The 68991-nt window shown below is 32.1% G+C and overlaps 1 protein-coding gene across 1 annotated transcript; it reads left to right on the top strand.

The window, feature by feature from the left end:
* The first annotated feature begins 54576 nt into the window (after positions 1–54576).
* Positions 54577–59297, top strand: LOC134681365 (zinc finger protein 862-like). Its single transcript, XM_063540964.1, has 3 exons — positions 54577–54904; positions 55715–58057; positions 58487–59297. The coding sequence occupies exons 1-3, from the start codon at positions 54787–54789 to the stop codon at positions 58744–58746; spliced, it is 2721 nt and encodes a 906-aa protein (XP_063397034.1). The 5' UTR covers positions 54577–54786; the 3' UTR covers positions 58747–59297.
* The last annotated feature ends 9694 nt before the right edge of the window (positions 59298–68991 follow it).

Below are 68991 nucleotides of genomic sequence, written 5' to 3'. Positions count from 1 at the left end.
AAGTAAACCTTCTTGACCTAAGTGTAAAATCTTGTCCCCCCCAAATTGTTTTTATATAACTAAGTAGCAAGACTTTCCAAGGAGAGTAGTTTTGGGGATCTAATAATTTATACAGCCAAGATATTTTTACACTTTAGCAAAAATAATAAATATTGGGCATCTTAAGACCACCTTTATAGCAAAATTGCACATCAAAAGTATTTAAATTTAGTAAAGTATTCAAAAAGTGACTAAAAATAATTCTTATGATAAGCAGAAACAAGAACTTGAACAAGAGGATTATATACAAAAAAAGATTCAGGTCAAATTTGTATTCTTAAAGGTGTAGGAACTTAGAGAACATGCATTTGAATGTCCAATGGGAGAAAGCAATTTGCATATATGTGTTATTTACATGTTACTTTAGATATATTTTGTTCAAATATTTTGGTGACATCTATAAATTTAGCATCCATTTTTTTTATTATGATACTTGTTCTCAAATAGTATTGATCTTATTCCCACCAGATTGATTTATTACTTGTGCATTGTTAGTCGAATGATAACTATTTAAACATTATTAAGTGTTGTAAAATTATAAACTGACTAAAGACTTTTAAAATAAATAGTTACCCTCAAGCCTTTTACGTTTTCTTCCTTCTGAAATGTTCAAAAGTTTTAAGATTACCTATGTATTCAAAGAAGCCTGGATAAATCATATAAGAATGTCCATTTCACCGTTAACATATATGTTCTTCATACAACTGTTAGACCATATGCGAAAAAACCACAGAAACATTGATTATATAATTACATGAATATAACACTTAACAAACGAAAACAATTAAAATGCACGATATTTTCTGATTTTGTAGTAACATGATATGCTTGCGACGTTTACTTCCACAAGATTGTATCAACCGTATCGGTTTTCTTATACAGCGTGTTTTACAATTTCTAACAACATAATGTGTAGACAATAGGTCGTGAATATCCTTGTGACAGCTAGGCAATTTTTCTTTAATACATTCAATGTATGAACAGCAAAAGAGAGCAGGACGTGCTTGTTTGGGTCACAGCTCTTCACAAAATCGTGACTACCGCATAAATAACATACTGTGCTTTTTTCTGCAACAAACATGCTAAATGTTCTTAACTTGCACACCACATTTATGACTCCTTAATCTTTTCTACAGCATAATAATTGTTTTAACAATAACATGGGTATTCACAGAGATTTGTATGTGATTATCTTTGACACAGTCTGATATTTGATTTCTTTACAATATCAAGGGTACCACAAATAGAGAAGAATGGGATTAATTTGTTCAAAGCAGATAATTGTTCTTAAAATAATATAATATAATGTTCACAGAAAAGAGAAGGATTGTTCCTTACAATTTCCACGATGCAGAATAGAGGACATACATATGTACTGTGCTTATTCTTGATTTAAACAAAATTAAAGAACAGTATGTACCGACTAGGATACAGATTGAGTACTACTCCCTTTTAACAGCATAATCGTTACAACGTAAATAACGGGATAAGATTATCATTGAAATAACATTGGGAAGTAAATCTGTCCTCTTACAATTTCTTAGCAAGATTGATACATGGAATGTAGTGGCTGGTTTGAAATCATATTCAGTATTCAGACAACGACATTTGTATATTTGTTTCAACCATTCATTTGATATTATTAATGCCTCATTATAAGACTGGCACATGCAAGAGTATTTGTAGGTCAACTTGAAAGAATTTTACAGATTTCGGACAATGGTCTGAGGTTTGTATACTGTTTATTTAAAAATAAAAGGTCAAGGTCAGTATGAAGCTATTGTAAAAAGAAATTGTGATGCAGTAGAAATGAGCCATAAACTGTCATAGTGACCTAAATTTTGTATATGACAAACATCAGCAAACACAATGGCTTTACAAACCAAATATGATTAACTTATGTTTAATATATCCCGTATACATGGATGCGCCGTACAGGTAGCGAGATGGATTGCAGGAAGGAGTCCACATGTTACTAGACCTGTTTTTGCCCAAAGTAGTTATGGTAAGGGCGATAAAAATTCTTAAATTTAATTTTTAATTGGTAGTAATGGAACCATGAAAATTTAGTCAAGAACAAAATATAACCAATGGAATAGTTCATTTTCATATCATAAGTCACCGGTAAAAAAAAATCTGGAAGCATCTGAATTTCTCATATTATATGCGACATTAGCGGTAGGATATTTTGTTTATTTGCATATGCATGTCTTTGTAACTTCTTATAAAAGATGAATATTTTGAAATCTGCTATCTTCAAATGTTAAGCAGAATTTTGATTGTTCATTTAATTCTTTTACAATAAAGATTCCAATAACAAAAAGAGCCTGTGGCACTCATCTTGGGCTATGCACATATCAAACAAAGGATATTTTCCAATATTCTGACGAGAATAGACAACATGACAAAAACCTCTATTTTGTTGATAATGTATTGCAATCTTTACTTCTGTTTAGGTTTTCTCTATCTTCTTTAGTTCTGCTCAAAACAAGGTAAAAACAAAAAAACTCATTGACACACAATCACTTCTATGAACGATGAAAGTCTACTAACTATATTCGTCAAAATTTAACTTTTAAAAGATCTGGTCTTGGTGATCATTTTGTCTATTTATCTATTATGATTTATATCACATAAGGCATAACAGAGAAACAATGTTCCTCTCTAAATTCATCTCAATTTTCTTTTTTGAGCCATGCTGGCCATATTGGTTGGCAGGCGAGGTCATCGAACACATTTTTAAAACTAAATAACTTAATGATGATTATGGCCACGCTTGGTTACTTTTGTATCAGTTGTTTTGGAGAAGAAGATGTTTGTACACAATAACAAAAACTTACAATTTAAAAGAAATTACTATTAGAGGCAAAAATCCTTAAGGGGTTAATTGACCATTATTGTGTCGTTGACAGACAACGGACTCCAAGTGATGACAAAAGCTCACTACGCCCATAGGGCCAGGTGAGCTAAAAGAAAAGTGTATAGCTTCGCCAGTCTTACCTGGGGAATCATCAGTAGCATGTGCTTTCTGCTTTAGATCATTAATGTCTTGTTTACATGTTGCCATCATTTCACCGTATTTCGTAAACTGTTCATCATCTTCTTTAACTTTAATGTCATAATTGCATTTCAATCTTAATACCTGCAGTGTCAAATCATCCAGCTTTCCCTGTGTGTGAATATCTTTTTCTTCTAACCCTTTCATTTTTTGCTCTATTTTCTCAAACTCTTTCCTATAGTCTTCAATCTTCTCTATACACGTCTCTATTAATCCTTTGATAGCCCAAAACTCAGTAGCAAGTTGTTGTGCACCAATTTCTGCTCTTTGAAAAGAATCGGCAAGCTGCTGAATTTTCAATTCAAGCTCTTGCTTAATAGTCGTTTGATTGTGATATAAGTTTAAAATATCTTTAAGTGATTTGTCCAATACTATGTGTTGTACAGACTGTGCTTCCCTCAACAGTAATGGTCCACCTAGACGTCCAATGGCCTATAAATATAGATTGATATGAAGTATTTGAAGTCGATTTCAACCGACTTCAAATCTTTTGTTCTAGATGTTAAAGTTCAAACCTCAAATTTGGTTCTTGGCTTGTAAATTCCATAACACAAATAATTGTAGTACTGTTGATTCATCATATTATGGTTGATTAATATTTTGACTTTTTAATTTTTGTGGATAAACAAGATATAGACGAAAATTGTTACCCCCAATAAATGTCCCTTTTTTCGTATGTAGAATTGGTCAAGATCAGGTATGATTATTTGGGTTAAGCTTTTTCTATAATCTCAATATTTAATCTCGTATTTTGTCTGTTGTTCAACAGTTGCAATAACAAATGCACGCAATCAATCAGAATTCCTTAGTACACTTCTACAATTGAATAAAGTTTCATCAGTTATTGACACGCTTGTATTTGACAAGTAACGCTCACTTAAACACAAATGGACAGGTAGAAAGGTAGACAGACAGCCAAGAAAGGGTGATTCCTTTACCGGGTATCCGCCAAAAAAAAATCAACATTAATTTTGTTTGCTGGTATGAAGCTATAATTTATCACGACATGGATACCTACACATTCTAATTCTCCCCAATATTGACTGAATTCTGTAGTAGACAATTTTCCATCCCCATGATGAGCTAACATATTTCTGTACCATTTCACTCGGGCAAGGTCATCACATTTACTGGTATCACCTGCGTGTGGTAAGTCATCCCAGCCCTTAACAGGGATTTGTGCACGTGGTGTCATGTTCCGTAAAAGGCACACTATAAGTGTTGTGTCAAAATGTTCTGATTTTACACTACTTGCTGTAACAGATATTTATAATATTTTTTATTATGATATACAATTACCGTGGTTATCTTGGTCATTATCCTAAATGCGCCTCAAATTAAGAAACACAAAAAAATGTGCGTAAACAAAAAATCTTGGTGTAGTGATATTGGACATGTTTCAATTTTTAATACAATGATAGAACAAAGGTGTAAAAACTATGGAGTTATTTAAAAATGGATGCAAATATCTAAATTTTTAAACTAAATATTATGATAAAAACGGGATTATTCACCTCGAAAAGACGCATCGGGGTTCGCTAAATAATGGGAAAAGGAATAGCCCCCTTCCCCGAAAATTTAACTACATATATGAAAATGTATCAGCTTTAAAACGAGCAATCATATATATTCAAGTTTACGATGTAAGGAAAAGAATTGAGAAAAAGGCTGCCGTTACCGCCTACCTGAAATTAATTGCGAATTTGTACCCATCTAAATTTTCTTATACTATCAATGTACCATTAAGTCAATATTTACAAGTCAGATAATTGTCCATGCTTATTTCGGAAGTATATCATCCATGTTTAAAGATGCATATTATTTGTCAAAATATTGATACAGACAAGACTATAGATTAAGCCATCATTTGTCTAAGATCGATGCATCACCGAAGGTCTTTTAAAAAGAGTCCAAGTTCAATCTGTGTAAGTCGCAAAGTTAATAAGACTGAATTTAAGTATCTTGTATGTAACTCTTAAGCTATATAATATAATCTACAACATTGGGAAGATTTTACCAATGACTTGACTTTTTCTTTCTTTGATTAATGTATTAATCTTTGATCGCCTAACACCCTGGTATAAATATTTAATGCTTCTCCAGACCAGCTATACAATTAATCAAATATATACTAGGTTCCGAATTTGATGAATTTGATAAATGACAGCGACTTTTCCCTCTCGTCGGAAAAAGATGGCACATTTATGATGAAAAGGGTAATATAAGTTGCATTCAAACGGGCTAAACAACCAAAAGCTTTCAGCATTTTCAAGTAATTATTGTTTTCCGATGCACCAACGATCATATCCTACTCGTGGTGGGTTTCGTTTTTGCTCATTCTCTATTTTCGATATTAAGTCTTATGTTCCTGCTTTACTTTTTATTATTTTTGAGTCACGGCATTCCGGTTCTTTTTCGGCTACTGAGATGAAATGTTACAGTAGCACTTTGTTATCTTTCACCTATGTTTACAAATGAAATATACTGGGCAAAGAGTGCGCACTCTTATTCCATGTATTCAAAATCCTCAGTTCCACGGAAAATGGTATTGGTATTATACATTATTTACAACATAGTCAAACACATACTCCGTCACCATGTATATAATATATAAGGACGGTACAAGCACAGGGTCAGGCATAGTCAAACACACACTCCATCACCATGTTATATATAATATATAATATATAAGGACGGCACAAGCCCAGGCACGTTGTCTATGTCAACCCTTTTGATGATTTAAAACGAATAACATATAAACATAAAATAGATACAATAAATTGAAATAAGCTTTTATTTGCATAACCAGTATAAGCCAAAAATAAAACAAGTGTTTGGTAATCAGGAAGTTGACGATCTGCGAATCCGAAACATCATCACCTGGAAGGGCATGTTCATGTTAGGACAGAACACGAATTAATTTCAGATAGTTTTATTTGTAGGTCCCAGAAAATGAAAACAGAATAGCATGTGACGGTCGCACGGATATACGGACAGAATAAAAAGTAACATAGCCCCTGCGCGGGGTATAATTATATAGACAATTTCAAGTGTCATATAAGTGCGTGTTAAAGCTTGATATCAGACCAGGTTTTACCTACCATTTCCTTTTGAAAATGCGTGTCCCAAGCCAGGAATGTAGAAGCTTTCATTTTCATTGATCCGTTGATTAATAACGTTTGATTTTGCCAGTTTATATGGAATCCCTCATTTTGAATTTGCTTGTTGTTCGGTATGTTTCTTTTATCATTTCGTCCTTCATATAATATGTAGAAAAGTAAATAAACTATTTGGTCATATGTTGTAACTTTGGGTATTTAATAAAAACGATAAAATGAAACTGTTTATTTGGTCCAGTGTGCAAGTTGTTGAATCTCAATGCCCCATAAAATATACAATGAATACATTTTAATGGCATTTTCTCTCATTGAAAGATTAAAATATTTAGTTATATTTTTTTTAGGATTGAAGGTTTCTACATAAATAATGTCACTTAGTCGGAAATTATTTATGGTTTTGATCAGGATGAAAGTAGTAACTGGTCTGTAGACATGACAACGATTTGTTGAAAATATATGGTCACGACCAGGACGGGTTACTTAAGGAACTATATATCGAGCTCCAGTTTGGTAATCCTCATAGGTCATAATGTCATGTATAAAAAAAACTGCCCAATGTAACTGGGTCACTTGTAAGCAAATTAAATTTATGCCAATCCAATTTGATCATCAGCTCTTATAAATATAAAGGACAAAAACAGGTCCTGTTAAATAAAACGTTAGGTTGGGAGGTTGCTCGCCAATCACACTCCCTAGTTGGATTTGATGATATGTGAGAGGTCAAATTAATCAATTAGTATTTACAGACTTGATATAGATTCGTAAAGTATACTCATTCCTCAAGTACAATGTATAATCAAAAAGAAAAAAAGATAGAAAAGCTCATAATAAATATCATGCAAAAGGTGCACTGTTCTGCTTTTCTTCTGTACATTTTAGCTTTCGTCCCATATATTCCTGCAATCTTTTTTAGTAAAGTGTTTTTCGTTGCTTCAAAAATTTAGGTTCATATAAACACATATTGTTTAACACTGTTACGTTACGCACGGTATTTCGTCGCAAGACGAAACATGTACAATTGACAATGTTGACGCCATATACCTTGACATGTTCTTATCAAAAGCGAATTTGCGCTATTTAAAAAAACAAAACAAAAAAAAATACCATAAGATGAAGAGATGTTTCAAAATTTATTATTTATAAAGCAATCAATTGTCGTAAGGATCGTTTTTTTTTTCTGTATGTGATGAGGTGAAAACAAATGCATTTTTTTTTATTTTATTTTGGATAGAATGCATAGCAAACTTTAAAAAAAAATATTGCTGTCGGAGGGACATATGACAATGAGAAGATAAAAATTAAGCCTGAAAAATAATTTAACAAGCTAAGCATACAAACTTATATGATATACATTTCATAAAAATCGGTCTCATAATAATTAGCAACATTTCTTTTTATAATGATTTTAGTTGAAATGATTATTTGTGATTGGACTCTTTTTTGTCCAACATCTGTATGTGTCTGTTCGAATCTATAAAGGCGTTTGAGAATTGCGTGAAAACTTTTTTCCATAAGGAATTATCCCTAACCTATCCTCCCTTTTCTCTGTGTATTTAGAGGGTCTATTCCTTATGTGTGTGTGGTTTTTTTTGTTAAATCGTTGTGCTATTGTGAGCCAGCAGATCTTTTTGGAATGAACATTTCCCGGCATAATTTTAGCAGCCTAGACGGAATATTGTGTATTCATATAAATGAAGCCTCTGTGCATGCAGAAACGTCTAAATGACGTCCTTGGACATAATGGCTAGACATAAGGAATGCTTTTCGAAAAACAATGTAAGGTCATGATGTTTGTGAAAACACCCGACTCATTTAGCCATATGTATGAACTTATAGTTTGTATCTGTTAAATATGTTAATTCTGTATTATAAATGCACATTTTTTTTTTTCGTTTACATACAGTAACATATTTCACTTAAGGAAAGGAAAAAAATAACGTTTGGACTTAGTGGCTAGACATGCGATTTATTTAAATTCTGCTTCATGAAAAAGGTTTTTTTTTATATTTGAAACTTTGAAAATATTGATCTTTATCAGAACTTGCCATTAAGTATAGTTTTAATATGATTTGATTATATTATAGTGATAATAATTAAATTCGAAATTTTGATTAACTTTCCTCATAATCACAAAGACAGGTTCCTCTGCTGAATACTTCATTGAGGACTTGCTTTAAATTTAAGCCAACGCCAAAAAATGGGTATGACGTTAAAATACAAATCTAGTAGGAAGTTGATGTACTAAATTTCGCAGATATCATATATATGCATGTTCAAAATTACAACGGAACATAAGAAAATGTATTTTATTCAATCTGAAATGTTACGCCGGACATGCAATTATTAACGTAAAAGTAAGATTTGTGTGATCAATAAAATAAATGTATGATGCAAAAGTTTATAGAATTAACTTAAAATAAGAAAAACATGTCAAGGCCTCTCTGTAGATATATGTATGTTGGTGGATTTATTTTGTATATGGGAATGATTGCTGTTCGAAAATCATAGTATAACGTTATTTTAGTCCGAACGCATTACCATGCGTAACGTCTGTATGTTGCACTCTATGTGTCTTTCAGTTATATTTGTCCTTTGCTTACTGTCTCGTTGATATTCAGCAACATTTTCTTTTGTTGAATATATAAATGATTGAGTGTTCCATTATTTTTTAACCACCAGAAAATAAAGAAACTAAATTCCAACTTACCCGGACTTGGATATAGTGTCTTCCATTGTATGTTTGTTATAAACCGAAGTCCTCCCAATGTTGCAGAACTTTTGGCAAGTTCATAGGCAAGTGCAGCTGGTGGATGGACAGAATCAAAATGTACCCTAACAGCCTTAGATGCAACCGTCAAATTCAGGTAGTAAAATCTTAGAAAGTTTGACCCTTCCACTGTTAGACTCATGCTGTGTCCTAAGGAATTCACAGTTTCTTTTCTATTTAGCTTTAATTTGTTTCTAGTGATCTAATTTATTGGCTTTTATATTGTCTTCTAGCAGCATTGTAGCCATATGTTTGCCAAAATTCCTTCATTGCTAAAATAAGAAATTATTAAGAAACTAAGGGGCAAACTCCGTAAGTTGAACTTAGAATGAATTTGATTATTTATAAGGTCATTGTAGTTACAATATCTAGCTCCTACGTGTTCAGGTTTTTAGTAAATCTTGCCTCTCAAATGTTTTGGTTCAAACTATTCGGATTCAGGGGAATCCCAAAAAGCGCTTGCAAACAAACAGCATCGTGTTTTTGTTAAATCGAAATCAAGAGGAATTCCTTTCTTTCTGGAATACTACTAGTATGATCAAATTGGTTTTTTTTTTATTATTTATCTTTCGGTAGGAAATTTAACAAAATGAATATAAAAAAGGAATTGGCATGAGACCATATTCATTCAGAAATGGAAGACTTTAGATCACTGTACAGCCTTTAACAATAAGCAAAGTTTCTCAACCCTTACTTTATTTCATTTTTACACAATTTCTCTGTTTTCATTTTTTTTTCTGTTTACAAAAACAAGTATATCCAAAAACATTGTATGTTCATCTTTTGTTAATTAAAATCATCAATTTCAGCAAAAACTTTTAAAAGGAATCTCTTGATAGAAGAAGTCATAAATTCATACGATGAAAATTTTAAAGTGCCAAAACAAATTTTGACTTATAATCCCTAGTTTCTTTTTTTATAATTTTATTACATATGGTTTAACATGTCCTTTCTAACAATCTTAAAAAATACTTTTATTTTCTGTTGTGTTTCAAAATAAAATACCAATGTTCAATTATGCAAATCTAGAAAGAATATTTTCCCTTGAATTTTTACTTGTCTAAATAATTGCTTCGTTGTTCAAAAACCTGAAATAAAATTAACGGTACTAATTTTCTTGCACCAGATGCGCATTTCGACAATACATGTCTCTTCAGTGATGCTCGTGGCCAAAATATTTGAAATCCAAAGCTTATGTAAAAGATGAAGAGCTATTATAATCCAAAAGGTCCAAAAAGTATAGCCAAATCCGTGAAAGAAATCAGAGCTTTGCACGAGGGAGATACATTCCTTAATTTATTATAATTTCTATCATTTTGTAACAGCAAATTTTAATAACACACAAAAAATCCGTATTTTCATGCCAGTACCGAAGTACTGGCTACTGGGCTGGTGATACCCTCGGGGACTAATAGTCCACCAGCAGAGGCATCGACCCAGTGGTAGTAAATAAAATTAACGGTACTAATTTTCTTGCAACAGCTGCGCATTTCGACAATACATGTCTCTTCAGTGATGCTCGTGGCCAAAATATTTGAAATCCAAAGCTTATATAAAAGATGAAGAGCTATAATCCAAAAGGTCCAAAAAGTATAGCCAAATCCGTGAAAGGAAGCAGAGCTTTGCATGAGGGAGATACATTCCTTAATTTATAATAATTTCTAATATTTTGAAACAGCAAATTTTAATAACACAAACAATCCGTATTTTCATGCCAGTACCGAAGTACTGGCTACTGGGCTGGTGATACCCTCGGGGACTAATAGTCCACCAGCAGAGGCATCGACCCAGTGGTAGTAAAAAATTAACGGTACCAATTTTGTTGCACCAGATGCGCATATCGACAATACATGTCTCTTCAGTGATGCTCGTGGCCAAAATATTTGAAATCCAAAGCTTATATAAAAGATGAAGAGCTATAATCCAAAAGGTCCAAAAAGTATAGCCAAATCCGTGAAAGGAATCAAAGCTTTGCATGAGGGAGATACATTCCTTAATTTATAATAATTTCTAATATTTTGAAACAGCAAATTTTAATAACACAAAAAATCCGTATTTTCATGCCAGTAGCCTTCTTTTGGTCATTTAGCATGCACACAGCTAAGACTTTGCTGAAATATTTTTTTTGGCATTTTCTAAGACTTAAAATCAATGAAACATGTATATTTTGACGGGTTTATAATATAAAGATAGCTCGTGGTCATAGTATGTAGATAGTATTCATGTTATTTAGAGTTACTAAGTGTATCATTTATTTCAAAGAAATTGATGAACACTGATATATTATACATGTTATTATGTTGTACTGTTATACCACTGTTCCAGGTTAGGGGGAGTGTTTGAATCCCGCTAACATGTTTAACCCCGCTACATTATGTATGTCTGTGACCGTCCTAAGTTAGGAGCCTGTAATTCAGTGGTTGTCACTTGTTTTTGTGTTACATATTTGTTTTCGTTCATTTTATTGTACATAAATAAGGCCGTTAGTTATCTCGTTTAAATTGTTTTACATTGCCATTTCGAGGCCTTATATAGCTGAGTATGCAGTATTGGTTTTGCTCATTGTTGAAGGCCGTACGCCGACCTATAGTTGTCAATGTCTGTGTCTTTGTGGTCTCTTGTAGAGAGTTGTCTCATTTGCAATCAAACCAAAGCTTCTTTTTTATACATTTTTACTTAATATATAAAAATTCCACAATCTCCCTTGAAATGCATTTTTTAACCAGTTTGCAAAGTTGTCTAGCTGATAGATACATGCATTACTCATGTGCATGTATCTCCCGTCTAGATGTCCATGTTTATACATAAAGGTATGGTTTTAACCAAATCCCTCTCCTTTTTCAACATGAAGAAAAAAAGGGGCATCATTATCAATCATATTTCATGTTTGGACAACTAATTATATGTTTTCATGGATGAATCTCGGCGAAAATATAAGACATATAGGTAAGAACATTGTTATTTAAAAAGATATCAACAAACTGACAAAAAAGGAAACAAGTCTCCTGTTTGTCGTTGATAGTATCCATATGTAGTTTTCTTTGTACAACGCTTATGTTACTACCATTCTAATTTGAGCATAAATTCAGTGAAATAGTTTGTGTTTTTCTATGTTACAAAAAGTCATAGAAGGCAATTATTTAAAGCAAAAGACAATAGAACCAGTGTGATGCTGTTATAGGTAGAGAACCACTAATTTAGAGCCAGATGGAAAGATAATTCAAGAAAGTGGAACATATTGTAACAAAATAGTTCCTACGCATAGCTGTATCTTTATCAAAAGGTGAAAAATTTAGGTAGTTTTGGTATCAAATAAAAGCGTGTGGACATGAAATTACTGTAAAACCCTTTTTGAAAGTTTCTATTGAATAATAAAGAAGTACATATGCAAAAAAGATTATTATAGGAGGGCAAATTTACCCTGTTGTTCAGACCAAAAGTACCTGATTTTGTACTATCAAAGTCCTGGAAACCGGTACGTTCGATAATGCAATTAAAGTTATGTTGCATTTTTTAGCACAAGTCAGGTTAAAGTTTATTTAGCACAATTTTTTTGGAATTTTGGGTCATCAATGTTCTTCAACCTTGTACTTTTTTTAGCATTCATACTTTTTTTTATCTGCGCGTTACTGATGAGTCGTATGCAGATGAAATGTGCGGCTATCGTAACAAATTATAAGCCTGGTAACTATTTGAAATGAAATGACTGCCACCTTATTTGAATTATAGACAGAGTAGCCATTATTGCTTGCAATTCCGAAATTAACATTAAAATCAGTAGGGCTACGCATTAGTGGTACTATACCTTAAATCTACGCACTGAATGATTGCAAACTTCCTCATTGGAAGACATGAAACTGAATCTATAATAGTTAAGTCCGTTGATTTGTTGGGAGAATCCGAAACATAGTAAATGTCTTTTAAGTCCACTCAGTGTCGAATTTGAACTCTTCATTTTAGTAATTAAAGTTTGTATGGTTATCAACAAAGCATGTCTGTACACATATATATGCAGGCTTAATAGACGTAAAGACTTACCATAAATACAGCCAAAAAGTCAATATGTTTTTACGTACAGGAAATTTTTAATCGTGTTATCGTAATAAAATTTAAAGTAAAAACTTTGCTGATGCGCACTTCGACAATTAATGTTTCCGTGAATACTTTTGTTTGGATAGGTCAATTGTGATATCACTATGACGTCAACAAACTTATTAGTCACAAAATTATCGTTTCAGGCAGATGTTTTGGCCAAAATAATTAGTCGGGGAACAGTTCAAACCAAAATGTTATTCAACACACCTTTACATTGTCGTCATTTACATTTTGTAGGAGTATATATCTGTTTGGATAAAGGTGTTGCTCATATTTACATAAATATATTCATGACCATGATGACACGAATAGAAAACGGGCATTTTGTATCTAGTATTTCAAATAATTCATACTTTTGCAAACAGTTAATTTTAAAAAAATGACCATATATCATGTATACGATACTGCTTTCTTGGATTCATTCCCGAATAGGCACCATTTTTCGAAGGTGACAAACGGTAATTATTTGGAAGACACCATATGCATTAGTTTATTACAAATTGTTACAAGCAATCTTCATAGGACTGTAACACTGGTATCTGTTTATGTGTAAACATAGTTTTCAATGATATAGCTGAAGGGAATGTCATTCTTTAGTACACAATTTGCAAATTTGGTCACCTTTCGAATATGCCTGAAATTGTTGTCACTGTACGTTAAACAAACACGATCAGCCAATTAATATAATAAATGTTATGATAAGTTTGTTGGTGGAAAGTTCAACTCATACACATTTTTTGTCATCGTAAACATGGCAAAGGAATGTAAATTTATCTCTATTATCAAGATCTTCTATTTACTTGTAATTATTTGTCAAAGATTTACACTTAACATTTACATCGATATGCGCAGTATTGGTAGACCACGGTGTTTTATCTTTCCATAGTTTGTTTAAGGATAAAAGAAGATAACTAAATATGACATAACTATTTCTATTGCCACAGATATATGTATCCCCATTATTTAGTTTTTATAGTATAATGTCACTATCGAGTCTCTGGCTAGGTGACTTTGAAGTGAATTTGAGAAATATATAATGGGACACACATGCTCAGTCTCAAATTACATTTACAGTACAGACTTTAAACGTATCTGTGGGTGCGACCGGCTGTGGGTTTGATCGTCTGTCGAGTCAACATGTATCGATTGACCAATAGATCTAACTATATCGATGGATCAATAGTTAAAACTATATAGATAAACCAATAGAGCAAACAATGTCGATGGGCCAATAGATCAAACTATATCGGTGGACCAATAGAGCAAATAATGTCGATCGATCAATAGATCAAACTATATCGGTGGACCGCTAGAGCAAATAATGTCGATTTATCAATAGATCAAACTATATGGATGGACCAATACATCAAACTATATCGATAGACCAATAGATTAAATTATATAGATAGACCATTAGATCAAACTATATCGATTGGTCAATAGATCAAACTATATCGATAGACCAATTAATCGATTGGCCAATAGATTAAACTATATCGGTGAACCAATAGAGCAAATAATGTCGATTTATGAATAGATCAATTTATATTGATAGACCAATAGATCAAACTATATTGATGGACCAACAGATCAAACTATGTCGATGGACCAATAGATTAAACCATATAGAGAGCTTACTGGAGCAACAATTTCAATGGACCAAACGATCAAACTATATCGATGAACCAATAGAGAAAACAATGTCGATTGATCAATATATCAAACTATATCGATGAACCAATAGAGAAAACAATGTCGATTGATCAATATATCAAACTATATAAATAAACCAATAAAGCTAACTATGTCGATGGACCTTTAAATTATATGAAGATATGAAGTTTTAAAAATGACACTTTTTTTTGTTAAAACAAGATTTAATTGTTTGTCAAATTAGGCGCGACAAAATTGAAATGATATCGGATATGTTCCTTACGTCGTGACTACAATCGCTTTCCCTTTCATGAATGTGACTACCGAATTAGAATATTTAAAGAATTTGTAATCACATAAGCAACACGACGGGTGCCACATGTGGAGCAGGATATGATTACCCTTCCGGAGCACCTGAGATCACCCCTAGTTTTTGGAGGGGTTCGTGTTGTTTATTCTTTTATTCTTTAGTTTTCTATGTTGTGTCAATTATACTATTGTTTTTCTGTTTGTCTTTTTCATTTTTAGCCATGGCGTTGTCAGTTTGTTTTAGATTTATGAATTTGAATGTCCCTTTGTTATCTTTCGTCCCTCTTTCATAACAATCCTTCATAACCTTTTTAAATAGGAAATGTGTTCCAAAGGTACAGTAAAAAATACTTTCAAATTAAAAGACAAGAAGCACTTTAATATGGTTTAATTGCCTCAGTACCAGTGTTATGACATGTAAAAGAAAGCCTACTTTTCCCAAACATGTGTTTTACTTATGTAGTGAATTCAAAAAGACCTTCGATTTAAGTTCAACAGTATGTTACAATTTTGAATGGATGTTATTTAAAATTTAAAACTCTCTGGTAGGTGTGGTGTTTTAATGAGTACCCCAAGCAGCAGGTATAGCTTTATACATTTTGAATAATTTCTTTAATGTTTGATTCTTGTTATATATATTCATATAATATATATATCAAAAAGGGATAAAACATTAAAGAAATTATCTAACTATATTATATATACTTTATCCTAAATTATAATAGAAGATATATTTCTAATATGAGGTTAATTACACAGCGATAGTGTTGACTGTTGTTACCTCATTAAAAAAATATCATTTTAGCTATTGTATGTTACCATGAAACCTATGTAATTTTTTTCGGGTTTGTCTCAGAAATTTAGGAAAATAAGTTTAAAAAACAACACCTGCCAAACAAGAGGCACATTAATAAGATTTAAGTACCCACATGTGTAAGTGTGGCTTTTGGGGTTACAAATTGCTTTTTAATTTAGTCCGAACTGTAAATTCTAGTTTTTCTGAATCACATTAATTAAATAATGAAATTTGACAGCAATACACCAAACAACATTACGACCTGTGATTCAGTAAGATCAATATATTACTTAGTTAGCTGTATAGTTTGATGCACATCCTAGTTGATTTGGAAAACAAATGTGTAATCTGAACTGAAAATTCCTACCTTTTTTTACCTAAATTAATTTATGGTGGTATGGGTGTCTTCCTTCATCTTGGATTGTAAAGAACAGAGAACCAAAGGTTCAGATTTTCTATCAAGTTGCAGATATTCAATATGAATTTTCATTTGCAAAAACCAATTTATATAACTTAACGATATTAATATTTTTGCAAATGTTTTTTTTTTTTAATTGACATTTTAAGGGGAGGTAGCTCTAAAACAGTGCATTTTCTGAAGGATTCGACAAGGAATGTTCCTATTTTGTATTTTAGCCGAAAAAAACGTACGGTGGACCTATGTTTTCTTTTGATATTCTCAAAGAATTGTCTGAAACCTATCTTTTACTTAAGTATTGAACAAATCTATCATTTTGTAAAGTTTCTAGTCACAAAATTGTGTTTTTTCCAGTATAATCCATACAAAATGTGTCATTTTGTCACATCCTGTAGCTTGATAAAATGAGCGGTGACCTATCATTTTTATTATATTTTTCAACATATATCATTAGATACTACGTTTTGGCTACGTATGGACAAATATTATCATTTTTATTTTAGACTCCAATACCACCTTAATTCTTGAATTTGACAGCAATACACCAAACTACATATTGACCTGAGATTCAGTAATATCAATATATTACTACGATAGCTTCATAGTTTGATGAAAGTTCAAGTTGATTTGAAAAAAAAATATAAAAGTAATTAAAGATGCCTATCTGAATTTAATCATTTCTTTCATCTATCTATAACATTCTTTAATTTCACAGCAATGAAAAAAACTACCAAATAAATTGGAATTTTGTAAGGTCTATATTCAATTCAGTTAGACGGGCTGATTTACACCAGCCAAGACTAAATACAAAGGTCATAATAGTCAAGACCGGTCGAGATTAGTGAAGACTGAGTCGAGACAGGTCGAAACTGGTCTAACCTTGGTCTATACCATTTCACTCTACACCAAGATCATCAAGTACTGAATCAGCCTAATTAATTAAGGCGAGACAAAGTCGAGTACAGTTAAGTAGAGTTCAGTACTGTAGAGACAATGTGGAGTGTAGTCGAGTAAAATGTGTGCTCGACTTTACTGTCAGAGCACAAAATCTAGTCCTTTCAGATTCTGAGCAGTTTTGGTGATCATAATGAACAGGTAAATGTAATGATAATAAAAAGTCTATTGAGAAAAAATTATACCATAAATTGTGAAGAATGAATTCATAAAGTGTTTTTCATTGGTATTGGTAATTAAAGTAAACAGTTTGATTAATTAATATTTTGATCACAGATGCATACACAAACAGATAGCTACAAAGTCTTCCTAGGATGCATCTAGTTTATAATGTTTAAAAACTTATAATAGAAACACTGTAGAAATATTCACCAAGAAAAACAAAAATCTGTATATCTATTGGGATAGGAGATATAATATTATGGTTGTTATTGAAAATAAATAATAGAGTTCAAACATGCCAAAAAAATAACAGTATTCAATAATTTTATAGTAATTTTGTTAAAATATCCTGAAAATAAATTGTTTTCTACATGTTCGATACGACTAAAACATGTAAAAGCTTTCTTTACATTATCCATCGATTTTGAATTGTTTTAGTACATATATTCAATTCATTCTAACTAAATAAAAATGTTTGCATGTATATATATATAAATTTTATGTCATTTTTACCCTTATATTCACAATGTTTCAATGATGAATGCATATCAGTTCAAACAGGTATCTGTGTGAAAATATTTGTCTGTTTTATATGTGCACTTCTGAGATACTGTAGTGTACTTTTTCTTTGTCTAGGTATCCGAGTTGTTCTAATGTGTTTACACAATTTCATTTGTTTGCAAAGATTTGTCTATTTACTAACTTAAGATATGATTAATTTCATTTTGAATTGAAAAAACGGCAGGATAATTTTATAAAAATGATTAACCTATACTCATACACATTTGTTGTCATCGTTAACATGGTGAAGGAATGTAAATTTATCTCTATTATCAAGATCTTCTATTTACTTGTGATTGTTAGTCAAAGTTTTGCACTTAACATCTACATCGACATGCGCAGTATTGAGAAACAACGGTGTTTTGTCTTTCCATAGTTTGTTTAAGGATAAAAGAAGATAACTAAATATGACAAAAATAGTTCTAATGACACAGATATAGAATCAAATTCAAAACAGTGTAGCTGTGGCCATTGATTGACGACCTTAAATCATTCTATTGACTGAGGCAGATTATGTAAACGTTTGTCTGTAACGACAAGTGCTCACTACTTACTTATTAAAGAATTTAAACTGTGGGGTCACCAAAGGTTATTTACGCCTTTACTATTAAAATATTTCGAAAAATTAATCAGGAATCACTTTATGTTTTGATTTTTATTATTGACATAAATCAAAACATAGTGTTATTCCCGATTTTTTTTTATTACTTTAGTTAGGTGTTGAGAACCTTTTGTGACCCACCAGTTTTGGTGTCTTTAACAAGTACATAGTGAGCAGCGGTCGTTACAGACAAACGTTCACATAATCTGCCCCAGTCAATGGGATAATTGAAGGTCATCAATCAATGACAACAACTACACTGTTTTGAAAATGATTCTATATATCCCCATTATTTAGCTTTTATAGTATAATGTTACAATCGAGTCTCTGGCAAGGTGACTTTGAAGTGAATTTTAGAAATAAATAATGGGACACACAAGCTCAGTCTCAAATTACATTTACAGTAAAGACTTTTCACGTATCTGTGGGTGCGACGGGCTGTTGGTTTGATCATCTGTTGAGTCAAACTATATCGATGGACCAATAGAACAAACAATGTCGATGGATCAATAAATCGAACTATATCGGTAGACCGGTAAAGCAAATAATGTCGATGGACCAATATATCAAACAATATAGACTAATAGATCGATCTATATCGATTGATCAATAGATCAAGCTATGTCGATTGATCAATAGATCAAGCTATGTCGATTGATCAATAAATAAAACAAAATCGATGGACCAATAGATCAAACTATATAGATAGACCAATAGATCAAACTACATTTATGTCAATATACCAATAGATTAAACTATATATAAGGACTAATAGATCAAACTACATTTATGTCGATGGACCAATAGATTACACTACAAATCGATTAAAGTACATGTATATCGATGGACCAATAGATTAAACTATATCGACGGACCCATACATTACAAAAACAAATAATTTCACCTTTCATCCAGATTGTATGAATCTCCGTCCTCTGGACTCTGATATATTGTTTTGTTATTGGCAATATTACCATACATCGATTTTTTTCATATGTAAAGACACTAACATGGTCATCTGTGAATGTTAATAAATGGACTAAGAATCTGATAAGAGTTCAATTTACATTTTCATAATTTAATACATATATGTTGTAGTTTCAGGATCATCATATAAACAAAACGTTCAAGTAATAACTAAACAAGCTGAAAAAAAGCTTGTAAATTACACACTTAAGGTAGGGTGTCTTCCTCCATTTTGGATTTTGATATACCAGAAAACAAGGTCTAGATTTTTGATAAAATTTGCAAATTTTGAAATTAGTAGGTGATTCATGAGTGAGATTTTCCATTATAATATAGAATATGCCACGTTTTATAATATTTATGGTTGTATTTTATCAAAAAGCAAATACTTTTGTTAGATTCATTTTTTTCCAACTTTGCCAAAGAAGGGGAGACAACTCAAATGCAAGATCAGATAAATCAGATAGTGTTACTTTTACAATAAAATGTGTTAGGAATTTTTCCATTTTATTATGCAGCAAGAAAACGTGACTCCATCTTTTTTTCTTCTTATCTGAAAGAATAATATTGGAGCTATCTTCTCATATTTTATCTCAAAATTCTATGGTGTGGTTTTCGTTTAATGACCAAAAATTGGATTTTCCATGCATAATCTATAATACAAAATTTGACAATTTTGCACAACCTGTAGTGTGAAAATAAGTTCGGTGACCCATTCTTTTTATTAATGTTCGTAGACAAGCAGGATATAAACTACATTTTGGCAAGTTATTAAGAAGTTTTATGGATAATAATTTAAACACCCCATCTACCTCAAGGTAGCACAATAGAAATATTTTTTTCATCCCAATCAGACCTTTAAAACCTTGTCTCAGATCTTTCCTATTGTATTTCAGTAATTTATAAACCTCCAATGAAGTTTGCGACCTCAATTCATAAGAGATCACTAAATTTAATTTGGTATCAAATTCGTTCAATTGATGTTTATGGAAATTTGAGACACGGATTTGGAGGTCACACTGTGTTGTACAAGTATCTATAAAATATTTTGGGATGCTATCAATAACAATGAGATAAATTCATTCATATGTGGACATCACAATAAAGCAACTAAATACATAAGATTCTAATATGACGTCCTTATTACGCTTTGTAAACAAAGTCGTGTTCTAATGAGCATAAAAAATATGTTTGACACATGCGCACGAGCTTACTGTGTATATTAACGTTGCCATCGTTATCCTTTTAAATCTATACATTTAAGCAGCAAGCATAAACTTTTATTATTTATTTAAAAAAAAAACATATATTTACCCTGCTCGTAGTTTTTAAACTTATCAAATATGAAATGTAATGAACAGACTCCTCGGGGAGGAAACGGGAAAAGCCAAACATTTTTACGGTATTTTCGTACGCTTCGACCTATAAAAATACTGTAGTTGTCCTATTAGAATCGAAATAATTCCTTCGTGTCATGCTCTATGCTCATTTTAACATGGGTAGGCATTATATTTGACCAAATTTTATACCTCGCTAACGCTCAGTATAAAATATCGACAAATATAATGCCTACCCATGTTAAAAAGAGCATAGAGCATGACACGAAGGAATTATTTCTTAAATTAATTATGTAATTATAATTATGTCATAATTTACATTATCACAATTTGAAAGATTAATTTTTCTTCTTTCTTTTAGTACCTCATTTGTAAAATTTAAAGAACGATGAAATGAGTTAAATCAGTTTTAAGTTGTCTGATTGGGAGTAAAACATCTTTGTATTGTGCTACCTTAATTGTAAAATCTCACAAAACGAAAAATCAACTCTATATTCCTAGAAAAAAAACCCATTTACTTTCAATTCTAATAACTGCATTTCAAAACAACTTTGGTATTCTCTATGTGGGGAATATATAAGTAGCACCAGACTTTAATTATATTTATCGTAAATCTATAACTACAAGCGGTATTTTTTTTCTATACAGGCTTGTTTTAATAATAAGAATGAATAACATCGTAACTAGAACTTGATCATTGTTAATCTCTAAATCAGTTTTTGAGCTTACGTTTATCTAAACAAAACAAAAAAAATGGGGGCGGGGGGGGGGGGGGGGGGGGGGAGAAAATGGGCCCGATTTAAAATAATGAAATATTTTTTGGACAACTTACAAAGACCGTAATTCTTGAATAGTACGTATCAAAACTATTTATATTGTCACCCGGAATTCCAATATGTGACGGACGGAGAAGACAGACCGACAATCCGCAGCGAATAGTTGCATCCAATACATCCAATTGAGTGTCTCTTTTAATGTTTCGAATTAACTGTAGTGTTGGAAACGAAGTTTATGAGTTATGCGTTTATGCCTTTGTCAAAAGTAAAATGACAAAAATACCGAGCTCTGAGGAAAAGTTCAAACGGAACAAAGGCTTATTGATTAAAGTTATTTCAAATATTCTGATTTTACCAATAAACGACATATTCATATTATATAATTCTATTTGTACTAATGTGCTCCTGGTTTATTAAAAAAAATTGTTATCTGTCGTAGCGCGTAAAAGACATGGCGATGCTTGTTAGTCGAAATAACAATTTTTATATAAAAGAAAAAAATAGAAGGTAGAAAACTTGACACACCATACCTTGTTTACAGGTGGATTATCTTTAGACGTTGTTGTCTAGCTGTCATATAACCGTATTGTCAAAGTTCATCTTGATAAAACTGAAGTTCAGCTTGATAAAACAGTATGCTTTAAATCACGTGGACATCTCATTTATTAATATAAAAAGTTAACTATAACTGTGTTACATGGAATCCTTCCTGGTATTTTTGTGCCAGATATGGATCTTTAATCTTGAATATACCAGACCATTGATTATGAAAAAGGAGGGACACATTAACATTTTTTTTAAGGGGAAGGGGGTATTACATACCTTTATTTATTTTTTAAAATATCAATAATATCAAATACTAGAAGTTTTATATAAGAATTGAATGCTTCTTTTTGTAAATTTATTGGGGTGTAAAAGCGTTGACTGAAGTACATTTTATATGAAGCGCGGAAGCGCTTCATTCTAAAAATGTACGCATGGTCAACGCTTGAAACCCTATAAAGTTACAAAAAGAAGCATTCAATACTTATAATTACATTTTTAGCTACTAGGATCATTTAAACACGATTTCTATCAAGTTTTTTGTTTAATTCACCTGTGCACTTTATTGCGGAACCTCGTGTCATCATGAATGATAAGTTTTATTGAGTGATGCAATTGCTTACGGAAAAAACATGTGATGTGAAGTTAGCCAATCAGAATAACGTATTGTAATGATACATGCATCTAATGTAATTATTTTTAATTAACAAAATAAGAGTCACACCCACAATTAGTTAATATTTACATGGGAAAGTAAAAAAAACCTTCGTACTCCAACGTTAATTCCCAAGCTACATGTATATATCCCATATGTACGGGGCGCCGAATGGGACTCTTGTGGTTTTGTACTCAAAATTCAATTTTGTACGGACAAAAGTGACTTTTGTTCAACAAAAATGAGTTCAGTTTAACAAAATTTGTATCATACTACTAATTTAAAATTTTGTCATACAAAATTATCTATCAGCGGACAAAAGTCACTTTTGTCATGACAAAATTCATTTTTGTTACACAGAATTGAATTTTGTTACCTAATTTGAAAATTGGGCGACAAAAGTGAATTTTGTATTCAAATTAGTTAAGTTTGGTTTCTGTGAACTAATTTGCATACAAAATCGACTTTTGTTACACAAAATTGACTATTGTTACACAAAATTGACTTTTGTTACACAAAATTGACTTTTGTTACACAAAATTGACTTTTGTTACACAAAATTGACTTTTGTTACACAAAATTGACTTTGTTACACAATATTGACTTTTGTTACACAAAATTGACTTTTGTTACACAAAATTGACTTTTGTTACACAAAATTGACTTTTGTCTCAACAATATTGACAAAATTGACTTTTGTCTCAACAATATTGACAAAATTGACTTTTGTCTCAACAAAATTGACAAAATTGACTTTTGTCTCAACAAAATTGACAAAATTGACCAATGTGAGACAAAATTGACTTTTGTCTCAACAAAATTGAATTTTGTCTCAACAAAATTGACAAAATTGAATTTTGTCTCAACAAAATTGATTTTTGTCTCACGAAAGTCAATTTTGTCTCACGAAAGTCAATTTTGTCTCACGAAAGTGAATTTTGTCGTCACAAAAATGAATTTTGTCGTCACAAAATTGACTTTTGTCTCAACAAAATTGACAAAATTGACTTTTGTCTCAACAAAATTAACAAATTGACTTTTGTCTCAACAAAATTGACAAAATTGATTTTTGTCTCAACAAAATTGACAAAATTGACTTTTGTCTCAACAAAATTAACAAAATTGACTTTTGTCTCAACAAAATTGACAAAATTGATTTTTGTCTCAACAAAATTGACAAAATTCACTTTTGTCTCAACAAAATTAACAAAATTGACAAAATTGATTTTTGTCTCAACAAAATTGACAAAATTCACTTTTGTCTTATCAAAATTAACAAAATTGACAAAATTGAATTTTGTCTCACAAAAGTTAATTTTGTCTAACAAAATTGAATCTTACCTCACACAATTGACTTTTGTGATTTAATTTCCATATCAGGTAACAAAAGTCAATTTTGTATGCAAATATGTTTATATTTGCATACCTTTTAGACAAAATTGACTTTTGTCATGACAAATATGAATTTTGTCTACAAAAATGAATTTTGTAATGACAAAAATGAATTTTGTCTACACAAATGAATTTTGTCATCACAAAATTGAAGTTCTCACAAAACAAGTCTGTAGCACATAGTTTTGTAAGACAAAAATGATTTTGTTATGACAAAATTGAATTTTGTACAAAACCATAAGAGTCCCATTCGGCGCCCCGTAATATGACTCGACGCATCGATATCATGTCGTGTGTATTACTATAAATATAAGACGGAAACATCAAAATATACGTGCACACACCAGAGTGTCATCTCTGTGAGCAGTACATACAAATGTTATATTTATATTGATTGCGCGTAGTACTATTGAGATTATCGGATGTAGGAGGAGAGAGCTGACTATGGGGATATACACGCAGTACAGTACATACACACTATTGTGTGTTATTGTTTTTGTAGCCTTCCTCTTACCGAAAAATAAGCCCTGCGGCAAACATTTGCCGCAAGTTTGCAGCAAACATTGCCGCAACCATTTTACCATGCAAATGAAGTTTGCTGCAAGCTTGCGGCAAACATATTTATGCAAATTAGATTTGCCGCAAGCTTGCGGCAATTGTTTGTGGCAAACTTGCGGCAAACTTGCAGGAACTACACATATATACCAATGTCGTGTGTGTAGACACATTCAGTTTATCTCTTTCAAATTACACAGCAACATTTTTAAAAAGTCAATTTCTGTCTTTATACAAACCGTCATTGAAAGAATTCTTGCAAACTCGTGAGATTGAAGGGAATACATACATGTACATGCATATGAATTTTGAAAAGTGGCAGGAGTCATTCTCAAATGACATTAATATACCTGTATTAAAAAATGAAAAAGGTAAAATCTTAAACGTGTATTGAGTATAAAGCTAGGTAATAATTGCATTAATTTACAGAATTTAACTTAATCTTAATAAACATGATCATGATGGTGCAGTACATCAGTTACAAATTCAAACTTATAATCGCTTAAGTTTTTCAATAACACATACATGTATATATAGTTGCTTACTTAATTATGTATGATGATAACATTAATTATTTTATTAAAACATGCAGTTCTATGAATCATTTGTACTTACACAATTGCATACTGATTATCCCATATATTACTGAACCAAAATGCCTTTTTAATCTCTCATATGTGAAATGCATTTCCAACCCCAACCAACATGACCTAGCCACAATTTCAAATTGTTAGCATCCAGGAAGTGCCAACTAGGCATGCCCAGTCAATATTGTGTAATTCCTGCAATGTTCTAGCAAACATATAGCATGGTCAAAGTTTTCTGCAATCTTGCGGCAAACATATTGAATGGTCAAAGTTTTCTGCAATCTTGCGGCAAACATTCTTTATTATTTTAAACTTTCTGGCAATCTTATGGCAAACATTGATGTTTCTGCAATGTTGTCGCAAGCTTGCAGCAATGTTTGCCAGAAGTTTGCAGCTAGCGGCAAACATCAACAAACACTGTGTTATGTGTTCCTGCAAACTTTTTGTTTGCCGCAAGCTTGCAGCAAGTTTGCTGCAAGTTTGCGGCAAACAATTCAGTTTCATAAGGGTGATCATATATTTCAATTCTTTTTATATTTCATTATTTACTTTTGTTGAGACAAGAACTTTTCATATCGGTAGTTTCATTTTTTACCTGAAAATTGGTTAAAATGTAAAAATATCACTTCCATTCATTTGATATGATTGAGCGTATGATTTTGTCATTTGATATAGAACTTACCTTGCAATGGAGTTTGTTATTTGATACAGAACTTACCGTCTAAAATTTTCCTTGTGCAATGAAGTTTGTTATTTTTGTTATTTACATTTTTTAATTAATAAATATATATACAAATAACCAAGTTCACACAATATCCCACAAACAATATGCAATATAACATAAATACCGATTGTAAATAATTGAAACTGATAACGATAACACATGAGGGGAGATAGGCAGTACGAAGAGGGGTAACTCCATTTTGTTTATCATAACTTTTTCTATGTCTTATTTTGAAAATTTTATTTAGATACAGACTAAAAAAATGTTTTTCAATCTAAATTTTAATTTGCCATTAAGATAAAACCTGGGACAGTGGTGTAACATTACAACATAAGAACGAACTATAAAAATCAGTTAATTTTTACTTGCAAGAATACAATAAAGATTCGGTCGAAAACGAAATTAAAAAAATATTATCATTCAAGGCCTAGGGTACCTCATAAAGGGTAAATTACTTTATTTATTGAAAACAAAATACCAATTATTTGAGGTTCTGCGCGCGATATTCTGTACGTAATGGAACTAGATGAAAATTGTTCTGAAATAGTAGGAATATTTGGTGCATAAATATACAGCTAGCCTACATGAGTCAAACTTAATATTTGATGCACTGTTTTCTGAGAGCGTTTATCTTTCTGCAAAGCAAATTTTATCACTTGCTAAACAATCCAGCTTCAATTGTTCTTCGTCCCGATCCAATATTTCAGAGTACTACAAATAGATGACAAATTGAATAACTATCAAACTGAATATGTATATGTGAAATACCTGCCACTGGACATTAAGAAAAAAAAATCAATTAGTCACACATGGCTGCATAGATATAAGTCTATAGATGAATTAGCGTTTCTGTGCATGTTTAACCCTCTTGCTGCCGAGTTTTTTTTTCTTGCTTTGTCGCGCCAAAAGCATCTTGACGTTTCTTATCTGTGACGTTGCAAAACTTGTGCCTCTCTGTAGAACCGCGCTTTCCCGCTGTCCATAGTTTTTCCCGCGTAAATGTAGCCGTAATTATGAAAAGCGATGTATAAGTTATTTTACGGAAGTTATTGCTCCAAGATTGTCATAAACGATGTTTTTAATGCAACATTATTTAAGAATACAACTTTTAACCTTGGAATATATAAAAAAAAAATATCTTTCTTGTCTTAAAATGAAGTGAAAATAATATACCAATTGCTATACTAGCTTTGAAGGCGACTATGTTTTATCTTTGTCAAGTGAAATGCATAAATGATTCTTAACCACCTATAAAATACTAAAACATTTATTCTCGTTTTTAATTAGGTAATTGGTAAATACTGTGAAAAAATCTCTCAAATCATTATATAAACGGCCAAATAACGGCACCCAACAAAAATGAAAAAAACCAAAACAAAGCGAGAACAAATTAATAAAAACAAATAAATATCCGAGGACATGGAGGAGCTGTTCTATGATTCTATTAACTAGCTACTTCTTGTTGTAAAGTATCAAACGTGTCATATTAAAATATCATGATTTCAATCCTTGTTTCGGTAAGCGAGGAAATATTTAAAAAAAATAAAAATTGTAATCCTTTATTCATTTTGCTTATTTTTAATCATGTTTATTATTATTTTGTTGATCACTTATTACTCAAAATTTAAGACAATACGAATTAAAAAAAAACATAGTAAAAACGTGGGGAGAAATTAATTTACTGTAAATTAATTTCTCCCCACGTTTTTACTATGTTTTTTTTTAATTCGTATACTATCGTCCACAAGTGAACCTGAATCAATAATAATTCATTTTCATTTACTATGATATAGTACACACTGTAATTGGCATACACGAATTATCCGCTTTAAAATCTGTTAATTGAAAAACTGTTCTCTTCTCAGCGTTCAGTGTACAATATTTCATGCAATATTGAGGACGTCTGAAATTCAATATACAATAAATCTATTGCTCAGTGGGTCTTACAAAGTAAAAGATCTGTCATGAATGCCAGAAAAAAGAGTTTTTCACTGGGAAAGAATATCTATGATAGGAATAGAAATCATTAAAATTTGTGTCTACTACACATTTATGATCATTTATATTAACATCCCCATTTCGAATGAAAACATTTATTTTTAAGTCAGTGCTTCCATGATAAAACAGGTTTAAAATGTATTGAAATTTCGTATGGCAATACAAGTAGATTCTACATCGGTTAACATGTGTGTGCTTTCATCCAAAAAATACTGAGATTTCAATCGTGGTATTTGAGCCCTAAATAAATTATCCAGTTCTTTTAAATAAAGCGGGTATGGTGTATTGTGAATGAATATTATTATTTCGCTTAATCAAGTATAGCAGTTACCTTTTTGTGGTTATTTTCTAGGAATACGATTATTGATTTATATTCTGGAGATATTCTGATTGATAGATGTTCGAAAAAAACGTAAAACAAATTTCTCGAAAGAATGCAACATTTTACATAAAAATGACAAACTAGTTAATTAGTAAAGTTGGTATTATAGTACTAACAAGCTTATGATCCTTTATCATTTCTTAACATCCGTTTTAAGTATACTTTTAAAGCATTTTATTCAGTTTGCTTCATTCCCGCCAAAATCGTCCTTTTGACGCCGTCTTTTGACGTTGCCAGTGCCCCTGAGTATTGTGACATTACAATTAGGAGATAACTGTATTGTATTTTAAGCTCCGACGGCATCAATTGGGGATTTGATGGTCGCAAATTAAGTTTACTGGCGACGCGTTAGCGGAGACAGTAAACAGGTATTTGCGACCATCAAATCCCAAATTGATGCCGTCGGAGCTTAAAATACAATATTGTTATCTCCATTCTAATGAAACTGACAGAAAACAGCATAAAACATGTATTTAAAATCTGTCATATGCCGTTTGCGCTTGCGCGTACGTCCCATAGCATCAATTGTCAATTGATGCCATGTAAGAAAGTGACGTTATCCAATCAAAATGAACTTTACAAACGTTGTTGCATTATAATGGACCTTTGACGTTCTACACAATCAACGAGATTTGTGTGTAGAAGCCATAAATGTCCCTTTGGCAGCAAGAGGGTTAAAGCTCCTGTGTGAAAGATTTGTTGATTTCATCCACCATCACATGCACGTATTTATCCACATACATGTAATTTAATATGGGGACGAAGTCCCCAATTACGGTACAAAAATCAATAAAAAAAAAAAAAAAAAAAAAATCGGGAAAATTTCCCGAATTTTTCATTGTGCTAATGAACTCAAAATCGTTAACTTTTTTTTTCAGATCTACTTCCTGTTCCGGTTTTCCCCGCATTTGCGCAGATAACTGTCTTGTTTGCATGAGACTTTGATTTTTTTTTATTTATCAGTCTAGTAAAATATAACATTGGATCTCAATACAAATTCAATTTTAATAATTGTTTGATATGAAAAAAACGTAACCTGATGAAAGCGTTTCTTTTGTTTACATCGAATATGACGTCATAACTTAAAGAACGTCACAGCTAATTCGCTAACAACAGAACCAAAATCGGGAACGTTACGCACGGTATTTCGTTTTCTTTTATCAACATTTTGAATGAAAAAAATAATACATACAGACTTCGTCCCCATTCACAGGTTATGCCTGCCTCATATTAAGATTGTAAGTCCATATTTTAAATTAAATGTACGAAATAGTGGCTGTACATTTGTGATTATATATATACAGGTGTGTTTTCTTTTTCTGTAAGTACAAATTATGCAGAGTCGATTATCTTCACCCTGGTAACCCCAATGTCACGTGTGGTCTTTATTCCACTGTCGGTCAAGCCTTTACCACAGTGGGGCGTTTGTTTGGCTGTGTGAGATGTACCGATTATCAGGTTATGTTGATATCGTGAAATATCAGCTACGAGACATGATATGAAGCTTTTTGTCGAGTGAGTGTAGCGAACGAGATCAAAAAGCCTTCATATAATGTCAAGCAGCTAATATTTTACAATATCAATATGCAGATAATCTGATAATCGATTTATCGGGATATATTTGCGTGTTTTAGAAGTGTCTAGGAAAAATAATGACTTTAAAGATGTTTACTACTCTGTTTCAAAGTCACAAGCTTTTTCAAAGACTGTTATAAATTGATAGTATATAAATAAGTTTAAAACGTATTTTAAAAAGTAGATTTTTTTTGGGTCTGTGTGCTTGTTTTTGAGATAAACAAGGATAAAGACATTGATAATTTGCCGGGAAATGATTCTTTCTACATTTTTCCTACTATTAACATTGGCAGCATTTTTTTTCTTCAAAAACTGTGAAATAATAACAAGGATTTTTTTAGATTTACAAAAATGACGTTTATATCTTTTGTCTATCTAATGAGTCAATCCTTTTTCAGCTGATTTTTTATAGTTCGTTCTTATGTTGTACTGTTTTACCACTGTCCCATGTTAGGGGGATGGTTTGGAACCCGCTAACATGTTTAACCCCGACACATTATTTAAGTATGTGCCTGTCCCAAGTCAGGAGCCTGCAATTCAGTGGTTGTCGTTTGTTTATGTGTTACATATTTTTTTTTCGTTAAAATTTTTTACATAAATAAGGCCGTTAGTTTTCTCGTTTGAATTGTTTTACATTGTCTTATCGGGGCCTTTTATAGGTGACTATGCGGTATGGGCTTTGCTCATTGTTGAAGTCCGTAAGTTTACCTATAGTTGTTAATGTTTGTGTCATTTTGATCTTTTGTGGATAGTTGTCTCATTGGGAATCATACCACATCTTCTTTCTTTATATTTTAAAACTATATGTAATAAAATCATGAAAAGAAAATATGGGCACTAGATTGATAAAACTAGAGGATTTCGAATATCTAACTAATATTCAAAAACAAGAAGAGCGAAATATGATCGTGTGGAGAGCAATTCATTGCACGTTAAGAACCTTTACAATAACCTGTTACATTGTAGATGTCCTGTGGCAAGGGGAAATTTCAGTCTCTATCAAATATATTCACTCTTCCCGATGACTCATCAACTTTTCCTCCTTTATCTAGATCGATATCTATTAAAGAAACTACCTATTGCATCTATTTATAGTTTGTTCTTATACTGCCCATGCATGAAATATTTGCCACTGGACATGAACAATCACAACCATCCTGATAGAATTATGATTGAAAAGAGATGTACACAGTAACAAGCTGTATTTTATCACGTGAAGTTTTATAACTCTTTGATTTTTCTGTAATGTGTAAAGTGATTAAGATCATTCTCGTTACATTTAGGAAAAATAGTTAGTACTATTCAAATTATATATCTTATCAATACTATTTTGATAGAAAAAAAATACAGCAGCTCTTAAGCTTTGAAACAAAAGAATCACAGTTTTGCTTTTAATCATTGATGCCTGAGATCAAGAAATCTGCAGAGGGTTTCACATGGGACGGTGAGTAGGTTCAGTAAGACCCCTTTTTTTGCCCCAAAATATAGCAGTTTTAGAAAATTGTAAAAATGCAATCTTTAAGCAATATTTTGGAAGGTAAAATGCTTCTGCTACATAAATATGAGCTGTTTTTGACATTACAATGCACAAATATCGCGAGATAGCATCATTAAGTCATGCTAATTTACTGAAATCTTAAAAATTTTAACATTTTGGTTAATTTCTAGACGGTTTCCGTCTAAAATGAACGTGGCCACATTCGTGTTCAGTCATAATATTGTCTTCGCTAGGCAAGGATGACGATCCAGTCCCCATGTGGAGATAAAAGGAGGGGATCGTTACCCTTGGCAAGTGAAGGTTAAAATTACAAAAATACTGAACTCAGAGGAAAATCTAATCGAAAAGTCCACAATCACATGGCAAAATCTAATGACAAAACACATCAAAAACTTATGGACAATAACTGTCATATTCCTGACTTGGTACAGGCATTATCAAGGGTAGAAAATGGTGGATTAAACCTTGTTTTATAGTGCTAAACCTCTCATTTAAAGATGTGATTTACTTTACAACATACACTGGTTATAATAGACAAATGTCTGAAAATTAACTAATATACATTATTTTTATTTATCAACAGGTGTTCATATAAATAAGTATTACAAGGTATCAACATCAAAACGTAACCACTAAGGCATGTAAATTCTTTCGTCATCATTTAACAGTAATTAAAATAAAATTGACCTCAAACATATCGAAAATGAATGGGAATGTAAGTAAGTTTTTTCTTTATATTATGTTCATGTCTGGATACAGTTACTTTGAAAGAGACATATAGTGTTACATATGTCTGTCTGACTGTCGTCCAGTGAATACATAAAAAAAAAAAAAAAAAAAAATTGTACACAGATTTAAAAGTTAAACCTGATGATTTGTGGTTGCTGATACATAAATGTACAGTGATTACTACAATTTCAAGTTTTTGATCTGACCCGGTTGACCTTTTCGAAGTATACTTTTCTGCCAAGTTATGCAATGTTCTTAAGTCAGAAGCGGTATTTCAGTGCACTACAAATGCTGATTTTCAGATTATTTACATTTCGAACCTCTTAACGACTTTCACCATAAGGCTACAGGGAAGGTGTTTATGTTGTATAACCGACATTTCTTATTCAATTAAAAAACAGCTGAAATATGTTTCCTCCTGTTTTTCTAAACGTTATGTTCGAAATTATGCTGAAAACTATATTACTGTATATTCCAGTCACAATGATAAATTTTTACCATGACCTCTTCCTTAAAATTTACAACTTCACTTCAGAATCAGGCATCATTCTCTGATGGAGATTCTTAATGTATAGTAACCACTTCCTCAGGTCATCCTGCACATCTATATCCAACATGTATTGTGGTGGCCCAGTCATGGATTTTAATACAGTGTCTACGTCGAACATGTTTATATCCTGTATATAGTGCCACATTAAAGCTACACACTTCAATTGCAATTTAGTAACCATATCCGTAGGAATACACGCCTCAAGAAATGCCGATTTAATGTCAAGTTCCTGATGGTCAACATTATCGAATATCCACTGTAATAGTTTTACGTGTCCATTTTTGCATACTTCAATTAAAAGATTGCTCATGTCAACGTTCCTGCAATATCCTTGCTCAAGAAAGTATAGTATTACATCATATCTTTTTTTGTCCAATAATCCATTTAGAACGTCGGATGAACTATATGATTTTTCTTGTAACTTTTGAAACAGAAAATCTATAACGCCGAGGCTTCGTTCAAAATTCTGTATATATTCGTGTGGATGTAAACATGCATCAACGAAAGCTGTCAATATGTCCAGCTGTTCATTGGGTACTATAAGAAATATATACTTCAAAAGGTTAAATTTTCCTTGTCGACAACAAGAAATTAAAACTTTATTAATGGCATTTTGGTTATGCGAAAATTTCAGAAGAACCCATTTCATAGCATTGTCACTGACATAATTCTCACATACTGAATTGACTATTCTTCTTATGTCTACAGCAACATCATTAGTTTCTTCCAACAGGTAATCACAAACATATGACGTTTCAAGATTATTCACAGTGCATGCATTAATTACTGCTTCATTGATGTCCAATGAATGGAAATATTCGTTTAGCATGTAAATAGTTTCAAGTTGAGAATCTCTACATGCTTCATTCAAAATGTGTTGCTTATCAAGTAAATAGCATTTCTCATTTTCCAGAAACCAATTCACAACATAATAATGTTTGTGTTTAAGGCATTTGTTCACCATTTCATTTTTATCGTCTATACTTAAAAAATCTAAACATTTTTTCAGTATAGAAATAATCAATTCAAAAAAATCATCACTTACTTCCCAAATTTGATATTCCTCATGACCTAATAACTTTGATAGACCTAATTTTAAGTTAAAAGGTTTAACTTGAAAATTTTCAATTACCCACTTTACCATGCTTATCTTTCTGATATCATATCTATAAGTTGACATGGTATCACATGCTAGCATGAATAATTTACCTTCTTTAAAATCCAATGATGTTTTTACATAAGAATTAAGTATCCACTTTGATACATCAGTTCTGCCATCTTCACATGCTAACATTAATACTTTAATTGCATCAATGGAAACATATGAATTGCAGTTTTCACGAATCCATATAATTAACTCAAAGCATCTTTTGTCGTATGCCGTAACGACAATTTCCTCCATTTTCAATTTTTCCTTATCTTCTGTACAGTTCCAGATAATGCTAACTATTTGCAATATTTCAGTAGAGCATACAACAGAGAAGTGTTCAGTTACGGATTTTAAAACTTCATTTGTATCTAAATTAGCTATTTTAGTATTATTAATTATGCATTCTAATATGCTAGTGTTTTTATCCTCTAAAGCTGAATTCAAAATGCAATGCACATCCAAAAGATTTATATCAATGTTCAAAACAAGCCATTCTATTATTTTGAACTGTTTAGACAAAAATGCCTGTCGACATACCACTTTTAAATCAAATTGTTCATATCCATATTTTCCAACTATAAATTTTACTATTTTCAAATGTTTACCTTCATTATATGAATCAAGACTGCTCCAAAAATTTGTCGTTTGTCCAATACATGCTGAAATAAGAGCCGACTGAATGTTAGCGTTGTCGCTTGCTTTCAAAATTAGTTTTGTGATGTAAAAATGTGCCTCTCTGCATGCCAAAGTCAACATCGCTTCATTATTTATACAAAATGGTAGTATAGCTTTACACACATAATCAGGAATATCTGGTTTCTGTAAGATTGCAATAACAATACAATGTATTTCAGGAGAGGTGATATCAATTTTTGGAAGAATAAATTTAAAACAATCTTCATTAAAATTAAAATTTGAAGAAAATTCTGGGTCATTTTCTTCACCAGTTTCATACAGACAATGTTCAAGACATGAAATGGCATCAAATGTTGCACATCTGGATGCAAGATACTGAACGGTATCAAACATTTGACACTGGCAAGCTGTTTTTAATATGAAATCAGTATTTACTAATTCCTTGTCTTCAAATCTTTCTATCAACCATTTTAGTGGCTTATGAGATAAAGATGTCAATCCTTTCACCCAATCCGTACTATAAAATGTCTTTAAAAGCAAACTAACGTCGAATGGAATTTTATTGTACATTGAAAGTAAGTACTCCAACACAGGTTCATTAATTGCTTCATATGCTTTCCATATACAAAACATAAGAAAAACACAATGATCATCATTGTAACTATAACCAGATGTAAAGCTATATGAAGGTATTAATCCCAGAGTGGTTAGATTTATACCTTGATCAAGTAAAACAGTTATCTTGTTACTGTCTATTAAATGTAACGTTGCTTTTACACAACTTACATTTTTTGTTGAACATATTTCATATAGAGATGTGATCAACGCAGCTTTCATGTAATCGATTGCGGCATAGTTATTTCCTGCTTCAATTATTTGATTACACTTTTGTAATATTAAGTTATATACATTAAACTGTCTCTTTGTTTGGGCAATCGAAATAAGCAAATTAGCAAGGAAAACGGGTTTGCTCTTTAAATTTTCACCACAACTATCAACTTCATACACCATTGATTTAAATAAATATTCAAAAGCTGTCATGAATTTTTTTAAATGGCCACCTCTTTTATCTTCAAACGCTTGCAGTAAATAAGTCAGAAGAATGGTCGTTTTTTGTTTAAATACTTCTGTATCAATTACTTCAGCTAGAAAACAATTGCCATATCTATCACAAAAAGAATTTCCAATTTGTGCAAAATACATATCCACTAATCGATAGGCCAATAGTTTATAACTGCTAGGTGGAATTTTCAATACAACTTCTCCCTCTTTTTCTATGTATTCATCTGATTTGACCATTTTCAGGAAAAATGACCAGCTTAGTAAAGGTATGATATTTTTCATATTTCCTTCATCGATCTGTGCAAAAGATAAAATAACACTCTCCTGAAGAGTTGGATGATGGAATCGGTATGACCTTTCATTTGGCTTAGTCACTAAATAGCTTCCCTTCAGTTCAGTAACTGCGTCTGGTATGTCGCATTTTTTAAGTTTGATGGTCTTCCTATATATTGCATCAATTATTTTTTCAACTTGCCCTCTATCCCAGCCCTCATCATAGTAAATACAGTTTTCATTTATTGCTGTGTACACCATAACTGCATACTGAATCATATACTTCCAATGATCTTTACCCTTGCATCTTATTTCATTCATTTCTTCTAGCATAGCCTCTGTTGGTCTGTCAAAAAATTTACTTCCAAGCTGAAAATATATTTCATTATTTACAAACTGATAAATTGCTAATGGATACCCTTTGATGGGACTTTCATTTGTTATTTTCCAAACTTCATCTTTCTTTAAAATTGTGACACCATTGCAGTCGACAAAGCCTGAATTCACTACAAAGTCAGATTGACGAACAATGTTCATGTATTTTACGAGAACACAGGCTTTCTCATTCCAGTTAAGTTTATATCTGTCAGAACTTAAATCAATACAGTCAAACTTAAATAACCTATGGCTATCAAAAACCTCCTGACACCGACCTTTTACTGTATCTCTAATTGTTATAATGACTTTAATATTTCCTTTGCATACATGCGCGTAAACCTTGTCAATAATTGGTGCATCCTTTTCTCTGCTATAAATACAATTTGTTTCACCAAAAATATCGTCCAGTAAAACCACCACATTATCATCTCTGCTGACCATATCTTGCCACTCGTCCAATGTATTCAGTTTAATGCAATTGTATAAGATGTCGTTAGTACAAAACATATGTAGAATATGGCGACTGATCCGACTTTTTCCTGTACCTGCATAACCAGTTATCAACAAGACTCCATTTTGTTTCAGCAGAGATACGCCATCTGCTACAGCTTTGGTGATAACAAATGTATCCTCTCTTAAATCTTCCGCAATAAGAGCTTTCGTGTCATCTAAAACAAAGAAAACATATTCAACTATCAACGTGAAAACTGTTTGTTGATTAAACATCAATTAAATAACCTTAGTGAGCGCGATGACATACTCCACGCCCCCACATTGTCACTGGACAAATAAAATAACTGTAAGAAAAAAAATTAAATCATAATTTCCTGTCGATAGTCGATATGCACATCTACAGAGTATACATTTATATACTGTATTGAGTCATATATGTCACAAATATTTGTTCCTTCTTTCCCAACATCTTTGTAGCTTTTAACAATTTCATTTGTCTTGATAGAAATATTTAATGAGGAAAGATTTGTGTTGTCAAACAATTCAATCAGGCCTTTTGAGGAATTTGAAATACATCTTCAACATGATGAAGCAATTATACTATGAAACGTTTTCGTAGTTTTTATAGTTGACAATGTTCATATGTGTACGAGGAAAGGCCCCAAAATGTGTTTAATGCATAACTATCGAAACAAATTGTTGATGAGACTAGCGAATTTGAAGATAAGCATTATATTGTATGGGCATGCATAGCCCTTCTTAAATGGTTGTCTTAACGAAAAACAATATGCAAAAGGTAAAATCACAACAGTACTTCGAGGATAATTTAAAACGGAAAGTCACCAATCGAATGTCAAAATCCAAAGCTCAAAGACACCAAACAAATACATAACAACTGTCATATTCCTGACTTATAGAAAATTGTGGATTTGACCTGGGTTTATAACTAACTAAACATATTTATAGTCGCATTAAATTCCATTATATAGACAACAAGATGTGAACAAAACCAAACAGACATAAATGGTAAAATGTAAAAATTAGTGGCACAGCAGTCAATATTATGTTCTAATCCTAATCACTATAAAACACACAAATATGTAACAGGTCGAGGACTCTAGATTTTTCTGACGTCAGAATAAATTTGCATAGTAATTTCCCAAACACAAGGCCAATATGGCCTTGAAAAACTGACCAATCGACTCAATGAACTACAATGCATTGTGGGCTACTACGAGTAAACTACAACTTAAACACGTGGAATTTGTTGGAAAACAGTCAACTAATATATTGTCTGGGAAACCAAAGTTTTTATTCTGCAAATATATAAATGTAAAATTTATAACGTAATCTTCAATTTGCATGCTCAGATTAAAAAAATATTATTAACTGGCTTCACGATTCGACTTTCTTTTTCGCCTTGCAAAAGTAGTTGAACCGGTTTTGAGCATTGTTATGAATTGAACCTGTATTAATTTCATGACATGAAATAGAGAAATATCCAATGAAGTGACCACTGTCCAGTAAGAAAATCATTTGAGCTCTTTTAAACAGGTATACTGTCATTCCAAAATCATTTCTGCCTAGAAAAACTCGAAAACTTTCATTGAAACACTTCTTTCTGTACTCAATGTGTATTAATTTTTTATCAGGACCTGAACTAAAAGTAAGAACATCATAATATTCAGTATGCTAAAAATATGTGTTATGAAAGCGGCAGGAGCGGATCCAGCCATTTTAAAAGGGGGTATTCACCCTGGACAAAAGGAGAGGGGGTTCCAACTACATGTCCCCATCCAAATGCACTGATCGTCCAAAGAAAGGGGTAAATCACCCGGAACCCCCGCTATCCCTGGATCCACCACTGAGCGGGTACGGTATAAAGCTCAATACATTTTTTTATAATTTCATCCATCGATAATATCCGTTTGTTGCTAATTTTATAACAAAATATACCTCAGAGATTTTTTATCGTTCGGCTGCTGTCCTGTTGACATAATCTCCAATAGTGGATCATAGTGGGTGCCATATTACCTATTATTTTTTTTCTAAAACGTGCTTTGTATATAGAAATAAGGAGATAAGGTATTAGTGCCAAATGAGATATCTTTCCAACAAAGACAAAATTTAGTAACGTAAGCCTTCATCGGTTCAATGCTGAAAAGTAAGCTATAAATTACCCAAAAATTACTTGTGTAAAACAATCCAAACAAAACAAAAAAACACACAAAAAAACCCGACCCAATTAAATATATAACAGAAGAAATCTATCCCATAAAAAAAAAGATATTGTATAGGAGCCTGTATTTTAGTGGTTGCCGTTTGTTTATGTGTTACATTTTTGTTTTTCGTTCATTTTTTTTTACTTAATTATATAAGATCATGAGTTTTCTCGTTTGAATTGTTTTACTCTGTCATACCGGCCTTTTATAGCTGACTATGCGGTATGGGTTTTGATCATTGTTGAAGACCGTACGGTGATCGATAAATGTTTATTTCTGTGTCATTTTGGTCTCTTGTGGACAGCTGTCTCATTGACAATTATACCACATCTTCTTTTATTTATAGATCCAACGCTGCAATTTTCACAAAACATATCAGTCTCCACCTTGTCGCACATACATATGGATACATGTAACATCATTACAGCTTATTTCCTAATTTGATTAGCTTGCTTGCTTTGTTTGTATATTGTACAAAATATAAAATATACAAGTTAAACTATGCCTATATATATATTGTTTAAAGATGTCAATCTTATTTTCAAAGCTTGTATACACAACAATACAAACAAAGAAAGCAAGCCAACCAAAGTTTTACTTTGCAGGTGTAAGAAATCAGCTGTAATGATTTTATTCAGTTTGGCAAATGTCCGAGCCCGTTAAAAAAACCGAACAAACCGAAACTACAGTTCCTGACTTCACTACCTTCAAAACAAAGGGAACAGTTTGGAATGGAAGGCCCATATACTGAAATGTGACAAAAATAAATACTTATAGATTTTCTTAACACTGCCATGTATGTAAATATTTCTTCGCCATTTTTAGGAACACAAAATTCAAGGATCACACATTTGCCTTTAATTATCTATACGAAAATTGCTGTACTCGTAAATATCAGCACCGGATGTTATCGACGGCTTACTTTACACTAGTAAGTTTGTCTCATGGGTAGTTGTGTTTTTTTCGCTGTTGTTTCGTTGCTGTCTGGTGGACAAATACATGAAATCTCTGTGCCATCATCAAACATGTTAATGGCTTTATATCGGGTAATTCAAACCCTTTTTTTTCTTCGCATAGAAACAATTCTTCGTTAATCTGAGCATGGAAGTAATACTTTATATCACGAACTATAAATGAGGATACACACAATGAAAAACTAAGCGAAATTGTGAATCCCGCATTGCACGAAAAAATGTGTTGTATTTCAGTAAATAACACGTGTTCTTGTTTGATTGTAAACACGTAGTAGTCCATTATGCATTGTGACTCATTTAGTGGATTGGTCAAAAACCTAGGTAAAAATAAATTGCGTCACATGTAAATAAACAATTACATGTGCGAGAACATAAGTATGCTAATTTATGCATTTCCATATACGGTAGTGGTCCTGACCTGTGTAACAAAGAAGCACAAAACGGCATTTAGACAGACACACTAGCAAAATATAAAGACAAGAATACAAAAAAAAACAATACAATTAGCAGATGATTGCCATCAGCTCTTTAGAACCATGTTTGCACGGTCTTAATTCTTTAGATCTATACCAGTATATAGTCGTCTGATTTATCAGTTTATCAATTGTGACATTTTTACTGTACAAGAATTCGCATTCAACACACCGGGTCTCGCCACTCTTGGAATTTGTGCAATTTGCTCGACTATAGTTTGTTTCCCTTTGTCATCTTTTCTAAATCAATTTAAGCGATTGTAAAAAGTTAAACTACCATCGCCTGTATTCCGCAAATTTTCCTCTTTATAACACAACGTCTATCAGAAAGATTTCCATTGATGAACGCATGTTTCAAACAGTGATCAAGAAGAGAGACGTCATTTGCAGAAATTAGAGCTTGATCAAAAGAATACAAATCTCTGAATTCATATATCAAACTATTAGTGTCAAAGTTGTACTAAGATTGATGTAGGAACTTCGAGAACAGTATTGTTAATGATATTTAGAAGTGTAATGGTTTGCGCCAATCTAACTAGATATAAGAAGATGCAGTATGAGTGTCATTGAGACAACTATCCACCAAACAAATTTATAAAAGCAAACCATTATTGGTCAAAATAAGGCCTTCAACACGGAGTCTTGGCTCATAAACATGTGCTTATTTAAATGTTATATTTTTTTGTGACATCGATACATGTCTTGTCCAAATACGTTTTTGAAGGAACCAGTTGGCAGAAAATAATGGTGTCATTCTCATAGAATTGTTAAACTATTGATATTAGGCAGATAACGTCAAAGTCAGTTTTAAATGTTGTAAAAAATGATTAACAAACAAATGACTGACAGAAAATAATTGATAACGTTTAAAGGGAAATAGTTACCCTCGAGTCTTTTACGTTTTTTTCCTTCTGAAAATATTCAAGAGTTTTGTAATTAATAACGTGTTTACTACATGTATCTATTGATTTGAGTATAGACAATTAAAATGAGATTTACACACTAATTAAGAAGATTCGAATATTTTTTTGTCTTTTGATACAAATTGATAACTGATCCGAAAAAATATAATGTGTGCAGTACAACAGGTAAAATGTATTTATTTGTGACACATTATATGCATTATTATATGATTTATTGTGTATAGTACAAATAACAGATGTGTTGGTCCTTGACACATCTGATAATTGTTCTTAACAGAATGTCGGGTACAGGCTATAGAAAATAGAAAGTTTATCCTTGTCACATCATGATAAGTGTTTGTGTAAATATATGCAACAATAAAACTTCACCACCTCTATTATTATTACGCAGTAAAAATTTCCAGTGTTTGAAATGAGTCAACATTTTGACATAACCTCTCTGAATTAATAAGTTTTGTAAAAATAAGTATTTTCAAATCATAAAGGAAATGTTGCAAAAAATTATTTGATTTTCAGTTTTTAATCAAATATTGTGTTATGACAAACTTGAAATGGACTTTCTCATGGTTTTCATATTTTAACATTCTTTGTTGAATTCTCCACTATCGCCGACAAATTCCAATAAATTGAAAAAAAAATCACTCAACTCATTTCAAGATTATGATAAACATACATTTGTATATCATAATTTCACAAACTTGTTGCAAAACCAAGATATATATTTATGTTAAGATTGTGAACATATCGTACAACATGATGTGTTTGAAGAAGGAAGGCAATCGTTCGTAATAATAGAAGGTTACTGTTTTTTTAAACGGGCGTGTTCATACAAGTTTGATATACAATAAATGGTATTTTAGTTACAGATTCATTGGAACACAACAGAGAGTAGGATATGTTTATTTATTATTTACTGTAGTATGAAATTGTTCCTCACATTTTATTTCTACCAGCTCCGAGAGCAAGCAGTGTTACTCGTTGACACATCATCATCATTGCTGTAACCAATGTATACTTTTTTAGCCCTAGGGACAGAATTTGTTTACTCTTGACACATATAGAAGTTATAGTAGTTATAGTAGTTAACGAACTATATCATGTGTACATAATATAGAGCAAAATGTTATTATCATTGGCACAGCATTGCAACGTTTTTTAACACTACAGTGGAGAATGTGCATCTATGATAAATCACTATTACTACTCCCAACAGTATAATATCTACATCGTCGTGATCAAAATGTTTATCATTGACACAACGCGACGATTGTTCTGTCCAATATAATTGTTCGAGAAAAGAGTCTTACCTGAAGAATAATCAGTAACAGATTGTGTTATCTTTATATCATCAATGTCTTTTAAACCTGTTGCCATCCTTTCATTTTGCTTGGCAATTGTTTCACATTGCTTAACCATCTGTTCATCCTGCTTCGCCAGTGTTTCATATTGCTTTGTCATCTGTTCATCCTGCTTTGTCACCTGTTCATCCAGCTTTGTCATATGTGCACCTTGTTCAGCCAACTGTCCATCCTGTTCTTTCAGCCGTACATCAATGTCATTAAACTTGATGTCATATTTACATTCTATTCTTGATAACTTCAGTGTAAAATTATCCAAGAGTTTCTCATTTTTCGTAACCTTTTTTTGAATTGTTTCAATTTCTTTCCTACATTTTTCAATCTTTTCTATACAAACCTCTTTTGTTCTTTGGATATCAGAAATTTCAGTTGCAAGTTTTTGTGCATTTACTTCCCCTTGCTGAAGAGAATCGTTAAGCTGTTGATTCTTAATATCCTGCTCTACTTGTATATTCGTTTGGATGTTAATTGCTGATTGGAGATTATTTAACATGCTAGTGTGCTCCACTTGTGACATCTGAAGGTTGTGAAGCGAGTTTAAAATATCTAATAGTGATTTGTCCAAGACAATGTGTTGTGCAGATTGTGCTTCACTCAAAAGTGATGGTCGGCCAAGACGTCCAATGGCCTATAAATAAGAAAACTAAATTATTATAACATAGTAAAAGTACGTTAACAAGTCAACAAACAATTCGCAAGTTCTTGATGTTTAAATCATAACCTGAATTGTAGTTCTAGTAAATTATAAAAAAAAACCGGATACTGTTGATTCTTCATATTTTTGTAGAATTTGTCATGTTTGTGGATAGATATGACGAAAGTTTAATGAGGTCACTTACGATTCCTAAAGGTTTTTACGCAGAGTTTATGTATTATTTATTGAGTAAAGCTTTCTAAAATTGCAATAATTAATCTCGAAGTTTTGTTTATTGTTCAACATTAGCAATAATAAATGTCTGCCATATATTGGCATTTTTTTGGGGGTAATTACGCCAGACGCGTGTTTCGTCTTCAAAAGACTCATCAGTGACGCTCGAATTCCAAAAAGTTAAAAAGGCCAAATAAAGTACGAAGTGGAGTGCACTGAGGACAAAAATTCCTAAAAAAGCTAAGGTTATCTATTCCTGAAGTAGAAAAGCCCTAGTTTTTCAAAAATTCTAAAGTTTGTAAACAGTTAATTTATAAATTTGACCATATCAATGATAATTCATGTCAGCACAGAAATACTGACTACTGGGCTGATGATACCCTCGGGGAATTAAAACGCAAATTGATTCTAAATCAAAAACATCTTGTACACTGTATACAATTCTACAATTATTAGTCATTAATTATTGCATTTGTATGTAATGGACAAGTCTCATTAACAGATGGACAGCCAGCCAAGAACGGTTGATTCGTATACCTTTTTCCCTCAAATAAACTTTGTTTGCTATCCATGTAGCTATTAGTTAGTTATCAAAACTTTGATACCTACACATTCTAGGTCTCCCCAGCCCATACTGAATTCTGTCGGAGTTAATTTTCCATCGTCGTGATGAGCTAACATGTTCCTGTACCACTTAACTCTGGCTAGGTCTGCACCTATACTGGTATCACCTGGGTGTGGTAAGTTATCCCAACCTGTTATAGGGGCAATCTCACGTGGTTTCATGTTTCGTAAAAGGCAAACTATTAATGTTGTATCAAAGTCGTCTGATTTGACACTACTTGCTGTAACAGATAATTATATAATAAATTATGTTTAGTGTAAATATAAAGTAACTGTGGTAATTTAATTTTTTTCTATTCACTTCTCAGAATTAAACAGTGATATAAGCTATGTTTACTATATTAGTTTATCAAAACAAAAATCATTATAGGTCAGGCCATTATTTGTGTAATTCCACCTTTGACTGATGTACTTATGTTTGTCTGTCTTACATCCAGTGGCAAATATTTCATGTATTACCGTGAGTCCTTACATTACTGTCAATGTACGTGTACTCTGTTTGTCTCTGTATCAGAACTTTACCAAATAAAATGGTATTTTTGACGACTATAGGCTACCCCAACATATTTTTTATTCTTTTTGGTGGGTTATCACCAAAGATAATCAACGAAATGTCAACTTACCAGAACTTGGGTATAATGTTTGAATTTGAGGTGTTGTTATGAACCGAAGTCCTTTCAAAGTTACAGAGTTACTTGCAAGTTCATTGACAAGTCCTGCTGGTGGATGGATCGAATCGAAATAAGATCTGACAGCCTTTGTAGCAACCTTCAAATTCAGGTAGTAAAATCTTAGGAAGAATGACTCTTCTTCTGATAGACTCATGTCGATTCCTCAAGTAGTTGTATTGCCTTAACTTTGTATCTTTGTTCTCTTTATATTAACATAACTGGCTACATAGCTGTCCTCTGACAGCACTTTAGCCACACCGATGTCAAATATCAAGTTACATTCTGTCTACCGCCTATAAATCTGCAATGAAAACGACTACAATTAAAATTTTAGGTATTATATATTTTATTTCATTTCATATAAGGAGCATTCAAAATTTGAATTATCCATGAAAAGCCTACACATGTTTTTGTTATATCTTTTTCAAGATAAAGCGCGATGCTGTACTTACAATATAACATTTCACAAAGTGAAAAATGAAATAACACAATCCGACAAAATATCAGAACAGAAAGTCCGTAATCAATGGTAAAATAAAAATTAAACATATACCAAACAAATGGAAAACAACTGTCATATTCCTGATTCTACCATGTCTACAGAATGCATTATTAAACTCATATTAAGAGTGATTACGCCAATTATATCATACAAAATCAATTATAAAATTACGAATATCGGACCTGGTAAGGCTAACACTGTAAACATGATACTGACATACTGTAACGGATTGTGATAAGGCAACAAACACCTAATTAGGAATCTAAGAACTTGGCAATGCTGTTTATTTGTAGACATTTTTTCTTTTACTTTTTAAATTTCTCTCTCTGTTTCCTATTACTTTTAAAAAACACTGGATGCTGAGGTAAAAATCAGAAAAAAGGAATTGGTGGACAATTTCTATCATGTTGACCTATGTTTAGACATTATTTTGATAAATACCTATTAAAATAAGGTCTACACAAAAGTCATCATTAACGTAATTGTATATTTTGATAAAATATTATTTGAAGAAGGTCTACACATAGGTCATCATTAAGGAAATTGTATATTTACAGTTTCCCTATCTTATATTTTTACTGCAAGACCCTCTAAAATCGGTAAAAACATTGCAAGCTTTTTAGTCTATTTTTAGTGATTACTTTTGGCGTGGTTCTGTATTTATACATCCCGACATCGTGATAGTGTGCTTAGGTCATATGTGTATGCTTGTTTTTCATTTTTGACTAATGTAACCTAATTTTTGCCATGTTAACCTAGTGTGTATGTTTGCTTTTTACTTTTCATTTTGAATTTACCTGTGAGGTCTGTATTTTCGTTATTATTACAGGGTTATAACTCGACCTCGACTTAGAGGTCAATAGGATATAAAGAATAAAATGTCCTTTTTGTAGAATGCATTTTACAAAACGGTTTTGCTATATAATGTTGCCATTAATCTTTGCTAGTTCTACAAAAATACACATTATATATTACTTAAATGTTTTAAAAGCAAAACCTCTTTTTAGTTCCAACTTTAGAAATCCCACCCACCCTGATTTTGGGACATACTCCATGTAAATACAATTCAAAAATTCAAAATGTACTGAAATACGAGATGTATAAAGGTAATTTAAATCCTCAACAGTTTACCTGTTACCAAAGAGCAAACTAATGTTGCAGAATGTGATTTGACTGTCAAATACATGTGAGAGGTTTTTTTTTTTAATAAGTTACCTATCAAATTAAGTTCAATCCACTATTTTCTACATAAGAATATGCATGTACCATATCAGGAATATGACAATTATTATCAACTCGTTTATTGTATAGAGCGTTAGATTTTGACATTTGATTACAGACTCTCCGTTTTCAATTTTCCGCATAGCAGAGGAGGGTTTATATATATGGGTCAACATCTTTAATTGTTTTTACATAGGCGGTAATGGTAACGTTTTTTTTCGGTAGCTCAGTCCATATCACAAACTTGGATATGTATGATAGCTCGTTTTGAAGCTGCGACATTTTCACATATGTGGTTAAATTTTCGGGGTACGAAGTGAGATTACTTGTTCCGTAAATTAGCAAACCCCGAACATCCTTTTATGATGCGGTTCCTTGTGGTAAAATATCCCCTTTTTAACACAATAAGTTCTTTGAAAATTTAATAATTTGAACACATTCAATAGCTCCATAGTTTTTACACATTTATTCTATGTTCCTCTACTTTCCTAATCACTACAAATAATTAAGTTCAGTCATTTGTTAAAAATAGAAACATGTCCAATATTCCTACAAAGAGTTTTTTTCTTTACACGTGACTTTTGAGTTCCTCATTTCGAGGCGCATTAGGGATGTTGTCCCATATGACAGTCTGCTTTAGGCGTACATAATACAGAATAAAAGGCATAAAATAAAGAATAGACGAAATTAGGCTTAAATTCATTCAATTACTTAAACAACCTTCGAAACTAATAAATATGGTATGGTAAGTTAAAAATAAAATGTCGTCACTAGATAGAAATTCAAGAAACTTAACTACATGTACATTCATTGTTGTTCATTAAAGCCGATTGCATTTAGTGTGTAAAGGTAGTATATTTGGTAAGCTTGCTTGTTTGGTGAACCGGGAATCAATATTAAATAAATATATACTACCTTCCGTAGTAACCTAATATAAAAAAGAAGATGAGGTATGATTGCCAATGAGACAACTATCCACAAAAGACCAAAATGACACAAACATTAACAATTATAGGTCACAGTACGGCCTTCAACAATGAGCAAAGCCCATACCGCATATAGTCAGCTATAAAAGGCCCCGATAAGACAATGCAAAATAGTTCAAGCGAGAAAACTAACAGCCTTATTTATGTAAACAAATGAACGAAACACAAATATGTAACACATAAACAAACGACAACCACTGAATTACAAGCTCCTGACTTGGGACAGGCACATACATAAATAAGGTGGCGGGGTTAAACATGTTAGCGCGATCCCAACCCTCCACTAACCTGGGACAGTGGTATAACAGTACAACATAAGAACGAACTATAAAAATCAGTTGAAAAAGGCTTAACTCATCAGATAGACAAAAAATAAAAGTGGACGTGGCCGGGTACTTACACATCCCGACACAAAAAGACACAATGAACAGATCTGAGAGTACTCGCAGTTATCTGACAGCTAGTTCAAAGCCATTAACAACTAATTAAAAAATCAAGCTTCTAAGACTAAGTCTTCTAGTTCTACAGACAGATAGACTGGTTATCTGTCGGACTAGTCTACTCTTAAAAGGAGGGTAGTTTAACTAAAACTAAAAATGACTTCAATGGGCTGTCTTTTTATATGCAAGACATTTTACACACGTTTATTTTATGATGCCTGGTGCTCAAATAAAAGCGTAATTTACCTTTAAAAAGAAAGAACTCGTTCTTTCAAAACACAATATTTTGCCTTTCCTCTTTTTCTTTGGTATGCCTCTTAAATGTTTTTACCTGTTTATGCTCAATGCAGTTGCTTCGGTTATTCCTACTTTCGATTTTTGAATATGTTCTGTTAAGGTTATTACCTCCGTTATTACCGTTTGGTATACACTATATTAGTGAGGGTCCTGATTGGGGTTCTCTATTTCTTTATTTTTTTTCAGGTTATTTTTTTTTCTATTTTATTCTTCTATGTTTGCTTTTCTCATTTTATTTGTCTCTATTCTTTATTTTAATAATTTTTTCAGCAGTATAGACCCTTTATTTAGTATTCTATAAACCCTATCCAGACCCTCAATAACAAATTTAAATTATCAGCTTATACGTAATGATGCACTCTATTGAGCGTTTAAATAGTTTTATTGTAAGGACAATACAAATCAATTTAAAAATATTAAATCAATTCATTGCGTTTTAGAATCCAAATATTTGGTTGTCACTAAGACTTGTATACAAAAGACATACGAATATACAAAGTGCAAGGCTCGGCAATTTTTAACAAAGACACAATCAATTACACAATTACAACAGTATGACTATATTGAGTGTTATATTTTTCAATTGAATATCGAAGGAATTGATATTCTTCATTCTTTTGCACGGTTGTAACAATACAATATTCTTATTTGAAAATAATAAATATAGAGCGATACAACCTAATTCAAAGCGTACTAAATAGAAAATGTTTCACATGCGGATCCAGGGGGGGAATGGGGGGGGGGGGGGGGGGGGGGGTGGTCGGGTCCTCTTTTGCTGAAAAAAAATTGTTTGTATTTATAGAAAACAAAAGCAAGGAACAATCAAAGGCTATATCTTGTACTGAAGATGAAGATACTTTCTTTAATAAAACTAGAGGCTCCTGTGTCGCTCACCTTGGTCTATGTGAATATAAAACTAAAGAAGCAGATGGATTCATGACAAAAAATTGTGTTTTGGTAATGGTGATGTGTTTGTAAATCTTAATTTAATAAACAGTCTTGTTGCTTACAATTATTTCTATCTATAATGAACTTGTCCCAGTAGTTTCAGTGGAAAATGTTAATAAAAATTTACAAATTTTATGAAAAATGTTAAAAGTTGACTATAAAGGACAATAACTCCTTAGGGGGTCAATTGACCATTTCGGTCATGCTGACTTATTTGTAAATCTTACTTTGCTGAACATTATTGCTGTTTACAGTTTATCTTTATCTATAATGATATTCAAGATAATAACCAAATACAGCAAAATGTCCTTAAAATTACCAATTCAGGGGCAACGACCCAACAACGGGTTGTCAGATTCATCAGAAAATTACAGGGCAGATATATCTTGATTTCAAAAACAATTTTACCTAATGTCAGATTTACTCTAAATGCTTTGGTTTTTGAGTTATAAGCCAAAAACTGCATTTTAGCCCTATGTTCTATTTTTAGCTGTGGCGGCCATCTTGATTGGATGGCCGGGTCACCGATCACATTTTTGAACTAGATATCCCAAAGATGATTGTTGCCAAGTTTGGATTAATTTGGCCCATTAGTTTCAGAGAAGAAGATTTTTGTAAAAGATAACTAAGATTTACGAAAAATGTTTAAAAATTTACTATAAAGGGCAATAACTCCTAAAGGGGTCACCTGACCATTTCGGTCATGTTGATTTATTTGTAAATCCTACTTTGCTATTGCTGTTTACAGTCTATCTCTATCTATAATAATATTCAAGATAATAACCAAAAACAGCAAAATTTCCTTAAAATTACCAATTCAGGGGCAGCAACCCAACAAAGGGTTGTCCAATTCGCCTGAAAATTTCAGGGCAGATAGATCCTGACCTGATAAACAATTATACCTCATACAGATTAGCTCTAAATGATTTGGTTTTTGCAAAAAACTGCATTTACCCCTATGTTCTATTTTTAGCCGTGGCGGCCATCTTGGTTGGTTGACCGGGTCACGCCACACATTTTTTAAACTAGATACTCCAAAGATGATTGTGGACAAGTTTGGTTTAATGTGGCCCAGTAGTTTCAGAGGAGAAAATTTTTGTAAAAGCTAACGACGACGGACGACGACGACGACTACGGACGCCGGACGCAAAGTGATTGGAAAAGCTCACTTGGCCCTATGGGCCAGGTGAGCTAAAAAAAATCAACATCACCACCTCCAAATTGGTATCTGTATAAAGTCTTATCGAATGCAGTTTGTTCCCTTTAAAGGTGCCTTTTCTACCTTTATAATAGTCCATCATGGACCTAAGACAATGAAGCGAAGATACAAACAAAATAATATCTTCCTGTAGAAAAATACTCAACAATGGGCTTCTCAAGAGTAGCATGACGAAATTACAGGCACTTTATATTAATGTAAGTTATAGACCTTTTTAAAATAAAATGTGTCAATCATTTACCCTATTTTTAATAGTCATTTACACAGTCTGTAAAATATTGAAACAACACGTTATTAATTTCTTGCGCTCAAAGCCAAACATTTGAAATCCGAAGATGTGTAAGTACCGAAACCATTGAAGAGCTATATGTCAAAAAAATCTGTAAATGTAGCAAGACATAATCATATTCAATCTCTCAGTAGAGATTTAAAAAGAAATATTCCACCATTAATCTTTCAAGGTCAGGAGCTGTAGCAAGATGCAATCAAACTCAATGTCTCTCACTGTGAGGTATAGACGTTTTTCTTGAAAAATATTTTGGTCAGTAATCCATAATGGAGCCCTCGCTTTACGTAACTGTAGCGCAGCGTAATGAAAGCAATATCCTTTATTGTTGACTATAGACGTATATATAAATCCCAAAAGTCAACAATGCCCCCCTGTCGCTCTGAGTGACTGTAGTAGGACGCAGTTAAAGGCAATATAGCATACTGTAAGGACTACACGTCTTTTTTTTAAATGAACTTTCACAATGATAACCTTATATCTTGTCGTACTAATACTTTCGCAATTTACACTTTCAACATTTTATTTTTTACTATAACAACCAATTACTGTTAAAAATATAAAGAAAACACTGGATATTTGAGGGATTAATATAACTCAAAAAGACTCGTTAATTTTTTCTCCAAATGTCAGGGGGGATGTTACTTTTTGTGTTGACCATTTTAAACTTCTCAGATATTTTTCGATTAGGTAAAACTGCAATTTTTATGTTTAATTTTTATACAAGGCGACCATGTCGGTTGATTAAGAAAGACAAAATATACACAAGGGACTTTCTAACTCATAAAATAAAGCTTTACGCAAACACAAACAATAGCTCTAACGTATAGATGATAAACTGACAACTCTATTGCAAAAGTAGAGAAAATGATAAGAATACAAATAAAAGTATAAAAACATAACATAGAAAAAAAGACGGAGCAAAACAAACCACATCACAAATTAGACCAGGGTTTATCTCAGGTATTACAGAACGGTCCGTCGATCCTGCTCAACATGTGGCAGGCGTCGTGCTAACAATACTTATGTAAAAACAAATCCTGCAATACGTCTGTATACGATTTGTCATATTCAGCATGTTCCGGGGAAGAGAACGACATTGATCAACCTGGTGAAAAATCAAAAACCGTCTTATGGATGAAGCAGACAAAATTTGGTTAACATCTATGTTAGGATTTTTAAAATAAAGATTTACGGGCAACGGACGCAAAGTGATGGAAGAAGATACTTTTCTTTCCAGCAAGATGAACTTAAAATGATAAAAAGAAGGTTCGGATTTGATTTATTTCATGTTATACAAAAATTGAATCATCCGTATAGATTATAATAGAATAGATTACTTTGTGGTGTATAATTTCATACAATGATTACAATGATTGTTGTTATAACAATGAAATAATAATAAACAACACAATAACACACTGAATAATTATTACATGCACAAGTAAGAAAGAGTTCATATTGGAGACAATCAATAAATATGTAAGGATTATTTCCCTTTAATCAGTATCTAATAATCTTTGATATTGTGTTCAGAGCTGAATAAAAAGAAGCCCCACCTGATTGAATATAAGGGTAGTGTTCTCCCATTTACACGCAGCAACCAATTATATAGATATTTATGATTAATATTCAAATGGCAAGAATTGGATAAGCACATACAAATTTGACTGGAGTTTATTGACACATATATTAGGAATTGACATATATATATAGATGAAATATGCATACACATAGATAGAGTAATATGTATTTTATTAAAACATATATGAAATGAGTGAAGAATTGTTTTTGAAGTTAAAATAAATATGAAATACATAGTTATGATCCAGAGGAGGTGTTTCGTTTTGCACACGGCACGCATATTCAAACTATATTATCGATCGCCGGAAGTCGGTTTGTCAGTTGAAAAATGGCCGTCGAAGTATCAACAACTACAAGCGCTTGGATAGATTCATCTGGAATTTGGCTTTTTTGCATTGAGAAGAATATTTTTAGTGTAGCAATGAGAGATTGTCCAAGTATTAAAGTTAATGTACGTGTAGGACACGTAGCTCCATCAGACAAAACCCAAGTGAGACGTTGCATTCTGTTTGCAGACGACGGATTACTGGAGTCAACACTCAGCAACAAAACGTCACCAGCCTTGCTAGTTGTCAAAAATTCTTGTGATTTTAAGGTATTTTAGTTTTCCTTACCAAGTTTTAAAAATATCAAGGAAGTGAATTATTAGGAAACAATTTATTTTCTTTGAAACCCGATTTATCCTTCTATCAAAAGTACCTCAACTGCTCAAGGCTCAATGTAAAAAAAAGTACAAAATCGTAGGGACTGGCCATGAACTGAAGGCCATACACAAAGCCAGTTAATAGTCTACGTGTAATTAACAATAACTAACTAATTCACCTTGTTGGTGTTGGATAGTAAGTGCAAACATTTTATTTTTAAACATTTTTTTTGTTAAATGTGCTTGGAAGATTAAGTCAACTCTGTGTATCATATGGCTACCTGTATGAGGGGGGATAGGAGGGGTGCTGATCCCAAAATCCCTGGCTTAAAATTACGAAATCCAGAGGTCCTGAAATTGGAATAAAGAATTCCCAGATCCCGATATCCCGAGCTTATAAACACCTGATCCCAGAGTCCGGTTAAAGGCCCTATCCCCCCTCATGTATATCTAGTCAAGTCCGCTTTAGTAGATCCAGAACTTTCCATAAGGGGATCCCACTGACTTTTGAAGAATTTTTGTCCTATCATGTCAGTGATATTGCTTGACTAACTAAATTACTGGAGAGTAAAATTTATGGTTTATTATAAATTTCCCAATTTGATAAAAATGACGCACATTTTCCTAATAAAAAAGGGCCAAGGTAGTTTTGAAAAAAAACCAATTATATCACTGCATGTGAAGACTTAATGTAATAAAACTTTTTGAACTTGGAATTATTTTTAATTATGGAATTTGCTTGATTTCTTGTTATTCATTTTTTTTTTATAAATTCCATGTTTATTCTATACTGAAATGTTCTGTGCTGCGCACAACACTTTCTATTATAAAGAAAATATTATATTTTCAATAGAATGTACTGTGCCGCACACAACACTATCCAACCAAAATACATTGTATGGAAAATGTTATGAACTGCTCAAATGATCATAATACCAAATAAACATGGAATTTATTAAGATTTTATATTTAAACACAAGAAATTAGGCAAATTCCATAATTAAAAATAATTCCAAGTTCAAATAATAGCCTGTTAAATGTACAATAAAAAAATCACTACCTACCTACACTTTTTTCTTTGATGTATTAAATCCTGATATGATAGTAAATAGGAAACACATATATTATATAACTTGGCCCAATCAAATTTTTCCCCGCAAAAGGGTGTGTGCATCTATCTGCCTATGGTCCCTATGATAAATATTGCACCGTCAATTTAAAAAAAAAGCAGATAATGAAATATATTATGTATGTAAAAAAAAATCACCTGGAGTCTGGGAGTCTCCCATTTTTGGTACTTTGGTACTCACAATTTTTTTAAGAATACTCCACATTGTGACATGTCAATGATGAATGATTGGAGCCAAAGATATACATGTACATGTAGTAATCAGCCTTATCATGTATTGCATAAAAGAGGGACGAAAGATACCAAATTAAAGGGACTGTCAAACTCTTAAATCTAAAACAAACTGAAAACGCCATGGCTAAAAATGAAAAAGACAAACAGAAAAAACAATAGTACATATGACACAACATAGAAAGCTTTATTTACAGTGATGTCGTTAAAAGCCGGCAGCCGGCGATTTTCGCCGGTTATTGTCCTTTCCTTGCCGGCTATTTTTGAATGCGTAAAAAAAATAAATTGATAATAACAATATTATATTATTGAAAAAATAATTCTTTTATTCTAATTATCAGCTTTAACTATAAACAGAAGCTGCAAATTTAGGAAAATCCCCTTCCGTATATAAAACTGTAACCGAGTTGCTATTTATAAAATCGTATGCGCGCGCATGTCTCAATTTGGTAAACATTGTCGTGCAATCATGGACATACGAAGTTTTTTTAGGAAACGGCAAGCCGGAGAGGATAGTGATCCTACAGAAGAAAGTTCTGCAAAGATGCAAAAGGGTGAGTTTAGGGGTAGTCCAATCTTTAGGTACAAACTCTCATTGAAGCTTTCAACCAAAACTGACATTATTTTTCATTTCTATAAAAAAAGGGGGACCGGCGGTTGTAGTCCGAGATTATTTTTCTCGGACTACGGCGGTTGTAAAAACAAAACCAACAGTTTGTACAGTAGCTATTATTATTAATAAAATAAATGTTATTTCAGTCAGAATAAATGACAAAAAGAGAATTGTGTATCTTGTGTTCTGATAGCATTAACTTGCGGAGGTACCGTTTGATTTTTATATAATAGGGGGCCCGGGGATTTATGTCCTGCCGTTTTTAACCCCAATATTGTTTTAAATACCCCACACCCTAAACGTCAATTGGTAGCTCCCTTAATCTTGACATAATTTATTACAAATTTCAGTTTGCAAAGACAGATTGTATGATTTGAGTCAATGACCCACGACAGTTTCCTGACTTATTATTTAAATGGCACCGGCTTTAATGGCTTAATAAATAGTTTCTGGTGTCTTTTTTTTTGCTGTTATTTCTTTAATCTAGGGTTAACTACTTTACCAATTAAAAGTGCCTTTATATTTCAGCTAAATAATTTGGATATAAATTATCAGTCGACTCATGATATCATAACATGGTTGGAATTTGCTTCTTTGATTTTTCACAGCAAGATTTACTATAAATTGAATGACAATGTACAGTACGTATAACCATTTAAACTCCTTCAATAATGAAAATTTACAAGGTCTTGTTTTGAATGTTATAAAAGATATTCAGGCTTAAATTGTGATAATTCAACTTCTCTTGTAGGTCCACCAACTGATGTAACAGAAGAATTTGACATAAATGAAAATGTTGTAAATGTGACAAACAGTACCACTAGACAGAGTACATGCAGTTCATTGTCAGCTCCTGATAATGTTTCAAGTTTAAATTTGTCTTCAAATGCTTTATCGCCAGAGGCTCACAAATTACTGATAGAACAACAATTTCCAAACATAGATATTAGTAAAATTCACAATTATTCATTGTGCAACTCCCGTGGATGTTCTTCTTTTAGCACTGAGGAAAAAAGAAGACAATCAACACTTAAAGAAAAATTTGATCATTCCTGGCTAAATAGCAATAAACTATCATATTGTCAAACAACTAGGCTTTGGAATTTCACTTTTATTGAAGGTGATGGTTTATACTGTATTCTGTGTAAAAAACATGATATGAAAAATCCTAGAAATAAATCCAGTGTGTTTTCACAAGAAGCAAGTAAACGTTTTAGAAAGGGAACTTTATATGATCATATAAAATGTCAAAAACACCAGGACGCCAAATCATCTGAAGTTCTCAATAGAGTATCTGTCTTTCAAAAGGAAATTGAACATAAAGAATCTGTCAATCAGGAAATCCTTTACCAAGTTTTTTATTCCTTCTTCTTTCTTGCAAAGGAATCAATAGCAAATTGCAAAATTGTTCAATTTTTAAAATTTATTGAGCATATTGGATTGAATGATCTGAAATATTTTACCCATAGATCTGTACAATCTCGTCGAGACATATTATTGAAATTATCTGACACAGTACAAAATAATTTACTAGAAAAACTACATAGTGCAACCAGCTACGGTTTACTTATTGATGATATGTCTGATGTTGCAACAATCGAACAAATGATTTGTTATGTACAATACGTGGATCCTGATTCCAATGAAGTTAACACTGATTTTTTATTTATTTGTAATTTATTGGAAAATTCTGATTCTGCCAATTCACAAACACTATTTGATGTGCTTTGCATGAAATTGAACGAATTACAAATGGATGTTAAAAAGATTTCTGGTTTGTGTACTGATGGGGCTTCTGTAATGGTGGGTAAAAAGGATGGTCTGGCCTCAAAATTGAAGAAAGAGAACTCCTCTCTAATTGCAGTTCATTGCATATGCCACAGACTAGCTTTAGCTTGTACTGATACCAATGTTAAACTTAAATCAATAGGCAATGTGGAACAAATAATGTTACAATTATGGAAGTTGTTCCACTATTCACCAAAAAAAATGGCACTTTTTTTGAAACATTTGCAGAATTATCGTAACCTTATAATTAACACTTCTATTGAGGAAAAATGCTGTAAAATTTTGAAAAAAGCCTGTAAAACCCGTTGGCTAAGCTTTGATGCTTCAATTCAAGCTGTCTGGGAGGAATTAGTTCCTGTTGTGCAAACTCTGAGTGCAATTTCCGAATCAGATGCCACCGCTTACGGATTACTTAAAAGAATGAATTGCACAATTTTTGTAGGAATTGTCTACATTTTGAAAGAAATTTTACCGGTTTTAGCTAGAGTGAGTAAAATTTTCCAACGAGGCTATTTCAACTTCAGTTCCATTCAACCTACCTTAGAGTGTGCCCAAGGAGAACTCCAACATATTTCTGACAATCTTACACCAATCAAAAATCTTGAAAAAGACATTCAGTCTGATGGAAGACTTGGTCTTTTGGCCCTTGAATTAAAGGATGGTACCAAAACCAACTTACAACACACACTAGAAAACTATGTGCAGTCTTTGATTGACAATATTTCTAAACGTTTTCCAGATGTTGCAATATTAAGTGCCTTAGGGATTTTTAATCCTGTCATAATTCCAGATAAAAAGAGTACTGAGTTCATGAATTATGGAGCTTCATCTATAGAAACAATTTTCGCTCATTTTTATTCAAATGATGAGGATATAACTATAGATGAATGTTTAGCGGAATGGAATTTGTTGAAATACCACTTAATTAAAATGAAACCAGACATTCCTTCGCAATGTGAACTCGATTCACAGTTGCGTACATCCACTGAGTGGTGTCTTAGGCAAATTGTCTTGAAAAGACATGAGTATAAACATGTGTGTCCACATTTAGCAAATATTGCAGAAATTGTTTTAACAGTGCCAGTTAGCAACGCATGGCCTGAGAGAGGCTGTTCAAAGGTAAAGATAATAAAAACTGATCTTAGAAATCGCCTTAAAAATGATGTCCTAAATGGTTTGATGATGATATCCATAAATGGTCCACAAACTTGTTCACATGAATGTGACAAAGTGGTGAATGATTCTGTTAAGTTATGGCTTGGAGAAAAGAACAGAAGAAAATTACCATCAAAAAACAAAGGACAAGGTATGTCATTTGTAATTGACTGTGTGTATTTTTGTTAACCAGCATTTAAATGGTTAAGTTCAATCAATTTCAGGACCAAAAAAACAAAAAGACACACTTTATTTTGCAAAAAAGTTAAATTTGATTCTTTTTGAAATATCATATTAGTAATACACAATGTATCATGAACCCTACTATTGGATCTCCTGTATCTATGTTTTGTACATCCTGAAATATAAATATTATAATTAAGAAGATGTGGTAAGTGCCATGAGACAAACTCGCCCCCCCCCCCCCCCAAAGTTTTGACATTAAATTTGATAGAAAAGTATTCTACAGTAATTCAATTACTAATTATTATATATTATAATATCAGGCATACTAAATCTTAAATTATCAAAATACAATTCTGTTTATTTGTTTTTAATATCAACTTTATCTTTCTTTCAGTTGAAATGGAAATGAATAAACCCTCAGCACATGCTACACCTATTGACAATGTTCAAATACAACTACCAACAGTTCATAATGAGAAGCCTGACAACAATTCTGAATTGGAACCTAATCCAAATGCATATGATGACCCTGAACTTAATGAAAGAGAAATTGAAAAAACATTGTTACAACTCAAAATTGTCAGATCTTTGATTGAAGCCAAAACCTGCAGGGAGGCAGAGAGTGACAGTGATTCAGATACAGAGTTTTTGTAATAAAAATTCAAATGACATTTGAAACATTTTATAATCAATTAATTAACAAGTATTAAAACATAAATGATGTTCTCAATGTCAGAATTATAATTTTCACTTAAAACTAAATAATTCAAGTGATAAATCAAACAAATCTTTGGATTCTCTCAGATCAACCATATTCACAAGCAGTCAACTTGCAGGAAAATGCACAGAAATGTTTATTTAATCACGTAAGTTGCAAACATAACAGCAGTTCTAGGTCTGGATCAAATGCGAATTTCAATATGATAAAATTTACATAAAATTAAACCACAAGCCTTCTAATTTTTATGAATCATTTACATCATCTTCATTAAAAAGTGATGTTTTCAGGGATCTGAATAAGGGTCTAGGAGACCCCCAGAATGCAGGATTTTGCACCATTTTCCAAAAATTTTCTGGGGCCCTTGAGCGGGCCCCAGACCCCCGGCCGTAAGCGCGACGAGCAAGCTCGTCGCCGCGAACGGCTGCGCCGTCCGCATTGTATAGCCGCCTATTTTAGAAATTCAGCCTGCTTCATCAAATCTTACTGACACGATTTGTTGATCCATGTGTTTATGTTTACACAAAAATCACTCACCTGTTACAAGTTGTAGCGTTGTCATTGGCTTATCAAAATATCGATCTTCTGTCAAATCTGATTCGTTCAATGGCGGACGTAGGCGGTTATTATTATCACGTGACTTGTTGTTTTTTTGCACACGGCACCATCATGAAACACCTCCTCTGGTTATGATCATTCATTGATAGAATTTCGCATTTTTGGTCTGTCTTAATACCAGTTTATTCCAATCTCGATTTCTAAATGTTTGTGCCGAATGCTACTTTGAAATTCATAAATCAAATGTGTAGCACAAAACACATATTAGTTCCAAATACACGAATCAAAACATTTTCAAAATACTATTCAAACAAATGTAATGAAAAATAAAAGTCTCAAACGATTGTATATATAGAAAAGATTATTCATTTTAATCTGCACTTCGACCCAAAAACAGGAAAGTGATATATTTTCCCTTGAATAACCTCTTTTTACCATAGTAATGAATCTTGTATTTATGCAATTAAACGGGTCTGGTGGTTTATGTTATTTCTGCAAATCTAGGGAGTTTGCAGATTTATTTTACCTCTAACCCAACGGATTTTCCCGATTAGGCCACAGACAAAGAAATTGAATGTAAATTGCGCCGACATCTTGATTCCTTTCAAAAAGAGATGTTAACTACTGCTATCATATTTTGTTTGTCTTTTCAGCAACATTTACATTACTCAATGCCAAATGGATTCACTAACAAGAAAACATTTACAAGGACACTATTCTGACTTTTTTTGGATATTATCTTCATATAAATTCAAAACAGCATTCTAGATTCAAATATCGTTCCCTCTCAAACGTTTTATGTATAGCAGCCAGTTATTTAAGTCATCGACAAATTGATGAGGGAAGTCTGATGGTGTTTCATTTATGCATTTTAATACTGTATCCACCTCAATCACGTATATATCCTGTATATAGTGCTTCAATAAAAACACACAATGTAATTTCAATTCCGAATACCAAAACATCCTTAGTAGTACATGCGTTATAAAATGCAGATTTAATATCCAGTTCTGTATGGTCAACATTTTCTAAAATCCAGTGTACTAGTTTAAAATGTCCATATCTACAAACTTCATTAAGAAAATATTTCATGTCTATTTTGAACTTCCTGCGGTATCCTTTCGTTAGAAAGTAAAGTATAACATCAAGATCCTGCTTCTCCAATAATCCATTTAGAACAATCGATATACTAGGTAATTGATCTGGTAGTTTTCTAAATAGAAAATCTATAACACAGAGGTTTTCGGTCTGATCCCGTTCATAATTGTATGGATTCAAACACGCATCATTGAAAGCTGACTCAATGTCAAGTTGTTCGTTGGCATATTTTTTAAATATATATTTCACAAAATAAAATTTCCCTTTTTGGCAGGAAGAAATGAAAATTTCATTGACTATAATTGGATCATGCGCAAGTTTATTCAAAATCCATGTCATGATAGTATCAGTAACGTTCTCATCACGTACTAAACTCACAATTGTACCGGTGTCTAATGAATCGCGACCCATTTGTTCAAATAGACTCTGACAGTTATGTGATTTATCATGAATGCACGCTTGAATGAAAGCTTGATTGATGTCTAAAATATGGCAACTTTTAGTAAGTATCATAATTGTTGCAAGCGCATCATGAGAACCACAGGCTTTGTTCAGAATATTTTGTTTATCAAATCTGCAAGAGGTCTTATATTCAAGAAACCAGTTCACAATATTAAAATATTTTTTTTCAAGAGCTGCAGTCATTATTTCTTCCATATCCTCTGAACTCAAGAGAGAATCATATACTTCAATTAAAGAAATAATCAAATCAAAGAACGCAACTTTAGTATTCCACTGAACAAAATGGTTAATACTTATCAATTTCATCACAAATTCTTTTAGGTGAAAAGGTTGTATTTCAAATGTTTCAAGCACCCAGTGTATCCTATGTATCGTTTCAAATTTAATAAAGTGTTTGTACATTGGGCAACTGGTAAAATCTGGTAGCATCAATAAATCCTCTGCATTGATGTCCAATGGTATTTGTTCAAAAGTTTCAAGTACCCATTTAGCTATGTCAATCCTCTCACTTACACATGCTGTTATTAATAATTTGTCAGCATCAATAGCTACATGTGGATAACAGTTTGTATGAATCCAGATCAATAACTCCAGACATTTCCCTTGATATGCGGTTTCTATTATTTCATCCATATTAATGTCGGTCTTATTCTCTGTACTATCCCAGACACTACTTACTATTTCAAGTATTTTAGAAGAATTTCTGGCAGTACAATGTTCAGTTAATGATTTCAAAACTTTTGTTTTGTCTAAACTAGCTATTTCAATCTTTTGCAACATAATGCATTCTAACAAATCTGATTGTTCGCTTCCTAGTGCTAAATTTATAAAACAATTCTCGTTCAAAAGATTTATATCAATATTCTGAACAAACCATTCTATTATGTTGAACTTTCTGCAATGATATGCCTGTTCACATACAGCTTTTAAATCAAACTGTTCACACCCATATTTGTCAATAATGTATTTCACTATTTCCAACTTTTTAACATCATTTCTTAAATCAAAGTCATGTTTGTTCATACATGCTGAAATAAGAGCTGACTGAATGCTAACATTTTGACTTTTTTCCAATATAAGTTTGGTGATATAGAAAAGCCCTTCTGCACAAGCGATGTTTAACAGCTCTCCATTATTCGTACAAACCGGAAGTAGTGTTTCACAGACATCATCTGGGACATCAGGTTTCTGTAAAACTGAAATAACAATGGAATGAATTTCTAGATGGGCTTTGTCAATTTTTGAAAAAAGAAAGAAAAACAAGTTTGAATCAAAATCAAAAGCATCATTTTGTTCTACAGCATCATCGTCATCAGAATAATGCAAAAATATCTTCAAGCATAAAACTGCATCAAATGCCTCACATCTCGATGCAAGATACTCAACTGTATCAAACAAATGGTATTGGCAAGCGATTTTTAATATAATGTCAAGTTCCACTAATTTCTGGTCTTCAAATCTTTCAATCATCCATTTCAGAGGCTTATGAGACAGAAGTGAACATGTTTTCATTAAATCCGTCCCATAAATGAATTTAAAAAATAAATTTAAATCGAATCGAATCTCATTGTACAAGGACAGTAAATACTCCAATACAGGTACATTAAGTACTTCGTATGCCTTCCATATGCAAAACGTCAGAAAAGTACAATTAGTATAATTTGAAAAAAGAAAATGCGATTGGTAATTTATAACTTTAAGACTGATAGCTTGATCCAGAAACACAGGTATTTTGTTTTCTTTCAATACATTCAAAGTGGTTTTAACACATCTGACATCTTTATTTGAGCATATTTCATATAAAGATGTAACACATGTTCCTTTAATGTAGTCAATAGTGCGAAAGTCATTGCTCTTTTTGAATATTTGGTTTAACATTTGCAATATAAAGTCATATTTCTCAAACTGTCCTTCCGTCTTTGCTACTGACATAAGTAGGTTACAGAGAAAAACTGGTGTGCTCTTCATATGTTCAACACTATCAATAGTACTGATTTCACTCGATATACATTCATATAGATATTTTGTATCTTCATACTTATTGTCTTCCTCTTCCACAGCTTTTAATAAATAACGAAATATGAGATCAAATTCTTGTTGGAATATTTCTGTGTTTATTATTCCATCTAGAACAGTAGCTTGTGAAACATCTATTTGATCACTGAAAGCTGCTTTATATATATCCACTAATTTAAATGCCAATATTTCATAACTGGAAGTAGGAATTTTCAAAACAACTTCTCCCTCTCTTTCATTGTAGGTATCTGGTTTTACCATTTTCAGAATAAATGACCAGTTTAGTAGAGGTACGATATCTTTAATATGTTCGTCATCAATCTGGGCAAAAGATAAGATGACACTCTCCAGTAGGGTTTGATGGTGGAATCTGTATGACTTTTCATTGGGTGTGTTTACTAAATAACTTCCTTTTAGATCATCAACTGCATCTGATATGTGACATTTGTTTGTTTTTAAAGATTCCCCAAATATTGCCTCAACTAGATTTTTAATTTCTCTCACTATTGATCTATCTTGAGGGTTAATACAGTTTTCATTTATTGCCGTATAGACCATAACGGCATATTGCATCTTATATTTCCGATTATCATCACCCTTGCGTCTTATTTCGTTCAATTCTTCTAGCATAGCATCTGTTGGCCTGTCAAAAAAATTGCTTCCAAGCTTAAAATATTTGGCGTTATTTACAAATTGATATACAGCTAATGGAAACCCTTTGACGGGACTTCCATTAGTTATTTTCCAGATCGTATCCTTCTTTAAAATTGTAATATCGTTACTGTTGACAAATCCTTCATTCCCTACAAAGTGCGATTGATGAACAATGTTCATGTATTTTTCGAGAACAGTGAATTTCTCTTCCCAGCTAAGATTATATTTTTTTGAACTTAAATCAATACATCCAAACTGAAATAACCTATAGATATAGGAAGATGTGGTGTGAGTGCCAATGAGACAACTCTCCATCCAAATAACAATTTAAAAATTAAACCATTATAGGTTAAAGTACGGCCTTCAACACGGAGCCTTGGCTCACACCGAACAACAAGCTATAAAGGGCCCCAAAATTACTAGTGTAAAACCATTCAAACGGGAAAACCAACGGTCTAATCTATATAAACAAAACGAGAAACGAGAAACACGTATATATTACATAAACAAACGACAACTACTGTACAACAGATTCCTGACTTAGGACAGGTGCAAACATTTGCAAACATATGACTATCAAATACCTCCTGACAACGACGCTTGACTGTATCTCTAATTGTTATGATAACTTTAATGTTTCCTTTCCATACATATGCATGAACCTTGTCTAGAATTGGTATATCCTTTTCTCTATTATAAACACAATTTGTTTCACCAAAAATGTCATCAAATAAAACCACAACATTATCTTCTCTACTGACCATATTTTCCCACTCATCCAGTGTATTCATTTTGATACATCAATATGATGTATATCTATTATAATACATATATAAAACATGGCGAGCTATCCGACTTTTTCCTATACCTGCACAGCCAGTTATCAACAAGACTCCATTCTTTTGTAGCAGTGATAAGCTTTCTGTCACTGCTTTTGTAGTAACAAATGTATCCTCTCTTAAATCTTCCTCAATTAGAGATTTAGTGTCATCTGAAAAAAAATCATATGTTTATTTACTAAATTATCAATGAGGACCATGTATCTTAGATAAACATTATACAAAAAAAGGCAGTGGTAGTAAACCGCTGTTTAATGGTCATAAATCGGTTTAACTGAAACAATTGCAGGTCACAAACCAAAACTGACGAAACATATCAGGTGTAAGAGGGGGAAAAACAAAAAACAAAACCCAGTAACACTGAACTGCTACAAAAACAAACGCCTAACTACATAGAAACAGACAATTTGATAACAACTACCACATCTCTGAGATGGTAGAGGATATTTTAAGAAAAACAATGCGAGTTAAACCTGGTTGTATTGCTATCCAAACTCCCAGCTTATATGACAATGTGAAACACCGCTTGAATTACGTGACAGAATACAGTTCAAATAAACCAGGAACGCTCAGTACAGAGAAAAACTTAATAGTCTGAATGTTTTAAACATATGTTAAACAAACAATATATATATAAATAAAGGTCACATTTCAGACTAAAGCAACACGCCATTATAATTAACATGATTTAACAAATTACGAACCTTTCTATAACAGTTTTGAATATATGATCTGCAGAATTGTTTATGAATCATAACATATAAAAATCTCAATGGAAAAAACTACATAAATTTGGATCAGAATTAACAAATATATTTTTTTGAAAGTGGTCTTTAATATTAGAAGTGAATAAAAACTCCTATACATAAATGAAAGGTTTGATATTAACATATACTAATTTTCTCGGATATTGCCCTTCAAAACTCCTCATATCGATTCCCTTATGTAAGATTGCAGCAAACTTGCGGCAATCTTTGCAGTTATTCACAAGTGTTCGCCCTAGCAACAACCTTTCGCCAAACAAATGTTAAGCTTGCTGCAAGCTCCTAGTTTTCGATAAATTCAAAAACTATGTAAACAGACTTAACTTCAGGCCAAACAAAATCTAACATTTTCTGGAACGTCGCCGCAAACTTTTGCATTATATGTAGCTTATCTCAAATACTGAACATGCTCCATGCACTAAAACAAACTTCCTGCTTCTTTAAATTTTAAAATCAAATTAAAATCCCCCGGGGTTATGCTTGTTGCATATATGTAACATGTAGTACGACGCTAGAAATTATGTGTGTTTGCAGCAAGCAATGCACGTTCCAGGTAATCTTTGTTTAATTAGGAAACATCATGATTACAACCTCTCCGGATTGATTTATTTCTTGGTCATTAAAAATGAATTCAAATCATAATAGTTGATAGTTTTTGAAATAAGCAGTTACCTTCAAGTCTTTTACGTTTTCGTCCTTCTGAAAAAATCAAAAGTTTAATAATAAGTAACGTTTAAACTTGATAGTTTAATAATTTTAGAAATTTAAAATAACATGTTTCTATGACATATAAAATGAGATATACAAACCAATAAAACGTTTCAAATATAAATCAAATTTTGAAGCGTAGAAAAAAGAAATAGTTTTTTACATTTTCTACTTATATTTCAAAAAAAGGCATTTGTGTATCTTATTTAATAAACACTAATCAAATAATTCAAATATCGAAAAATATTCAGTTCGTGACCGAACAACATTAGTAATAAACGCATGCGTTTTGCGCATTCGTGAACTAATGTGTTGTTTGGTCACTCGTTGGATATTTTTCTCAATTTAAATTTTCCGATTAGTTGAATTACCATGATCTTAAACTGATTTAAATAACCTAGCTGTATCTTACTCAAACGACTATTAATTACCCCCCTCCCCCACCTCAATTGCAATATACCAACTCCACCTGCATATGGGATAAGAGTTCAGTAAAAGATACCCAGACCCTGTTGTAAAAATGTCTTGTCTTACTTCACACATAGTTCATGATGGTCTTGATGTATAGTGTTTGGATATTGTTGCTATTTTTCATCTTAATAACTAGTCACAATATTCTTTAATTTGTCTTTATGAATAATATTTTTACTGTTCAGTTTGTTCTGATTGATATCCATTTGATGTGGCTCTGTGCAAGTACATCACGTCATTGTGTTATTGTTTCAAAGGTAAAAAACATGGTGACTAGAAATTCGTCATCTTCAATATTTAAACAGATTGCTTATGTTCCTTTGGTTATTTTTGAAAAAAAAGAGTAATAAAAAACGAGAGCATAAAACAACTTACTCACTTTTCCACTCTTATATTACCTGATGAATTATCAGTACAAAGTTGTGTTTTCCTGATATCATTGATGTTTTGTAGACATGTTGCCATGATCTCATCTTGTTTGGTCATCTGTTCACATTGATTTTCTATCTGTTCATCTTGCTTTGTTATGTGTTCATGCTGCTTTGCCATTTGCTCGTCTTGCTTTGCGATGTCTTTATCTTGCTTTTTCAACTGTGCATCTTGTTTAACTAACTGTATATCCAATTTTGTTAACTGTTCATCAACTTCCTTAAACTTTATGTCATATGTGCATTTTATTCGTAAGAACTGCTGTGTTAAAACATCGAGCTGTTCTTGTTCGTCCAAAGCCTTTTCTTGCATAATTTCTATTTCTTTCCTACAAGCTTCAATCTTCTGTGTACAAATCTCTATTGATCTTTTGGTTTCAGAAAACTCAGTTGCAAGTTCATGAACATCAACTTCAATTCTCTGATTAGATTCGTCAAGTTGCTGAATTTTAATTTCATGCTTTTCCCTTATAGTTGTTTGATTGTGAATTGTTGATTGTAGATGATTGATTATACTAGTGCGCTCTTCTTGTGACCTCTGTAGATTTTGAAGTTTGTTCAAAATATCTTTAAGTGATTTGTCCATGACTATGTGTTGCACAGACTGTGCTTCCTTCAACAGTGATTGTCCACCTAGTCGTCCAATGGCCTATAAGTTGATATAAGGTATTTTAAGTCAGTTGGAAATCGACAAAAATAATAAATCAATTATAGTTTTGATTTATAAATTGTATAGAAGACAACTTATATGAATTTCTCAATATGGTTCTTAAATTGGTGGATTTTGTCATGATTGTATCTATTCACGTATACAAGATATTAGTGTTAATTGTGACAAAACAGACAAGCAGACATGTAGACATACAGACAAGACAGAGTGATTCGTAAAGTCTTCTCAACTTAACATCTTTATTTACTGTATATACGCTCCTAAGTTAAATGTTTAAGCTTTCTAAGAGTATTAAACGGCAAAATATAGTCTACAATCGGTTAAAAAATCATTTTACTGGAAAATGCTAACTTGATACATGACAACTTGTCATGGTGCAATCTTTTTAACACATATCCAGTCAAAATCTTAAAGCATGAAGGGAAAAAGTAAGGGACATTTATTATTCGAGACATTTCAAGGACCAAGGGCCTTTACTCTGCACAAAATTTTAACACGATCTTTAACTTATCATCATTAAACTGTTAACCAATCATTATATCACTATACTCCAGCCTTACGAAAAAAGAAGAAGACTGATTATTTGAATGAATAAGAACAAAGGTTCATAACTCTGCACAAATATTCATACCGAAAAAAAATCTAACATGATTTGTTACTTGTATTGATGAAACTAAATAACAAATCAATATCTTCAAGCACGTAAAAAAGAGTGAAAAACTGATTTGCCGAATTGACGAACGGACACATAGACAGACAGGCAGACGGATTGCAAACATAAAGTCCCCTTTGACTTCCCCGGTAAGGGACTTATTATGATCTGTTCAATATATGCTTACACATTCTAAATCTCCCCAATACCGACTGAAACATGAAGTGGACAATCTCCCATCTCCATGATGAGCCATCTTGTTTCTGTACCATTTAATCCTGGCGAGGTCTGCTCCAATACTGGTTTCACTTGAATGTGGTAATTTATCCCATCCCGCCACCGGGGGGCTTTCACGTTGTGTCATAATTCGTAAAAGACACACTATCAGTGTTGTATCAAAGTCTTCTGATCTAACATTACTAGCTGTAACATATACATGATATATATTTTGTAAACACATTTTCTAAATTAATATAATTATAAAAAAGAATATGTGGTATGATTGTCAATGAGACAACTATCCACAAAAGACCAAAATGACACAAACATTAACAGCTATAGTTCACCGTACGGCCTTCAACCATGAGCAAACCTCATACCACATAGTCAGGTTTTGCATTAGGTTAGTATGTGTTTGACCTGTCCGTCCATCAGTTTATGAACAATTCAAACGATAGTGTTAAAGATATTATAATACTTTGTCAAACAAACTCTTTACAGAACTATCTTAATTCGGTACATGATTTATCTTAAAGGTCAATGAATCACTAAAGGTTTTGAAAAAGTCCAACTTCAATTTGTTTTGGTACTCAAATTAATAAAAATTTGTTTATCTTAAAATTAACTTTCAAGTTATATTCT

This window comes from Mytilus trossulus, chromosome 8, assembly GCF_036588685.1.
Source record: "Mytilus trossulus isolate FHL-02 chromosome 8, PNRI_Mtr1.1.1.hap1, whole genome shotgun sequence".
Lineage (NCBI taxonomy): Eukaryota > Metazoa > Mollusca > Bivalvia > Mytilida > Mytilidae > Mytilus > Mytilus trossulus.
The sequence above is the reverse complement of the archived record's forward strand: the minus strand, read 5'-3'. Positions and strand labels throughout refer to the sequence as shown.

Coding starts and splice junctions, on each gene's coding strand:
- LOC134681365 (XM_063540964.1), top strand. CDS start 54,787: ATGTCTCAATTTGGTAAACATTGTCGTGCAATCATGGACATACGAAGT. Junction 54,905..55,714: donor TTCTGCAAAGATGCAAAAGG/GTGAGTTTAGGG, acceptor CTTCTCTTGTAG/GTCCACCAACTGATGTAACA. Junction 58,058..58,486: donor ATCAAAAAACAAAGGACAAG/GTATGTCATTTG, acceptor TCTTTCTTTCAG/TTGAAATGGAAATGAATAAA.